Consider the following 60,948-nt stretch of genomic DNA (forward strand, 5'->3'; position numbering starts at 1 on the left):
CATTCTGATCTTACCTTTCTTTAGCTGTGAAAAAGAAAAGAGAATTGCAACTGTGTTGCCATGTTCTATGTTTGAAAGGTGACTACGGTCAAGCTTAGGCTTTAAAATGATCTAAAGACACAAATGTGTGAATACCTAGTTTATTCTACTTGTCTCCTCCTCCTCCTCCTCCTCCTCCTTCTCCTCCTCTTCTTCTGCCTTTTCTTTTTCTTTTCTTCCTCCTCCTCCTTCCATCCCTCCTCCTTCTCTTCTTGTTCCAGCACTCAGGATTGAACCCAGCATGTGCACATGGTAGCTGCACACACACATTGTGTGTGTGTGTGTGTTTGTGTGTGTGTGTGTGACGTGAGTTGCCCACACTTATAGACATTTGACATCTATCACCTAATTGTACCCCTTCTCAAGTAACTGGAAAACTTTCTGAGAATCACTGGGAATTCAATTTGGACCTAGTACAACCAAATACTAAAAAATACAGTTTAGACAGCAAGGTCTTCATAGAGCAGATCCTGGCTATATAAACATTGGTTTCTACTTCACAAAGCAAGAATGATATAGTATCTCTGTTGAAGCCATGATTGACATTAGGGACTAAGAAAACAAAAGGCGGTTGATTTAAAATGATGCTACTGTGGTCTGAGGCTCTGAGTCAACCCGAGCAGACACAAGAAGTTACTGTGAAGCATGGTTCAACGCAAGGTGGCAAATGAGAGGGGGAGGGGCCTGATTGATCAGGTGAACTTCCACCCTGAATGCCAGGTGAAGCAAGTATTTAAGTATAAAAACCACAAGCATTGGTTGACAAGTCACAGTTACAGTTTTCACCAATCAGAAATCAAAGATTAGGGGTTTTCCTTAAGTGTTCCATCATTGTCAACCCACATACAATGCAAGCTCTTCAGTCCAACCAATCAGATTTATTTGATCCTTCTGTTGCTAGGAACAGCCATGATGTTTCTAGAGAACTAAAGATGCATAACGACTATTTGTATGGTTTAAGGAGGAGGTGAGTCAGGTGGGTCAGGACGTGGGAACCTGAACTTTGTTTCACCCTACAGGCAAAATGGAGTCTGAGGTCTAAAAGGAAGCACTTGGAACAAGGTGGTTTTATGCCTGCTCCCAACAATTTGATTTTACAGGGAGAAGACATGGAATTTAATTATTCCATCTTTGCAGTAGGGGGTCTTATGGAAAAGTTTCAAATTACTATCAGTGTGTGGGTCTGTGGGTCCTAACTTGCCACAGCACATGTGAAGGTCAGAGGACAGTTTTGGGAAGTGGGCTCTGTGATTCCAGAGATGGAACTGAAGTATCAGCTGCATGGCAAACACTCTCCTTACAGAGACATGCCACCATCTCCTCCATGCAAGCTTAATAGGCAAATTAAAATGGTATTTAAATAACTGCAATGACTCCTTGGTTCTTGTGAACATTGTTTGGATGGGAAGGAAAGGAACACTAAATGCATTTGTTGTCTGCTTTTCTAATGTCATATTTGCCTTCCCAGGCAAATGTCATGGTGATGTTTCTCATCATAACATTCAGAAAATGATGCTGGAGTTACTGAGAGTCATGGAGGGTAACCCCAGGGCAATGTTCTTTCATCTTATTTCAAGTACAGTTGGTGAAGTCTCCACAGCACAGACCAGTAGTTCCATACTTTAACCCTTCTTCATATTACCAGCTATATTTCTATAAATTTGAAATTGCATTTTCATAGGAGGAAGAGGGAGTATTGTGAAAATTATGCATTGTGAATTTAAAAATGCCTGGACAAGTTCTTTTAAGTTGTATTGTAGATATTAGTCATTTCGGTGATTAGAATATGTTAAAAACTAGCAAATTGGAAATACAGACTTTTGTTGCACAGTCAATAGGATACATTTGGTTCAACACCCAAAAGTTTCTATGCTTTCAGTTCTGAACTGAGCAGGAGCCCAGTAAACTTGTTGGGAACTCCAGGCTGTGAGGGCTTCTGCCCAAAGATTTCACATAAGCTGCAGCCAGGTGAAGAGCCCTGCTGGGCTCTTTTTAGAACAGAGTTCTGTTGTGGTAGTGTTGCAAAGGAAGCCTGGGGTGGGGTGAGCCCCAAGCCAGGACAGAGTTCCTGCTGTTCTCAGGAACTTCCTGTAAGTCTTGGGACACAGACCCCAGAGGGATAGTGTGCTTGGTTCTCTTTGGCTGCGCCCAGGGCTGCCTGCCAAACTCACTGTTGTCATTGTTAGAAAATGTCACTCCACCCAAGGCAGGGTTTTCAAAGATTCCCTCAGATGAACGGGAATTTCTAACTACCCCTTGCTTTCTGAAGTGTGTTATGACAGGAATTTGATCTCTTCCTTCTTCATGATTCAGGAAAAAATTCCTCAGAGACTAGAGGGTGACCTTCAGTGGAGAGCAGTAGCCATGCTGCTTGCTTGTGGGTACTGCAGAGTCTGATGGGTCAGTAGATGACTAATCTCACAGATGGGTCAGGCTATTCAGGAAGCAAGAGATAACATGTCATTGTTTGAATATTTCCTTGTTGGATTTTGAACCCCCCCAACCTGAACAGAAAAACAAGGCAGGCTGAGATGGGGAGGGTAGACATAGATGGAACTTCCAGGAAGCAAGAAAGTCATGGCTGTTTTTATTCACCAGTCCTAGCAGCTGTCCTGCACAGGCACAGCTGGGCCTGGTATATTCTCTTGCACAGTTTTCAAGGAAATAACTGTACTCTGACGCTCTCACGTTCTTAGCTATGGGGAAAATGCCATACCCGCTCTGTCCATCCAGAACAAAAGTGGCAGTTCCTATATTTCAAGCATAGGGCTGGGTGCCTGCAGGCACACACCTGCCATCACAGTTGTCTGCATTATCTAATATATTTCAGATATGCCCCTGGTGGGTGAGGGTGGAGGCAGCTTCAGTGGTATCTCCTGGGAGAACAACATAGACACCAGCAACTCAGTGGCTTTGCCAGGAGACTGGTCCCACAGTGTGGGTGGGCTCAAGACTGACTGGCCTCGAGGGTGCTCCTCTGTGGGGAGTAGAGGGTGCTCCTCTGTGGGGAGCAGCTGCACAGCTGTTCGGAGAGTTGGCTCTGTGGAAGCAGGAAAGCAACTTTGCAGTCTCTGCTCCATCAGTCCTAGCCGTGTGACCTTCAAAATGTTACAATTTGAACAAATATAACAGATGTGTCTGATGAGAAATAGTTGCTGATGTGTATTCAGTGGGGCAATGTCTGGGGCTGTCTTAACAAAATCCTCATCCACCTTTATAATCAGCTTATGACTATACTCGTTAAGATGGGACAGTGGGTAAGAGGAGCAGAGAAGTCAGCTACCCATGACCCCAGTGCGGCAGCAATGTTTAATCTGGGGGCATTCAAGTGTCTGTCTTCACCTCAGACTCCTCACTCCGCCACCTAATGCCCAGCTTCAGAGACCTGTGGAGTCTTAGCATCTCCTCTTAGCATCACTTAGCCGTCCTCTTTCATATTCTTACATACCATGGAGTTCTGAAAACTTTGCCGAGAGCATTCGGACACTTCTGTTGAAATGATGGAGTATTTGGGTCCTCCCTTTGAATCTTGCAAGCTTTGCGACTGCTTAGACCAACAGAGTATGTCAGAACAATGGTTTGAGACTTCTAAGGCCAGGTCATAAGAGGTCACTTCACACTCTTTCAATACATGTTCTTACAGACTGTGTGGGGACTTTACTTCCCCGAGGCAGCTGGGGTGGAAAGGCCATGTGTCGGCATCTCTGCACTAGTTCTCGTTCAGTTCAGCCTTCTCCTCTTGCCCACCAGGCACACTAGTCGCTCCTAGTTCACTGTCCAGCATTAACCACCTGGCCATCCTCATCTTTACACTGAGGCCTCACACAGGATGGAGACACACTGGTAATAAAGTGGGGGTTGTTTACCCTTATATTTGGGGTTATTTATTTTACTGTGATGGATGTCTCATGCTTATCATGTCCAAACCAGAGTCGCCTTGACCTGCCATGAATACAACCCCCATCCCCTACAATTCTGCTCTCCCTTCCAGCTAGGGCCATCTTAGGTGGCCAAAAGGATGAAAAACTTTCACACCCCACCACCAGTCATGAACCAACTTGTAGTTCTCCATGCACTCCCTGTTTTCCACACCCACTGCCTGCCTTACTGAGTTCAGATGTTCACCAGGCAATGGTTTCGCAGGTGATCTCACTTTCCTGGACCTAATCTGGTCTCCACGATGTAACTGGCTTCGGTCTTTCCAGAGGCACCCAAGCCCAATCATTCTCAATCTTATTTTGAAGTCTTTAAAGTCTCCTGGTTGTTTCCAGGATTTCATAGCTTCACATCTGGATGCCTTTCCTCCACTCTCCTTCTTCCCAGCAGTCTTTCTGCCCTAACAATCGTGCCTAGCCATTGGCCAATCGGTTTTTTATTAACAATGTGAGCAACACATATTTACAGTGTGCAAAGATTGTTCCACAACATGTGTTACCTTTACAATTATGTTTGTAAGATTAAATTTAATCTTTGACAGTTGCGTGTGTGAGTGTGTGTGTGATGCGTTCTAATCACACTCACCCCTCACAGTTGTCTCACTCCCATCTTCTCTCCTATAAGCTCCCCTTTCACTTCCATGTCTTTGCTTTATTTTCTACCCGCTGAGTTTAATCAGAGCAGCTCGTGTGAGCACGGACATACTGGAGCACAGAGAAATAAGCAGTGACTACTGAAGACAATAATCCTCTCACATCAATCATCAACAGCAGCCAACAATAAAGTTCCTTAGGGAGGGCATGTGCCTCTACTCTGTCAATGACTGAATGTCGACAGTCTGCCACTGGCCCACTGCAAGCAACTATATCTGCTACAGATTCATGATTGCAACAGCCGTGCCATTCCCAGAAAACAGTCTTTCCCCCAGTCACAGCTCTTCTCCCCATCAGCCAGCTCTTATATTCCTTCTGCTTCCTTCTTCCATGACATTTCTTTATCCATAGTGGGAGATGACACAGATGTCCCATTTAGAACAAAGCACTAAAGAGCAACTTGTTCTCATTACCTTGAGCAGCCATGAGTCCCTGAACTGACCATAATTTACTGCAAAAACAAATTTCTCTGACCAAAGTTAAGAGTAGCATTTGCGTATGGGTGTAAACATAAATATTTAGAACAAAGTTGGACACCATGCCCATTTAGCAATATAGCAATAGTAGGTTATCCCCCAGGGCCATGGACTTTTGACTGTATTTACTGTACCAGGCATGAACTCCCTCCTTTAGAGTAGGCCTCAAACCCAATTAGAAAGCAGTTGGCTTTCTCCGTAACAGTCATGCTGCTATTACAGCAGTGGGCACATCTTGTCTGACAAGTCAGTGTCATAGCATGTGTAAGACTGCTGACGTCTTTCCTCCCAGAGCTTCTTTCATAGCACGATACGGCACTGTAAAAGCTACTCCAAAGGGTGGAAACATCTAGCTCAATTCCAGTTTGATTTCCTTATGTCCTGCAACCAAAGAGCATGCTGATCTCAGCTCTATAGTCTTACTGCCTGGTTCTGATGGCTTTCTAAGAGCAACAGCAACAGTCTGCATTGTTTGGGGGCCTCTGGGACTTCCCCAAACAACACCTAATAGGGATGCATCCCACGTTTGACACTGGGGTTTTCACTTGACCTCCTATGCATTTTGTTTTCCAGTATCTTGACCCTTGACTGTGAAACATGCCTTCCTGCAATGCCCCTTCTTATATACCATATTCTCTACCATAAATGATTTATCATGTCTATCTCTCTTCTCTCTCTTTCACTCTGTATCTCTGTGTGATATATGCATGTGTGGTATATGCATTTATGTACAAATCGATGCACCTGTGCATTTGTGGGGAGGCCACAGAATATTGGGCACCCTCACATTCTCTGTCTCATTTCTTTGAAATAAAATGAAAAAAAAATACTATCAGAAGGAAAGGAGCATACAATTTCATTATTTTAAGAAAAGATAAAATATTTCTTAGAAATCAACTACATATACGCTGTTTATCAAGGAGTAATAAAATTTTCCCACAGTAACAGGATATTTTGTCCCCATTAAAAAAGCTTAATTAGGTATGTATGTAGCTCAGTTTCAGAGCACAAATAAAATGCCTTTTATTTTCTTAGTCCTTACTGTCAATCATGACGTCAACAGAGAGAGATCCCTAACATGCACTACTTATGTTAATTTTTTAAATTGAAGACATGAATGCTTACTATGGTATTGTTTTGTGGTCAAGTGTGATGGTTGAAGCTTCTTATGACCAGGTACACTCTGCATGCACAATGCCTAAGGCCCCAATTCAAGTTTGCAATCTCCCTGACTACCCCCATTTGTTAAAAGGACTCAGACTGACTAAAACTCCAACCCATTGCTGTGGTTTATGACAGTAGAAGGATCAGACAGCAGGAGAGGATATGGTTGTCGCGTCTGCTGCGCGGCCTGTGTCCGAGAACGTGCGGAGGGTGTCGGGGATTGACAACACAGAGACTCGTTCAACGATGTAAAGAAAACTTTAAGCAGGCTCCAAAAAGGTTCAAGAAAACTTCCTAAGAAAGGCTCCCACCAGAGAAGCTTCTGCTCTCTCCTCTCCCCTGGCTGGTTCTGCTCTGACCCCAGAGGTGGATGTGGGTGGGTCTGAAGGTGCGGTTACTCTTTTGACAAGGTGGAGGCCAGGGCGGTTTGTGTGGGCAGGCCTTTTCCAGGACCTTATTGCCCCGGGCATTGTATTGCTCTTAGTAAACGCGTTTTTAGTAAACATTGTCTTACAGCTGCCTACTCCCAGGCCGAAGGGGAAGTGGGTCTCTGCTCAAGGTCTGGTGTCCCCACATATGGTAAGGGTTCCAGTTACTTCTCCCAGTGGAAATGTGTGAGAACTATGCTGACAACATGCATGGAGTATCATCCATCAGAGAAATGGTTGGTGTTTTGGTGTCCAGATTTAGCTGCATGGTTGTTCATCTGTGTAGCTGACTTTAGTCTCTAGTGCATCCCCAGGCCAAGCTAATACTGTGTGGTCCAAGAACCTCCATATTACTGTGGACTATCTGGTGTGCTTCCTCCCTTTTTTGAGACAGGGTCTCTCCACTTAACCCTAATTCACTTAAACTCACTATGTAGACCAGGTTACCCTAAAATTCATAGAGATTCCCCTGCCTCTGCCTCTGAGTATGAGGACTAAAGGTGTACACCACCACAGTAGGCACAAAGACACTGTCATCTAGAAGAACTTTCCAAGGCTTTAGGAGTTATTTCACAGAAGTGCAGTATGGTGATGCATACCTGTAATCCTAGTCCTCATGAGGTAGAAACATGAAGATCAGGAGTTCAAGGCCATACTTGGCTATGTAGTCACTTTTGAAGCTAGCCTGGGCTGTGCTAGACTCTGTCTCCAGAAAATAAAAGAGGAGGAGGAACAGAAGGAGGAAGAGTGAGTTATCTCATATAAGCCAAGAAAAATGATCAGACTTCTTTTCTAGAAAGGCCAATCTTCTACTGCACAAGCACATACTAGGGCTACACCGCCTTGGACTGAAACAGGGTGGCAGAAACTCTGAGAGCAGACAGACATTGGACGGGGATTCTCTTTGTTTCCAACCTGGTGATGTTTAAGGATTACTGTACAGAAAACTGCATACAGGGCAGCATGGACTAGGTAAGGGACCCCCAGATGAATCATGAGTCTCTTAAAAATACCTTTTCATCATCTTTAGTTCTTGTCATACCAAAACACATAAGTTGCTGTTGTTTTTACTATTAAGAAACAGATGCAGCCAGGTGGCTGTGGCCCACGTCTTTAATCCCAGCACTCAGGAAGCAGAGGCAGGCTGATCTCTGTGAGTTCAAGGCCAGCCTGGTCTACAGAGCAAGTTCCAGGACAGATAGGGCTGTTACACAGAGAAACCCTGTCTTGAAAAACCAAACCAATCAACCAAACAAAAAACAAAACCACACAATAGCAAAAACAAAGCAAAAAAGAAACAACAGCAAAAGCAAACCAAGTACCCTCAAATTAAGATTATTTAACAAAGAATTGAGTGTGAAAATGAAATTCACTTTACTACTGCAATTAATATTCTCCCCCATGGACAATGTTCAGTTATAACTTCCCTTTGCTTAGGGCTGTGAAATGAAGTCAAGCTCTCTAGGGTCCAGTTTTGGACCAACTCTTTGTAGTATAGAGCTGATATGTAAAGTTACTCAGTAGTAGATACAGTACCCTCTCTACCCTAGGTTACTCACTAGTAGAGTTGCCTTCTCTACTCTGTGGGCTCTGCATCTGATGGATTCAGCTGAGTGAGTCAAAAATACTTTTAAAATTGCAACTGTCTTGAACATGTACAGACTATTTTCTTGTTACCTTCTAAAAAGCACAACAGGACAACTATTTGCAAAGTTCATGCATTTTGTCAGACGTTATTAGTACTTTAAAGACTTCAACTCACAGAATGGTGTGCATAAGGTGGGTACAAACAATGCCATTTTCTAAAAGGCACAATGTCTGTAGATTTTGTCATCTGTGGGAGTTCAAGGACCATCCCGGGTGGATATTAAAGGATGCTCTATATTAGGCTTTCCATCCACAGAGTAATTGAAAGAAACTTACCATAAAAAAATTATTACCAGTAAAATGCAGTGTTTTTTTTTTCTCATGCAAAAATCTGTCTTTGACTTTGATGGACACAGAGCAGCCCTGGGCTGTTTATTCTACACAAAATATTACAAATCATTCTGTTATATCTTGTCAATCTAAAAGCATACTCTCCATAAATCCTAATTGGTTGGCAATGGATTTCTGTGGTAGGAGGTTTTTCGTTTTCCTTACGTTCTGACTTAAAGCATGCCTTTGTGGGACCCAAACACAGTTCTCTAATGGCTTCATGCAGCTTGTCTTCCTCATACCCTACTATCAACAAATACCTGTACTTGTATGATGCTTTACTAGTTTATCTTGAAAATCTACTTTTAGAAACCCCTTTTATATAATAGGTCCAACAATTCCCAATTTGGGGGAGACATTTGGACAGGATGATTACCAAATATTTTGGTGGGACTAATAGAACTGTTAACTGGACAAGAAAGACACTATGTGTGTGGGGTGGGGGACTTAGAATCTATTATGAGAATTGTTTCATAAAAAAATATACTAGTTAATAAACATGATTTCCTATAACGCTCCCTTATTTTTCTGCTGTACCCTACTTTTTAAAAATTTAATTTCCGTCTTTTAAATGTCATCCTAGGGTGGCTGCTTCAGTGGAGACTTGTATATGTTTTTTGGTCACAGAGTTGGGGTAGCACAGTAAATAACTATAGACCCTAGAATATTCTACTTGGGCCTGAATCCCAACTGGCCACATACTAGCTATGTGACCTTGGCCAAAGTACTCCTCTACACTTCAGTTTCATCTTTCCTAAGACTATGGTATGGATAGTATCTGTTTCACAGGGCTACTGAAGGTTTAGTAAGATAAAACATGCACATGCTTTGTTCAATTGTTTTATACATGTGCTTGGTGAGACTCCAGATATTCATACCTTACCCTCATTCATACATGCAATTTTATGTTGACCTGTGTTATCTTTATTATTTTTGACATTGTCCATTGTCTTTGAATTTGTTGTTGATGAAAAGTCTCCTGACACAGTGATTTTTTTTCTTTATAGATGAGGATTCTGGGAGGGTTGCTCTTTGTATTTGATGTTTGTGCTTTCAGTATTATTTGTATATCTTGTTCTAGTTCTTATTTGATATTTAAAATGCTTTTATTGTATTTTCCACAGCATCTATGTGTGTTAGGAATGATGAGTTCCTCCCCATAGTGGTTTGAATACCTCCCATAGACTCATATGTGTTTGTATGCTTAGTCCCCAGTTGAAGGATTAGAAGGCATGGCCTTACTGGAGTAGCTGTGTCATTGTTGGAGGAGGTATGTGACTGGTGTGGGCTTTGAGGTTTCAAAAGCCCATGCCAAACCAGGCCTAGTCTCTGCCTCTCTGCCTGCTGCCTGAGGATCCGGATGTGAAGCTCTCAGCTACTGCTCCAGTGCCATGCCTGTCTGCTTCCCACAATCATAAAAAACTAGCCTTCTGAAACTGTTAACAAGCCTCCAACTAAATGCTTTCTTGCTTTTTTTTATAAGTGTTTCTTGGTCATAGAGACTCTTCACAGCACCGGGAAAATTCCAGGGATACTGCTTTTGTCTGAACAATCAGAAGTCATCCTCACTTGTCCTGACTTTATTAGTGGGTTTAAAGGCCCATGCTTGTGAGAAGACTGGCTTTACAGTTGAGTGCAGCACACCTGAAGTCCTCACCCACACGCCAGGCTCTGGGCCTGCCGGCCTGGGCTGCCTTCTGTTTCTAAGTCTCCAGCAGTTCTCGGGAATTCTGTCAGCACGTGCCTGGTGAGGGCATGTTGTCTCTTGATGAGTTTCCGTCTTCTGTTCTTTGGGGCTGTTCTGATGAATGTGACCCTAGAGTGTTCGGTAATACCTCTGGTTCCTTAGGAATTATTGGCACAGTCGGTGGCTTTATTGCTCTCTGCACAAAAGTCCCATGTCTCTGAAAAGGAAAACAAAGATGACATTATCCAGGGAAGCACAAGCTGTGGCTGAGTGTGATGAAGGAACATATTTGTCTCCCTCTCCATTGACTGTCACTTCAGTCTGAAACTAAAGACGCCACCATAGGTTTTGGTGTGCCTTGTAACCGGGAGAAAATAAATGAAACAGAGAAGTGAAAAACAGACAGTCAACAAAGTGCCTGTGTTACCGCGTGTATCAAATTTAATTTTTTGCTTTGTAGGTTGCTATGACTGCAAATGAAACTACAATTCAGAGAATTGATGATTGTGTCAAAATGTCCAAAAATACTTACAATGAACTATGAAAACCAACATCTGTATAGTTGAAAACATTCTAGCAACTATTGAATTCTATTCTGCTTATAAGAACATCTAAGATGTTTATCACTATTACTTTAAGCTAGTACTCTCAATAAATAAGCCTAAACCCCTATGGTTCAAAATTACAATACCCATCCTTGATTTTTATATGACATGTAGCTGTGGTTAATCTGCTGTAGACACAAGAATGACTTTAAAGGCTTAAAAATTCTCCCATAAGTCTATTCAGTTCTGCAGTACTAAATAAGTTCTGAACACTGTCTCACCTTTCCCCGGATAGGCTCGTTGGGAGTTTTCCTGGCATCATATTGATGTATAAAGGAGATGTATTCTACAAAATTGTCTTCATGTTCTCCTGATGAGCTCAGACAGGTAAGTGGAACTAGGAAAAAATGAGAGATATTTCAGTGGAATCAGTACAATAGTTATATTTGTGTATAGAAATATAAATATTGTGATATTTGTGCTTTATGAAACTGTCAAAAATGCCAGACATAGTGGTAGACTCCTTCAGGCCTGGTGCTTGAGAGACAAAGGGAAGCAGCTCTGTAAGTTTCAGGACAGCCTGCTATGTAGCTACGTAGTGCATTCTAGGGCTGCAAGGTAAGACCCTTTCCAAAAAAAAAAAAGTCAGCAGAATTTCAGTAAGTTACCTACCCATATTTTAATATTATGGATCCAAAATTTATTCTGCATGAAAAGATCTAAATGAAAACAAATTTATTTTATGTGTCTGAGTGTTTTCCTGCATGTATGCACATGCGTATGTGTGCCTAATACTTTCAAAGTCTAGAGGAGGTCCCCTAGGTCTGGAGTTACAGAAGACTGTGAGCCACTATGTGGTGCTGAGAATAAAACCCAGGTCACTGAAGAGCAGTCAATGCTCTTAACCACTAAGCCATTTCTTCAGCTCCTATTGTTAGATAAGCTCTTAAACAGACACCATATGTAAAAAACATAAGTTGTTTGTCAAATTGTTTTTGACCACGAGAAAGGGTATGAAACAGTTTCTGCTGAATGTATGGTTATAGCTGAGTGATTATGATGATGACCAAAGAACTGTGTGCTGATATCACTGGGACACCAAGGACCGCTGGCGTTGCTGAGCACAAATTCTTTATACTTTAACCCAATAACAGAGGTTTCACTCATTTGCAATGCCCACCTGCTGCTAACAATCAAAGAGTTGAATGAATTCTGTCAAAGAAAATACTTCAGATTCTCCTTTTAACAAATATAGACATGGATGTAAGGATTTGTATATCCTTGGCATGTCTCTGGAATAATGCATAAGAAACAGACTCTGGTGTCTGCTGTAGGGAGAGAATTGTGCGACTGAGGAAAACTGGAAAGAGGTGGATTAAATTTTGACTATATATTTTATATACTTATATAAACTACTACAATGTAACAAAACATAATTTTTATAGCTCATACCTTTACGCTGGAAATAGTGGTGTATGTGTCAATCTCAGTACTCGGACAGGAGGAATACCACAAGTTTGAGGCCAGACCTTGCTATATAATGAATTAAAGGACAGCCTTGGATACACAGTGAGACTCTGCCTCAGACAAAAAAGAACAAAATGCAATAACACATGGTTTTTCCCAGTGTGACAGATTGTTGACTAACATGGTGGGACACACCTTAAATGTGTGCACTCAAGAGGCAGAGGCAGGTGTAACTCAGTGAGTATGAGGCTAGTCTGGTGTACATGGCAAGTTCTAGGTCAGCAAGGGTGATATAATGAGACCCTGTCTAAAATAAGCAATTTCTAATTTGGGGGAATAAATAAAAACAGATAATACATTAATAAATGATACTTATTAAGCATTTATGAATTCAATTTTATATTCAGATATTGACATAAAATACTTTTTCTAGCACGAATGATGAGTATATAATTACTTATAAAAATAGATATATTTCTTCACTTGGCAGGACAGACTATAAAGTGTCAATATTTTCTGAGAAACTGCCATATTGATTTCCAAAGTGGCTATACAAGGTTGCACTCCCACCAGCAGTGGAGGCGTGTTCCCCTTGCTCCACAACCACTCCAGCACGAGCTGTCACGTGTTTTTTATCTTAGTCATTTCCTTGATGGCTAAGGATGTTGAACATTTCTTTAGGTGATTTTTTTTGCCACTTGTGATTCCTCTGTCGAGAATTCTGTTTAGGTCTGTACCCCATTTTTCAATTGGATTATTTGGTTTGTTGATGTCTAATTTCTTGAGTTCTTTATATATTTTGAAAACCAGCCCTCTGTCAGATGTGAAACTGATGAAGATCTTTTCTCATTCTGTAGGGCTGTGTGGAATATTCAGTCACACTGTGAACCTGAGTTTGTATTTGAATTAATCAAATAAAATCAACCTTGGTTCAGGGGGCAGAGCCAGCAACTAGTAGTCTGGAATTAGCCATAGAGAATCTGAAGGAGCCAGGAATATGGATAGAGAGATACACAGATAGTAGTGGGGCAGGACTTGGAGTTTCATGCTTCTTTTTCGTTTGAGACAGTGGAGAGGCATCTCTTGCTGGGTCTCCAGCCAAAAACGAAGGTCATCTGGTTGTTTCTCGGAATATCTCATTTAGCAGGCTTTCACTCCCACATCTGACTTCCAAGTCTTTGTTGGTAAATAGAATGATAGAGACTTAATTTAAAACTATGTATCTTGGCCATGGAAGAGCTGGGCCTTGGATTGGAAGTCCCTCCAGGACTTGGCCTGAGAAGTGGGTGGGGCACTGATTTTCAGTCTGTGGGGCCACAGATGATAATGAAAGTATTAGTAGATTCATGTGAAGCCTCTAAGCTGACAGAAAAAAATCAGTATGCTTTGGTTTGGCCTTTTGACAATGTCCTTTACCTTACAGAAGGTTTTCAGTTTTGTAAGGGCCCATTTATTAATTGTTTATCTTACTGCTAGCATGATTAATGTTCTGTTCAGGAAGTTGTCTCCTGTGCCAATTCATTCAAGGCTATTCTCCTCTTTCTCTTATGTCAGATACAGTTTATATGGTGTGTGTGTGTGTGTGTGTGTGTGTGTGTGTGTGTGTGTGTGTGTGTCTTTGATCTACTTGGACTTGAATTTTGTGCAGGCTGATAGATATGGATCTATTTGTATTCTTGTACATGCTGACATCCAGTTAGACCAGCACCATTTGCTGAAGATGCTTTCTTTTTTTTCATTGCATATTTATGCCTTATTTAAAATATATATAATCAGGTGTCTATATGTATCTTATGTCAGGGTCTTCAGTTTGATTCCATTGATCAACCCATCTTTTTCTATGCTAATGCCATGCTATTTTTTGTTACTACACCTTTGTAGTACAGCTTGAAATCAAGGATGGTGATACCTACAGAGATTTTCATTGTACAAGATTGTTCTAGTTATACTGGTTTTGTTGTTGTTTTGTTTTCCATACGAAGTTGAATATTGTCCTTTCAAGATCTGTAAAGAATTATCTTGCAATTTTGATGAGAATTGTGTTGAGTCTGTAGATTGCTTTTGATAAGATTGCCATTTTTTTCTAAGTTAAACCTACCAATTCATGAGCATGGGCAGTCTTTCTATTTTCAGATATCTTCTTCAAAGACTTAAAGTTCTTCTCATATACACCAAGAAATTTTATACTATTTTTGGCTACTGTGGAGGGTGTTGTTTCCCTAATTTTTTTTGGCTCATTTGTTGTTTGTATATGGAGGGATACTGAATTTTTTTTTTAGTTAATCTTGCATCCAACCACTTTGCTGAAGGTGTTTATCAGCTGTAGGAATTCCCTGGTAGAGTTTTTGGGTTCACTTATATATATTATCATATCTGCAAATGTCAATACTTAGACTTCTTCTTTTTAAATTTGTATCCTCTTGATCTCCTTTAGTTGTCTTATGGTTCTGGCTAGATCTTCAGGTACTGTATTGAATATTGAATAGATATGGAGAGAATGGACCGTCTTGTCTTGTTCCTGATTTTAGTGGAATTTCTTTGACTGTCTTTTCATTTAATTGGATGTTGGCTAATGGCTTGTTGTATATTGCCTTTATTATGTATAGGTATGTTCCTGATCCTATGTTTAGATTGTATCCCTGATCTCTCAAAGACATTTTATCATGAAGGGGTGTTGGATTTTGTCAAAGGCTATTTTAGCATCTAATGAGATTTAAACAGAGAATTCTCAACAGAAGAATTTCTAATGACTGCACCTAAAGGAGTGTTTAACAAGTATGACAGAAATAGCTCAGTTGGGAGAACTTTAGACTGAAGAAATGTTTAACATCTTTAGCTATCAGGGAAATGTAAATGAGATACTACCTTATACCTGTCAAAATGGCTAAGATCAAAAATTCTGATGACAGCTTATGCTGGAGACGATGTGGATTAAGGGGAACACTCCTCCATTGCTGGTGGGTGTGCAAACTTGTACAATCACTTTGGGAATAAGTATGGCAGTTTCTCAGAAAATTAGGAATCAATCTACCTCAAGACCCAGTGATATCACTCTTGGACACTCAAACATACCACAAGGTTACTTGCTCAACTATGTTGATAGCAGCATTATTTGTAAAAGCCAGAATCTGGAGCTAACCTAGATGTCCCTCAACTAAAGAATGGATAAAGAAAATGTGGTATATCTACACAATGGAGTTTTACTCAGTGGGAAAAAAAGCAATGGCATGATGAAATTTGCAGGCAAATGGATGGAACTAGAAAAAAACCATCCTGATGATGTAACTCATACCCAGAAAGACAAACACAGTGGGTACTCACTCATAATTGGTTATTAGATGTAAAGCAATGGATAGCTAGGCTACAATCCTCCACACCCCAGAAGCTAGGTAATAAAGGAGGATCCTAAGATGTCCCTGGAAAAAAATAAATGAGATGCCCTGGGTAAACTGGGGGTAGGGGAGTAGAGGGGATAAGATGGGGGATGGGAGCATGAGGGATCAGGTTGGTCAAGTTTGGGGCAGGACAGAGGAGGGAGAGTAATGAAAGAGATATTTTGATAGAGGGGGCCAATACGGGTTTAGGGAGAAGCCTGGTGCCAGGGAAATTCCCGGGAATCCGCAAAGATGATCCCAGCTAAGACTTCTAGAAATAGTGGAGAGGCCTGAACTGGTCTTCCCCTGTAATCAGATTAGTGGCTACCCTAATTGTTATTATAGAGCCTTCATCCAGTATCTGATGGAAGCAGATGCAGAGAACCAAAGCCATGCACTGGGCTGAGCTACAGGAATCCAGTTGAAGAGAAGGAGGAGGGATTATATGAGCAAGGTGGGTCAGGGAGGCAATGACCATGACCAGAAAACCCACAGAGACAGCTGACCTAAGCTTGAGGGAGCTCATAGATTCTGTATGGACAGCCAGCATGGGACTGACCTAGACCCTCTGCATCTGGATGACAGTTGGGTAACTTGGTCTTTTGTGGGACCCCTAGCAGTGGGACCAGGACCTGTCCCTGATGCATGAAGTGGCTCTTTGGAGCCTATTCCCTGTGGTGGGATGCCTTATTCAGCCTTCATGAAGAAGGGGAGGAGCTTGGTCCTGCCTCAACTTGATATGCCATGCTTTGTTGATTCCCATGGGAGACCTTAACCCACCTGAATGAGGTTGAAGAGAAGTGGGGGAGGGAACAGGAAGAGAGAAGGGCAGGAGAACTATGTGGTATATAAAATAAATCTTAAAAAAATGATGGAAAAAAGGACATGTACCATGACCACCCAGCTGTAACTTAGTAGTTTTAATTTGAGAACATTTCTTAACTTTTTATGTCTACTTAGAAAACATCAGTAAATATTTTCTTTTTGGAAACAGCACTCTTCTCATTATAATTCATTTGAGTCCTACAAAAAATTATCACAAATGTAAAAACTGTAGCTCTCATAATATATTTTGGTGGTTTTCATTTTTTTATTTGTGTGTGTATATGTGTGTTTGTATGTCAGTATATGTATGTATGTACCAATGTGAGTGTGTATATATGTATATGTATGTGGTGTATGTATGTATGTATGTATGTGTGTATATTATGTGTATCTGTATGTGTATACATGTGTATACTTGTGTATGTATGCATGCATGTATGTGCATGTGTATGGTGTTTGTCTACATATATGTGTATATACTGTGTGTGCATATGTATATATATGTATGTGAATATGTATGTGTGTGTGTGTGTGTGTGTGTGTGTGTGTGTGTGAGTGTGGGGGGTATATGTCTTCTGGTGCCTATGGAGGACAGAGAAGGATTTCATATTCCACCGGTGCTGATGTACAGGTTGAGAGTGAGGGATACGGATGCTAGAAGCTGAACTCAGGTCCTTTGCAAGAGCAATAAGTGCTTTTAATTGCTGAGCCATCTCTCCAGCTCCATGTAGTGGTTCGAATGAAATCACCTCTAATAGGCTCATATATTTAATACTTGGTGGCCAGTTAGTGGAACTGTTTGGGAAGCATTAGGGTGTGTGTGTTCTTGTTGGAGGAGGTGTGTCCCTGGGGGTTGACTTTGAGTGTTCAAAAGCCCACGCCATTTCCAGTGAGCTCTTTCTCAGCCTTGTGGTGGTAGTGTCAACATGCAAATTCTCAGCTACTGCTCCAGTGTCAGGCCTGTCTGCCAGCTGCCACGCTCCCCACCATGATGGCCATTGTCTCACCTTCTGAAGCTAAGACACATTCTTCTATGAGTGGCTTTGGTTGTGATTTCTGTTCACAGCACCAGAAAGGTAACTAAGATACTCCATATACCAGATTTAAATAAATAAATAAATAAATAAATAAATAAATAAATAAATGCAGCAAGAAAGCATACAGCTTGGAGCAAAAGAAACAACAAACTAAAATCCATCTTAGGAAAGTGACTTTACCACTGGGTCTGAATCTGTAACTCAAAAGAACATTAAAATACAAAAAGTATCAGGTTAGCAGCCAAGGCTTTGTTTCAATTTAAAGTATCCCCCCTTCACCAATTGGGTCAGCTTCTCCAAATTACAAAGTTTAATGATACAAGTCTAAAATATGAATGGTTCTTACTGGGACTCCGACATGACAAAGCATAGCCATTGATTGACTACTTGTGGGTGGCGGCCAGGGAACCATGTGTTTCACTGTCAGCATTGCTGAAATGCCAAAAATGAGGCCCAGTAGGCAGGCTGAGGGAACTGAGTGATGTGAGGTTGTTTCTCACTGGCCTTAGTCCATGCTGGTTTAGTCTGTATGCTGTAAACAGCTGGCACACAGCTGAAGTTTTACACAGACTGAAATGTTGTAGTATATATTTTTTTTAATTTTTAATCTAATATCAAAACACTACTTGCATAGGATTTGTTTCAGGACGATGTTGGAGCTTTTTCTTTGTTAGTTTAAATTAGGTTAAATTACATTATGCCTTTGAATTACATTTATTGAGTAATAAGTAAATATTCATCTAAGCAGGTATGGTCAGTAGTTTAACATTTAACTACGTATTCATTTGGTTACTCTAACTATTTATAGAGTTTGGTCACCACACTACAACCTAAGATATAACAATGAATTTAGTAATGGGGAATACCAATAGAAGAGGGAGAGGGAGGAGGAGAGAGAAACAGACAGACAGACACATACACACACAGAGAGAACATACACACACACAGATAATGACAGGTTTTAAAAATCTAAACTCTAATCCAGTACCTAACAGTACAATCAATGGTACTGACTCAAATGCCCACTGATTATTATTATTATTATTATTATTATTATTATTATTATTATTGTATACAAGTGCTGTGGTAGAGCTTCAAACATTATTTTATTTAGTTCTAGTGACAATCCTACAATATTATCTATAATGTTTTTGTTCACTTAAGAGCCAAAGAGAACTCTGGTTTTTTTTTTCTTAGTAAGTTCAATGCCCTATGTCACTGGAGAAAGTGTTCTAGTACCTATGCCACTCATAGGTACTATGATTTCCCCTGAGAATCTACACATTGGGGCTCACTGGGCATGTGCATCACAGATGCTTGACTTCACATGGCTCGTTTCTTTAATGGTGACACTTGTCTTGTTTTTGTGTGGGAAGTCTGTGAATCTTCTCTTCATAACTTGTCTTGCTATTTGATGACATGTGGGTGTGTGTCCTTGCCTTCAGCTCCAGCTACACTCAGTGTGCCCTTTGATGCCTTTTATAGGTAGATTTCCTTACCATTTCAGAGGCTGAGTGTTAGCTAAGAGCACAGACACTGGAAGCAGCCACCTGGTGAGTCAATCCTCTGCTGTATGGCCTTCAGCAGGTTACCAAAACTTTGTACTAGCTGAGGGTAACATACTGAAATATGCTACTCTAGTATATTAATTATTGTTAATAGAACCTGAAAAACAATAGATGGTGTGGAGATCAGTATGGAGGTATCAGGAAAATTAGAAATGTCACATGATCCAGCTATATCACACTTGGTCATTTACCCAGAGTTCTCTAAATCAGCACACCCCAGACACACTTGCATATCCATGTTTATTGCTGCATGTTCATAATAATCATGAAATAATAATAATGGATGTATAATAAAGGTATGGCACATACACACAAAGGAATATTACGTAGCCATGAAGAAAAATGAAGTCATAACATTTTCAGGAATAGGGATGGTATAGAAATCATTAAGTGAAGCAAGACAAAACGAGAAAGACAAATACCACAGGCTTTCTTTCACATGGGGAACCCAAATTTAAATTTTACAAGCATGAAATGATGATTGTTCATGTGTATGTAGAGCATAAGATTAGAAGGGGATCATGAAAGGAGAGTCCTTAAGGAAGGAGTGGAGAAGGTAATGGAATGGTTGAAAGCAGAAGATGGGGACCATCTAGGAGGAAGGGAGCTGGCTGGGAGGAGAGCAGGGGGAGGGAGGGAAGTGGGAGAGACTGATTAGACAGATGCCATCACAAAACCCTCAATGTCTGAGCTTCCTTATACAGATTAGTAAATATTTTCAGATCTAGAGTGATTTTACCTGGCAATGTCCTTATAATAAACTGAGTCATATTATATTAAAACCATAATGCTACTAAGGGTCAACAAAGGATTCCCTTTAGAGATCTGTAGTGCCCTGACCTCTGTGATTTGGTCAATATAGTTGAAGATACAAAGGTTAGCTAGGCTGAAGATCACAGCATTAGAAAAAAAAATGATCGTATGCAGCATGAGGTAAGATTCCAATGTAAAAGAGGCCCTTTGTCTCTAGAAGGAAAGTCTCATCTCATTGTCACTCCAGCGAAATGGGACCTAGAAGGGCATCTGTACAGGGCAGTCCCATTAACCTGGCCCTTCTCTACCAGTTACTAGCTTTCCATCCAGGTAGCTGACCTGGACCAAGTAAGTTTCTTTGCCTTTTCAGGTCTTCACAGTTCGCAACTCTGTCCCAGTCAGGACACAGGGGCTCAATTATGTGTTGTTGAATCTTCATTTTCTTATGAAGCTCCTATGTCCCACAAAACATGCTTTTAAAAATGTATGGACTTTGCTCTAGTTGATATTTATGTTAATTTAATTTTTAGTATTAAAGGCGTGTGCCATGATGCCCGGCTCTTTGGTAGTTAATGTTAAGACAGGGTAGAAACCACTGTGTGGGAAAGCCTGGCCGAGTACCGCTCTCCTATTGTCCTCATTCTTGTCCTCTCCTGTGTCTGCTGATATGCCTGAGGTTCTATTATAAAGATCTGTTTTGTTTTGTTTTCTGCATTTCATTGTTAGGTGTTGCTTCTTTGTTCTCTTTGGCCCATCAGTTGGCTGCATTCTTTCTCCCATGAACCCCGTAAAAAAAGTCAGTCCATTTGATTCACCTTCATCGCTTGTTTATCTGCTACTATTTCCTAGAATCTTGGGAGGCAGAAAAAGTAGCTATCTGTATCTACATCATGAGTCAGAAGCAGAACTTTTCTTTCTGAAGGAGAGGCCATGTTCAGACTACTTAGACCTTTTCATGAACCCCTACCCTGGACTAGGAACCATGCTGCAATATGATCATTTTTTTTTCTAATGCTGTGATCTCTGTCGTAGCTAACCTTTGTATCTTCAACTAGACTAGCCAAATCACAGAGGTCAGGGCACTACAGATCTCTAAAGGGAATCCTTTGTTGACCCTTATTAGCATTACAGTTTTAATACAATATGACTCAGTTTACTATAAGGACATTGTCAGGTAAAATCATTCTAGATCTAAAAGTATTTAATAATCTGTAATAGTATTTCCTAAGTTATATGTTTTAAGCACTAATCATGAGACAATCCAAAAATCAGAATGAGATGATAAAAAATAAGGAACTACGCTTTGGAAACCATTATGTTTATTCTTACATTCTACAGGCTAAATTTTTTATTTAATTTTAAAATTTATGTTTCATAAAACTTAATTGACTGTTTCTTCTTTTTTTAAGCACTATCTGTAAGGAGCATTAACAATTAGCATCTTGGTTTCTTTTTCTTTTGCTGTGACAAAATTATCTGATATAAAGCAATGTAAGAGAAAAGGATTCATGTTTTATGTTGAGGTCATTGATCCATTTGGACTTAAGTTTTGTGCAGGGAGATAGACATGGATGGATCCGCATTCTTCTACATGCCAGCCTCCAGTTATGCCAGCACCATTTGTTGAAGATGCTTTCTTTTTTCCATTGTATATTTTTAGCTTCTTTGTCAAAGATCAGATGTTCATACGTGTGTGGGTTAATATCAGGGTTTTCAATTCGATTCCATTGGTCTGCCTGTATATTTTTGTGCCAATACCAAGCTGTTTTCAGGACTATAGCTCTATAATAGAGCTTAAAGTCAGGGATGGTGATGCCTCCAGATGTTGCCTTGTTGAACAGGGTTGTTTTGGCTATCCTGGGTCTTTTGTTTTTCCATACAAAATTTATTATTGTTCTTTCAAGGTCTGTGAAGAATTGTGCTGGGATTGTAATGGGGATTGCATTGAATCTGTAGATTGCTTTTGGCAGGATTGCCATTTTTACTACATTGATTCTGCCTATCCAAGAACATGGGAGATCTTTCCATTTTCTGAGGGCTTCCATAATTTCTTTAAAGACTCAAAGTTCTTGCAATACAGGTATTTCACTTGTTTGGTTAGCGTTACCCCCAAGGAATTTTATGTTGTTTATGGCAATTGTAAAGGGTGATGTTTCTCTGATTTCTTTCTCAGCCCTTTTATCATCTGTATATAGTAGTGCTGCTGATTTTCTTTAGTTGAACTTGTAGCCTGCTACTTTGCTGAAGATGTTAATCAGCTGTAAGAGTTCCCTGGTAGAGTTCTTTGGGTCATTTATGTAAACTATCATATCATCTGCAAATAGTGAAAGTTTGACGTCTTCCTTTCCAATTTGTATCCCCTTGATCCCCCTTTGTTGTCGTATGGCAATAGCTAGAACTTCAAGTACAATATTGAAAAGGTATGGAGAGAGTGGACAGCCTTGTCTTGTTCCTGATTTTAGCGGAATTGTGTTGAGTTTCTGTCCATGTAGTTTGATGTTGGCTGTTGGTTTGCTGTATATAGCTTTTATTATATTTAGGTATGTTTCTGTTATCCCAGATCTCTCCAAGACCTTTATCATGAAGGGGTGTTGGATTTTGTCAAAGGCTTTTTCTGCATCTAGTGAGATGTTTTTCAGCTTGTTTATATGGTGAATTACATTGATGGATTTTTTGTATGTTGAACCATCCCTGCATCCCTGGGATGAAACCTACTTGATCGTGGTGAATGATTGTTTGATGTGTTCTTAAATCCAGCCACACTGAACCTCTTAGAAGAGAAAGTGGGTGGTACCCTTGAACAAATTGGTATAGGAGACAGCTTCCTGAACATAACACCAGTAGCACAGACAGTGAGATCAACAATTAATAAATGGGACTTCCTGAAACTGAGAAGATTCTGTAAGGCAAAGGACACAGTCAGCAAGACAAAAAGGTAGCCCACAGAATGGGAAAAAATGTTCACTAACCCCACATCTGACAGAGGGCTGGTCTCCAAAATTTACAAAGAACTCAAGAAGCAAGTCTCCAAAACACCAAAGGATCCAATTAAAAAGTGGGCTACATAACTAAATAGAGAATTCTCAATAGAGGAGTCTAAAATGGCTGAGAGGCACTTGAGAAAGTGCTCAACATCCTTAGCCATCCGGGAAATGCAAATCAAAACAACTCTGAGATACCATCTTACTCCTGTCAGAATGACTAAAATCAAAAACACCAAGGACAATTTATGCTGGAGAGGTTGTAGTGAAAGGGGAACACTCCTCCACTGCTGGTGGGAGTGCCAACTTGTACAGCCACTTTGGAAATCAGTATGGAGATTCCTCAGAAAAATGGGAATAAACCTACCACAAGTCCCAGCAACTCCACTCTTAGGCATATATTCAAAAGATGCCCATTCATACAACAAGGATGTCTGTTCCACTATGTTCATAGCAGCATTATTTGTAATAGTCAGAACTTGGAAGCAACCTAGATGCCCCTCAGCCGAAAGTGGATAGAGAAAATGTGGTACATTTACACAATGGAGTGCTATTCAGCAGAAAAAAAAAACCAATGGAATCCTGAAATTTGCAGGCAAATGGATGGCACTAGAAGAAACCATCCTGAGCGAGATAACCTAGTCACAAAAAGAGAAACACGGTATGTACTCTCTCTATATGGATTTTAGACATAGATCTGGGGAATGCCAACCTACAATCCCATGGCCAGAGAGTCTGGAAAACAGAACTTTCATTCAGTGGCTGATGGAAGCAGAGGCAGACTCCCATGGCTAAGCAGTGAGCTGAACTCAAGAAAGCCAGTAACAGAGGGGGACTGATGACCAAAGGGATTAAGACTGGGCTGGTTTAACCTCCAGAAACAGCTAACCTGACAAGGGTTAGCTCTTGAATCCCAGACTGATGCCTGGGAATCCAGCATGGGACTTATCAAGACCCCTTGAATGTGGGTGTCAGTGAGGAGGCCTAGGTAATCTATTGGGCCTTGGGTAGTAGATCAGTATTTATCCTAGGTATACAAATGGACTTTGGACTCTCATCCAACAATGAGAGATGCACTCTCACCCTGAACTCTTGGGGGAGGGTCTAGGCCCTGCCCTGGATGAAATGACAGACTATGGACACCCCCATGGAGGGTCTCAGCCTCCCTGGGGAAATGAGGGGATATTGGGGGGGGTTGGTGGGAGGGCACGGGAAACGGAGAGGGACCTGGAATTGACATGTGAAGCAACCTTGTTTCTAATTTAAATTTAAACAAACAAAAAAAAAAAAAGAGAAAGAGAAAATGATTCATTGTGGTTTACAGTCCCAGAGGAATAGAGTCCATTACGGTGGGGAAGGCATGGTTGGCAGGTGTCTGAGGCTGGGCAATCAAACTGCACTGACAGTCAGGAGGCAGAGAGAGAACAAAAAGTTGGGTGGGGTCTCCCAAGGGGTGGGGCATCCACATCCCAAAGGCTCTACAAATACATCACAGCCTGGAGATCAACTTATAAGAGACATTCTACACCCACAACAATCAGTGCCACTGAGAGTATACTTTGAGAATCTGTTATTTAAGGTTAGATGTTATTTAAATAGTTACAGTTTTTAGAATTTGGTGGCAAAACTGAGCAGAGTGCTCCTAAGTTTCTGACTTTGAAGCTGGTGTGACTAATGATTAGGACAGTGTCTGGAGATATGCTATCCACTGGGAAGGAATAACAGCCTTTAAGATGGCTCTCTGTTGTCCATGTGTTTTCAACTCCTGTAGGGAGGTCATTTTCTCAGAAGGTGCCCACACATACAATACACCTTAATTCAATAGCAGGAAAGTGAGTAATAAAAAAGTTTTACCACGACTGACCTTACCTATTCCACAAGTAGGCTTTTGCAGCCTGCTGTATTTGACTGGCAAAACCAGCGGGCATGCTGGCTTTTGAAAATCACTCCTCTGGGTGCTCTTGGTGTCGTAAGATGGTTGGGAGACAGACACTGGTGCTTCACTGTGTAACCACCATTTTCTCTTCATGGAAAAAGAAATGGAAATGCACTGTCAAATCATGAAGGAAATTTTCATTTGATCTTTAAAGTCTACGAATATCCAGTGACTTGATTTAACAAGGCATTAGCTTAGAATTAAAATATTATCACGTTTTGTGAGTATGGTGTGTGTGTGCGTCTGTATGTGTACCACTGAACCTGGAGCTCACTAATGCTGTTATGCAGGCTGACTAGGGAACTTCAGGAACCTGCTCATATCTGCCTCGTCCTCCCATCCCTTTCCTGTCCTGACCCCCAGTGCTGGGATTGCATGCCCATCTTGGGGATCTAAGCTCAGGTTCGCATGGTAACAGTGAGCACTTTACTGAGACTGTCCTCTAGGATTCTTAAATATAGAAGTAAATGTTTTTGAAAGGACACGAGCTTGTATCTAAAAATAGTCATATGTTTTAGCTAAGATATAGCCACTCAATTATTACACTATCTTCTAGTAATAGAGCCATAAATATTAATACAGTAGTTATATTTTTCTTATATTTATATTATTTTACTTTTAGACTATGCACACATAAATTAAACATGCTTTAATCTAAAAATTATGTTCTATGCTTTTATTATACAAAACAATGCATAATTGTCTAAAATGATATTTTGCAAAGATATTAGTTCATAACCCTCCCCCACATCATGGAACACATTTTAAATCCTACAAGAGCATATCATGCTATACATATATAACAGTGAAACACAACAGTCATGAAATTTTTGTTATTTCAGGACAGTCATTCTATTTTACTGCTTTCTCCTCTATGTCATGTCACAATGAAATAGAGCACAACTCACATTTATTTATAATTCATAAACCTGTAAATTTTTTCCTAAAAAAAACTGTCCTAAGGAAAACTATCTCCAATGTTCCTGAAATGTCAGTACTCAATGCTTCGTAAAAAAAGAACTGATGATTTCTTAGCATCTATGACCATTCAACCCTTAGAAAGAGAGAGAGCAATGAACTGTTAGTCAACTCTGGTAAAATCACCAAACCTGTGTGATTTAGGAGGAGAGGCCTTGGAGGACAGTAACTCCATCCACACCTGCAAGTTTGGGATCTGATTAGGGTTCAGCATGCTCTTGGGTGTAAGAAATTAAATGTTGGCTTGGTGAAATGATTCAGCATATGAAAACACTTGCCAAGTATGGCAGTTTAAGAGAAAACGTCCCACACAGGCTCAGGGATTTGAATAGTTGGTCCCTAACTGGTGATGCTGTTTGGGGCGGTTTAGTAGGCACCGCCTTAGGAGGTGGCCTTTGAGAGTTTAAAGTCTCAGACCTCTTTCTTTCTGTCTGCTCTACTTAGTGCTTGGCCTTGAGATGTGGGCTCTCAGCTTCTTGCTCCTGCTGCCATTCCTGCCTCTTGCTGCCCTGCTCTCTTACCCACAATAGGCTTTTATCTCTCTGGAATCATAAGTCAAAATAAACTCTTTCATAAGTCACTTTTGGTTGTGGTGTTTTGTCATAGCAACAGAAAGCAAGCATCCCCTGGAAACCAAGTGTGATCCCCAGAACCCACAGTGGGGTGATAGAATTGGCCCTGGAAGTCGCACTGTGGCACACTAGCCTGATCACACATACAAATAATAAAAATAAACGTCTTCAAAAATCAGCTATGAGTCTATAGTAAAAATGTCTATGATTTAAGAGGGATTCATATGTAATTATAATTAATTTTGACAATTAAGGCCCCACTGATGCACAGGAGGAGGCTTCCTAGTCCATTCCATGTAGCTGCACAGGCGTCCACTCTCAACTAAGCTTAGCTTCTAAAAAGACGAGCATGTGTGAAACAAGTGCGTATTCAGAATTAAGTCTAATGGTGTCAACTTGATAAGTTTAGAAATAGAATAAAATTGTGAAAATGCAGATGACAGCAGAGATATTTTCAGGTGATGGGGAGCAAGAACTCAAAAAGTAAAACCATATGGATGGGAGCACTGTTCCAAGCTGAAGTCATAGCTACTGAGTGCCAGGTGGTTTGTTTATAGGTGTTCTTAGACTGGAAAAGATGTGATCCACATGTACCAGAGGACCAAAACCTGAACAGGACACAGGGAAGCAGATTTCAGTTTATTAAATCAGCACCAGTTTTAGACCAACAACTTACAGCCAAGAATAATGAAACGGTGGACAATTGTAAACACATTTCACAGAAACTGAGGAACTAGGAAATTCAGCCCAACAAACTGAAATTGACTAATGTATATTTCCAGGAGTAGCTAAAACATGGATTTTTAAGGTTTTAAGAAAATTCTAGAACAGATTACAAACAGCGTCTTCTCACTATCTGGCTAAAAATAGTCATTTACTACTGGTCTTGGACTTTCTGTTTTCTCCTCCAGCCCATAATTATGACAGTGCTTATTATGCCAAAACTCTAGAATGTATATGCCTTATTTCACTTATTTTAAGCACAATTCTAAGGTGGGTGCATCCCTTTACAGATGAGAGAAGTACAGAGAGATTAAGAAGTACCTCTCAGTACAGCACTAGCTGATAGCCATCAGCCACACACGTATATGCCCTAAATTCTTTGCTCTGTTGTTATTTCCTACATGTAGAAGGCTAAGACAGATAAGCACAGGTTATCCACATCACCTCAAAGCACTAAGTGTCTTAGTCTGTATAGCTGGACCACCATGGATGGAATAATTTATAATATATGTAAGTTTATTGGCCTTCAATTCTGGAGCCTATGAAGTATAAGAAGACAGCCAGTTGAAAGAAAAGCTGAGAAGGCCAGTCTTGCCCTTCATAACAGAACTGAGGCTACCCATGAAGGCAGTGCCTTCGAGGCCTGGATCTCGCCTCTCAACACTGACAGTGACATTTACATTTTAATATACACTTTAGAGGAGACATACTTTGAAAACATAACTGTAGCTACCTTGAGGAAGTTTTCCTACAAAAATATTGTAAGGCAGATACTTATATCATCTACTTTGGGTGAGCAGAAATTTATTTTGCTAAGTACTCAAGGAACTGAACAATGACTCTGGGCAAAGGAACCATTAGGGAATCTTGAGTTCACCTTCTAGCAAAACTCCTTAAGAGTTTTATCAAAATCGTCTAATTTGACAAATATAGAGGAAATAATGAACTCCTTTTCCTAGTGTTTTAATGATAGATTAAGACTCTGTAGTTAGAGTGTTTTCAAGATTATTAATCATTAAATGCATATTCTCTTCAGTGGTACTCTCATTACTTTGTTTTGGACACTCTTCCCCAAACCTAAAAAGTGTGGTCATGAGAGCATGTATGCACCTATGCATGTGCTCATGCCTTTTGGTCCAGTTATTTTCTCACAAAACACTATAAGATTGCCAAATCCTTCCACATAGGGGATATCTAGAGTCTGTCATTTCACTCTGGGTAGGGTCCAGGCACGCCCTTAAGAGTCCAGGCTGAGAGAGCATCCCTCTTTGTGCTATAGGCACACGAAGACAGTTTGTATACCAGGGATAGACACTGATCCACAGCTCAGGGCCCCATAGGTTGCCCAGGCCTTCTCGCTGACACTCACATTTGGGGAGTCCAGATCAGTCCCATGCTGGCCTCCCCACTGTCCTTCTGGGGTCCAAGAGCTCTCCCCTGTTCAGATCAGCTGTCTCTGCTGGTTTTGCCAGCCCATTCTTTGCCAATTTGCTCATCACTCCTCTCTCTCTGTCACTGGGTTCCTTGGGTTCTGTTCAGTATTTAACTGTGGGTGTTTGCCTCTGCTTCCATTAATCACTGGATGAAGGCTCCCGGATGGTTATAGACATCAAGTTCATTATCAGGAATGGGTATTCAAGGTGGTCCCTCCACTATTGCTTAGCTTGCCAATTGGTGTTATCCCTTTAGATCACTCGAGGTCACTCTGGTGCCTGATCTGTCTTCTAACCTATGATTCCCTCTTCCCCCTATTCTACCCCCACCCACTCAACTTCCTGTTCCCTCATGACCTACTCTCTCTTCCTCTTCTCCCCCTCTCTTCTTCCCAGCTCCCACTCTCCCCCACCCCTCGCCGTATTCCCCCATCCATTCAGAGGATCTTGTCTCAATCCTCTTCTCTTGGGTACTATGCATATATGCATATCTTTTAGGTTCTTTCCTGTTTCCCAGACTCTCTATCAGTGGCAATAGGGTGGTTGGCTGGGGGGGAAGGGGAGGGTGGGAGGCTTTGGGGGAAGGGGAGGGAGGGAGGAGGGAGGGAGAGGGAACTGGGATTGACATGTAAAACAAGCTATTTAAAATTAAAATAAAAAATGATAAAAGAAAAAAAAACACTATAAGATTAACGAAACAGAGGCTCACTGCCATTTTACCTCACTCTCAGGTGAAAGGCTAATAAAAAAAGTCACTGTTCCATGGCCCATTCTAATGCTAAATTGATTGGCTTTGGATAGAATTATTTTATGGCAAAATAAACCTAACTGGGAAATGTTGCAGAGTGTGATAGCTTTGTGTAGGCTTTGGAAGGCAGGTTATGTTTTGCATATTGTCAATGGGGCGCTGCCCAAGAGTTATTCCTCATTTGAAGCTTTGAGTTCTAAAAGGAAGTTCTCTCTCTTAGTCTAAGGCATGAGCACATGCATAGGTGCCTGGGGCTCCATTTTGGGAAATGCCAACATATTCTTGATGGTAAGAATCTCCCTAACCCTATGACCCTGTAAAACTTGATTGTCACCATATGGGCCCAATGGTTGCATTTAGAAGTCAGTCTAAGGAAATTACTGTTATCAGATACTCTGTTAATATATGTTATTATCCCCAAGCTTTCAGATACATTTTAGTAAACATTACTGTCTTCTATTCCCTTGGTAACCCAGACAATAAGTGGTAAAAGCAAGAAGAACATTCTAGAGAAACTATTTAAGTGAATGTGAGAAGTTGTAGGCCTAGAAGCAGAGCTACAGTCATGGCTGCCAGGCTAAGACTGCTGGTGGTGACAGAAGCCAGGTGCAGCTGGGTGTGGTGGCCCATGACTTTAACCCCAGAAGTCCGGAAGCAGAGCCAGGCAGATCGATATGACTTCAAGGCCAGACAGACAGAAAGTCAGAGCTACACAGCAATTTCCTGTCTAAAACAACAAAACCCACCACATCTATCACCTCCACACCTCCACACCTCAATCACCTCCATCACCTCCACACCTCCATCACCTCCATCACCTCCACACCTCCATCACCTCCACACCTCCATCACCTCAATCACCTCCACACCTCCATCACCTCCACACCTCCATCACCTCCACACCTCCATCACCTCTACACCTCCATCACCTCCATCACCTCCATCACCTCCACACCTCCATCACCTCCATCACCTCCACACCTCCATCACCTCCATCACCTCCACACCTCCATCACCTCCACACCTCCATCACCTCCACCACCTCCATCACCTCCATCACCTCCACACCTACATCACCTCCATCACCTCCACACCTCAATCACCTCCATCACCTCCACACCTCCATCACCTCAATCACCTCCACTCCTCAATCACCTCCATCACCTCCATCACCTCCACACCTCCATCACCTCCATCACCTCCACACCTCCATCACCCCCACACCTCCATCACCTCCACACCTCCACACCTCCATCACCTCAATCACCTCCACACCTCCATCACCTCCACACCTCCATCACCTCCACACCTCCATCACCTCCACACCTCCATCACCTCCACACCTCCATCACCTCCATCACCTCCATCACCTCCACACCTCCATCACCTCCATCACCTCCACACCTCCATCACCTCCATCACCTCCATCACCTCCACCACCTCCTCACCTCCACCACCTCCACCACCTCCACCACCTCCACACCTCCATCACCTCCATCACCTCCATCACCTCCACACCTACATCACCTCCATCACCTCCACACCTCAATCACCTCCATCACCTCCACACCTCCACACCTCCACACTTCCATCACCTCCACACCTCAATCACCTCCATCACCTCCACACCTCAATCACCACCATCACCTCCACACCTCCAAAACTCCATCATCTCCACACCTCCATCACCTCCACACCTCCATCACCTCCACACCTCCATCACCTCCACACCTCAATCACCTCCATCACCTCCATCACCTCCACACCTCAATCACCACCATCACCTCCACACCTCCATCACCTCCACACCTCAATCACCTCCATCACCTCCATCACCTCCACACCTACATCACCTCCATCACCTCCACACCTCCATCACCTCCATCACCTCCACACCTCCACACCTCAATCACCACCATCACCTCCACACCTCCACACCTCCATCATCTCCACACCTCCATCACCTCCACACCTCCATCACCTCCACACCTCAATCACCTCCATCACCTCCATCACCTCCACACCTCCATCACCTCCACACCTCCACACCTCCATCACCTCCACACCTCAATCACCTCCACACCTCAATCACCTCCACACCTCAATCACCACCATCACCTCCACACCTCCACACCTCCATCATCTCCACACCTCCATCACCTCCACACCTCCATCACCTCCACACCTCCATCACCTCCACACCTCCATCACCTCCATCACCTCCACACCTCCACACCTCCATCACCTCAATCACCTCCACTCCTCAATCACCTCCACACCTCAATCACCACCATCACCTCCACACCTCAATCACCTCCACACCTCAATCACCTCCACACCTCAATCACCACCATCACCTCCACACCTCCATCATCTCCACACCTCCATCACCTCCACACCTCCATCACCTCCACACCTCCATCACCTCCACACCTCAATCACCTCCACACCTCAATCACCACCATCACCTCCACACCTCCACACCTCCATCATCTCCACACCTCCATCACCTCCACACCTCAATCACCTCCACACCTCAATCACCTCCACACCTCAATCACCACCATCACCTCCACACCTCCATCACCTCCATCATCTCCACACCTCCATCACCTTCACACCTCCATCACCTCCACACCTCCATCACCTCCACACCTCCATCACCTCCATCACCTCCACACCTCCATCACCTCAATCACCTCCACTCCTCAATCACCTCCATCACCTCCATCACCTCCACACCTCCACACCTCCATCACCTCCACACCTCCATCACCTCAATCACCTCCACTCCTCAATCACCTCCATCACCTCCATCACCTCCACACCTCCATCACCTCCACACCTCCATCACCTCCACACCTCCATCACCTCCACACCTCCATCACCTCCATCACCTCCATCACCTCCACACCTCCATCACCTCCATCACCTCCACACCTCCATCACCTCCACACCTCCATCACCTCCACACCTCCATCACCTCTACACCTCCATCACCTCCACACCTCCATCACCTCCATCACCTCCATCACCTCCACCACCTCCTCACCTCCACCACCTCCTCACCTCCATCACCTCCACACCTCCATCACCTCCATCACCTCCATCACCTCCACACCTACATCACCTCCATCACCTCCACACCTCAATCACCTCCATCACCTCCACACCTCCATCACCTCAATCACCTCCATCACCTCCATCACCTCCACACCTCCATCACCTCCACACCTCAATCACCTTCACACCTCCATCACCTCCACACCTCCATCACCTCCACACCTCCATACCTCCACCACCTCCATCACCTCGGTTACTTCCACATCTCCATCACCTCCATCACCTCCACACCTCCATCACCTCCATCACCTCCACATCTCCATCACCTCCTCCTCCTCTGCCACCTCCACCACCTCTATCACCTCCTTCTCCTTCTCCTCTTTCTCTTCTTTCTCCTCTTCCTCCTCCTGCTCCTCCTCCTTCTCCTCCTCCTCGAGCTCCATCATCGTATCTGGGGATTCTTAAGGACATGGACTTCTGGCAAAGCCTTACAGATACCATGGAATTTAACTGTAGAACTCGTTTTTTTTTAAAGAGGGAAGTTTTATCATGCACACTAGGCAGGCAAGGTCATGTGAGTTACAGTGTTCTCAAACTGTAGATACCAGGGATGTGGAAAAATAGCTTTTGAAAAGCAGCTCTTACTGTCTCCTATAGCAGTTGCTTCTAAATTGTGGCATGTCAGTTCTCTGACACATTTATTAATAGACATTATGCAGGAGTTCCCATAGACAAAGCTATCTGGGAAAAGGTGAGCATTTTCAAGCAAATTCAAACACATTTGTCACAGGATTTCTCAGAACTTTTAATGCTGGTGTGAACTATGACTCTCTGAAAAAGGTAATTAAAAATAAGCCTTTGACTTTAGAAATTTATTTTTTCAAATGAGCACTTGCTAGTGCTCTGAAACTACACTTTGGAGAATAGTAAGTGTGGTCTACTTGAAAGTATCAATATTTAGAAATTAAAAATAGAGTGTTCCTGTTGCTAGACTAGCTCTATTTAAAGAAAAAGCAAAACAAACAACAGCAGCAAACCAGATTTACCTCTAGCACCTACAATTTTATGTCTTTAGGTAGAAATATATATATGATCCAAGTTTGGTAACACACACCTATAATTCCAGCACTCAGAAGTCTGAGGCAGGAGGATTTCAGGTTCGAGTCCTGGGCTATCTACATAGGGAGGCAGTGCCATTCGTAGGGGTCCTACCAAACTAACCAGCCAAACATACAAGCAAGGGGCTAGTGCTGAGGTCTAAGTATACTACCATACTATTAGACAGCAGCTAAATGTTTAGGCAGCTTGATTTTATTTTAAAGTCAGCATTATCACATTTTAATTATGCTAACTTTTAAAAAGAAATGTCATATTGAATAAAAGAATGAAGTTTACATACATGTGAAATAAAAAAATGAGTATTTTTTTAGCTTCTTGGAAATTAGGGCATTTGCAAGTTCATTGTTGCTTTTGTTTTTGTAGACTCTGCCACTAGAAACAACTGCTTATACCATGCTTCCTTTGTGTATCATGAATGTTCTATATGGTGGCAACTTCCTCACTCCAAACCTTTATGAGACTTTTTCTGATCACCTCTTTAAAACCACAGCTCTAGGCCAGTAAGATGGCTTAGCAGGTAAAGGCACCTGACACTAAGTCTGATGACCTGAGGTTGTCACCACAGGACTCAATGGAAGAAGAAAATGCACTCTTGTAAGTTACACACACACACACACACACACACACACACACACACACACGGGGGGGGGGGTGAGGGAGAGGGAAAGAGAGAGATTAAAGGAAAAATAAAATTGCACCCCTACAGCCAGCAAGCAGTCCTCTCTCTGTCTTTCATGTCAGCACATGCCATTCAACATGCTACTCAGTTACTTAAGTTGTTCATTCCTACATTAGGATAAGCAGCCTAAGGTCAGGGCATTTCCCCCACTTATTTGGCTCACTGTTGAGTCCCTAGCATCTAGAAAAGGACTTGATCAAAGTATCTACTTTACCTGGGTAGCACTTTCCTCGGGGATTAAAACATTCCATCCTGAAGTTAGATAAATAACTCAAAATAGCTTCAGGAAGTCTCTGAAACTGACCAGACTCACTTGGCCCCTCCGTGCTAGAGGAAGCAATAAAGACAGCCGAGAGTCCCTCTCAGAAGGAAGGAAGCTGGGGTGGGGGATGGGGTGGCGTGCACACACTAGACCAGCTGCCTGGGAGAAGCAGAAATCAGTTAAGCTGCTTGAAAAGGTTAGACCAGAGTCACTTGGAAAGGACTCTCTCCAATCTGCTGAGCTGCCTGCAGGCTACATAGTGCGCGCCGGGGTTCCTGGTTTTTGTGAGCTGTGAGCCATGCTGGGGTAGACCTTGCTGATGCAGCTGCTCCTGTAAGTAACCCCTCACCCACACTCCTGTAAGTAACCCCTCACCCACACTCCTGTAAGTAACCCCTCACCCACACTCCTGTAAGTAACCCCAGGTTCTCATTGGTTCATTAAGTTGGACTTTGGTGTTATCTGCACTTTGGTATGTCATGGGTTCCTTATCTGGGGTGAGTAGATGTATGTGTTACATCTCCCCAGGATATGTTTTGTCACACAACGAACACACACACACACACACACACACACACACACACACACCACAGAGACACAAACCTCTCTGGGAGATGATTACTATCTTTGCTCCATTGATAAGGAGATTGAAGCTTATTTGCCCAGAGACAGAAAACACAGAGAGGCAGAAGAAAGGTGAACAAGTGAGAGAATGCAGCCTATGGGCAAACTGTAAATCCTTTTTCTTTTTTTTTCCTGAGAGGATTGTTTTGTTTTTTGAGACAGGGTTTCTCTGTGTAGCTTTTTAGACCAGGCTGGTCTTGAACTCTGCCTCCAGTGCTGGAATTAAAGGCATGCACTACCACTACCTGGCTCTGAGAGGATTTTTTTGTTTGTTTGGTTGGTTTTTCGAGACAGGGTTTCTCTGTGGCTTTGGAGGCTGTCCTTGAACTAGCTCTTGTAGACCAAGCTGGTCTCGAACTCACAGAGATCCTCCTGCCTCTGTCTCCTGAGTGCTGGGATTAAAGGTGTGGGCCACCAACGCCCGGCCTGAGAGGATTTTTTAAAAGCCACAAACTGTACAGATTAATTTGTATGGCTCCCTAGAAATGGTAAAATTACAGAAGCAGGCCGGTTTTGTAATTGTCATTCTGGAGTGGGGGAGAGGTCATACACACATAAGCTCAGGAAGTTTGCAGGCAAAGGCAGCATCCCACAGCTGGCTTATGGTGGGTAACACGTCTTATACACTAGAATGGGTGAAATCTACAGTGAAAATATAGTCAGAAAAATGTTCCTCTGGTCAACCACATTCGCTCATGTGTTAATCTGTGAACGTGTGAATAGTTGTTTCACATTGGAAAGGGGCACTGCCAGCAAAAAGAAGACTGTAGTATCTGCTTACTTTGTAACTACACTGGAGTACTAGCTGTAGAATACTTCCAATAATGTCTCATAGAATTGTTGTAGGGATTGAAGAATATACATAAATTTATCTTATTCCTAGCAAGTTTTTCTTAAATCTTTTACAGGTACACATGGAGAAGGCATGTGACGTTCTCGGGGAGGTGACTGGTTCTTCCCAAATACACAAACAGAGCTTAGATGCCCAGTTCTCCACCAGAAAAGCTCCAGGTTACTGCTCTAACCAAGCAGTAACCACTGGTTACAACGGCACCACTTTGAGATGCATCATGTCCTTTAAATAGACTGTGACCAAACTGTCCTGCAAAACAGCTTCTGAGTCTAACTGTATTTGTACATAGCAAACATCTGTCCAACCTGCTTTGCTGGTCCTTTATGATCAATGTAGGGAACTGGCTCATTGTATGTTCTTGCATTTGTGTTAATGAATTTAGCATAATCTACACGTCTTCTGTCCACACTGGGTTTTGAGTGTTGTGTGCTTTTTCCAAGACTTTTTTCATGTTTGATTTCTTCTTTGTTTTCAGTTATGCATGCTATACCAGCATCTTCTACTTTATAGTGTCTGAAAAACATAATTAAGTAGTAAATTATTTATCACAATAAGCATCTCATTGGTTATAATTAAGGGAGATAAAATATAAATATATCTCAAGAGTTAGTGAAGATGATTTAGGTTTTATTAAGGGTTTATATAGGGTACACTATTAAAATTTGACATTGGAGTATCTTTTCACTCTAAATCATGTAGGAAATAAAGTAATCTGTGTTAGTAGTGATTGTTCATCAGAGCATACTAGTATAGTGAACAGACTCTCATTTTCTTGGAGTAAAGAGTAGTGACTTGATTGTGCTTATTAATCATGATTTGTGCTTAAATTTCCTGAGTACTTAGCATGTGGGTAGGTTACATGCTAATTTGAACACATCTTTAAAAGCTTTATTAGACTGGAGTGAAAGCTGAATGGGCAAGAGCAGGTAAGAGTTTGCCTCATATGTACCTGAGTTCAAATCTCAGCACCCATGTAAAAAGCAGAGAATACAAGTGCCTGCAGCTCTAGGGCTGTGGGAGGTGGAGATAGGAGGTCACTGGGGCTTGCTGGCGCCAGCCTAGCTCCAGGGCCAGTGAGAGACTTTTCTCTAGGGAATAAGGAAGACAATGATAGAACAGGCACCCCAAAAGAGAATAAGGCAGAGAATAGTAGAGCAGGCACCACAACATACTCCTCTGACTTCCAATCCCACATTGGCATATTTAACCTATCCCACAGATACATATAGCAGACACAAGATAGACAGACACATAGGTGATAGATGATAGATTGATAGGTGATAGATCAATAGATTGATTGATAAATAGATGATTGACAGATAGATGATAGATAGAAAGATGATTGATGGACATAAGATAGATGGATGAAGCTAAAACATTTCTATGTTAAGAACTTCCTTTTACAGTCTATGCCTAGCATCTGAACAAAGATATTGACTTAATTTTAAAAGTCCACTTGGAAAACATATTACCAAATGTTCACTGTCTTTATAATTTTGAGAAAACACCACTGTGCAGGTGAAACAATCATTTCAATTTCAATGTTCTTTGCTTCTAATACTGTTATAAAAATAATAATCACTAGATGAGGTGGCACATACCTGTTGCTCCAGCACAGGCAGAAGCAGGTGGATCTCTGTGAGGTCAAGGCCAGCCTGGTTTTTACAAAAATATCCAGGCCAATTAGGGCTACTATGTCAAATGAATTATTGCAAGAAAAACATAGGAGGAAACTTTTTTAAGCTCAAGGACCATTAGAGTCTGAATGAAAACTTGGCAGCTGCCAGGAGGTGGAAGATGAGTAAGAGAAGGAAGTCGAACTTTCTGAGCTGGAGATAAATCTGCAAGCAGCTTTTTTCTGTGGGAGCAGAAGAATATCCTAAGAGAAAGAGAATATCCAGAGTGTAGGTTCAGTGTGCTTAGGACTTGGGTTGGACTCAACCTTGCCCACCTCTGTCTAGGATAGTAAGGCATCCTGTGCTCTGTCCCACGGAGTACCTTCACTTTCATTGTGGCTCCATTCTCTGCCACTCAAATGCCACTTGAAAAATCCAGTGAGCACTGCAGAGACACCTGAAAATCATCAGCAAGAATCTCTGAACTTGTTCCTGTGCTGAGAAGTTGTGCCTGTGTCTAATTGAACTCCGGTCACTTCTCACACTCCATTTGTACATTAAGAAACATTGAGTTAGTGTACAACCTGACAAAGTGGGGTAACAGCAAACAGAGACCTAAATACTCAAGAACGACCACATATTCCTATCAGAAAATGCCACCAATGACTAAAATTCCAGATACCTAGATCCCATTGCAAACTCACAAACAACAAGAATAACGAAGATGATATGCCTTTTCCAGAAATTAGAATCCACATCATAACCCCCAAGAAAATCAACTTAGCTGATGCACAAGGAAATAATTTCAAAATAGCAATTATAAACATGTTCAAGTTACATATGGTTGTCAGGAGTGGGATTGAATTTCCACGTAGAATGACAAAAGCTTTAAAGGGATTTGAGAAACAGAAGAACAGAGAGAAGCACGGCTTCTTGTAAGCAGCATTTTTCTCAGGTGGGCTTTGTTTTGCTAGAGACAAACAGACTTCCATGGCCAGTGTGGTAAACTTATGCCGCCATATTGGAAAAGCTACAGTTTAAACAGCCGGTTTTAACAGATAAGACACATGGCCAGAAAAACATAAAGATTTACAGTAAAGTCAGATTCAAATGAAGAAAAACCTCTAAAGGTTTACAGTGTGTTTAAAAATTACCTAGGTTTAAGAGAGAAAAAGAAACAGGACAGTAGTAAAAAAAAAAAAAAGAGAGAGAGAGAGAGAGAGAGAGAAGCCGGCTGTGGTGGCACACGCCAGTAAGATTTGCTCCAGAGGCAGAGGCAGGCAGATTTCCAGAGAAACCCTGTCTCAGAGAAATAAATAAATAAATAAAAGTAAAAGAAATAGAGTAATAATAATAGATAAATAAATAAGCCATGTAAAGATGGAAAATACACAGAGAGTCTGGATACTGTATGCTATTGTGTCTTTCAGTTTTTTGATTGCCAAAGAAGGAACAACTGCTAAAGTACACTTGGTTATAAATGCTGCTGAATTAATTCAACTTATATCTTATTGCAAATGCCTTGACTTCAAAATTTAAGTATAAGGATATGTTACTTTAGAAAAGATGTTTTATTTCTGTTTCCACAGGAAATGAAAAGCTGTGGATTCCTTCCAGGCTTCTGTGGTTTGATGAAGCAAGGCCCCCTGAAGCAATATACAGGCAGTCTAGCATCTGAATCAGCAGGAAGCAGTTTGGAATGAGCAACATCCAAATTCCCAAATATTGTTTATAAATCTTTGTTTTCATTTGAATGAGTTTGCTTGTAATTGGTTAATGATCACAACCAATCTCTTTTTAAAGGTAAAAGGGGAATTATGGTATGGAAATGAATACTTTGTATTGGTATGGTTTTCATTTATTGATACAAATTCAAGGTCAATTTTGTGATACGTATATTTCTCCTCTTGATTAAGTATTGTGCTTATACTGATCTTTTAAAATGTAATGCATAATTAAATACAGATTATAGATATTTACTGATAATAGTCAGAATTTATAGTTAGGTTAGTTAGGTTTCCTAGATATAGAGATGTATTTGAGATAGATACAGTCTTAAAACCTTTCAAAAACTTTCAGAAAATGGCATTTAAAATGGTTTAGGGTTTTTCTTGGACAATGATAAATGTCTGCTCCTGGCAGCACCAATTACATCTGAGAGGAAGATGAGCATCAAAGAAACTTGTTATGGAGTTTGCTTTCAACATGGCAAGATTAGCCATTTGGGCAAGAAACTGCTCTTGCTTGGACTGCTTGACTGTTGCTGTATTAAACTGGATATGCAGGAACCACAGGAAAGTGATTGCTAAACTCAAACAATCCTATAGGGTTCCTGCTTCATGGAAGAGTCTGCCAGACTTTGTGCAGGACATAGAAAAATGCCTGCCAATGCAGATGGACAGTTTGAAATTTCCTGCTTTGCTGAGAAGTCTTCTAGACACACTGTGGCCTATGGGCTGAAGATGGATGTCCCAACATTACAGAGGAACTTCGGGTGACTGTCCAGGTAACGAGATGTCTCTGTCAATTCTAGTGTTTATGTATTATCCTTCTGTGGTCTTTGATGGAGTTGAAGACAGATAGTTGTAGTTATAGCTTTCCTTAGTTATGATAAAAGATAAGTTACATATAAGACTTTAGACTCACAAAGATAGGAGAGATGATATTTTCTTTGAATCTTACTAAATGTTAATGAACAAAATATTATAACTATAGTTCTTGCTTGATAACTGTTCTGCTATATATAATTTGACTATGTTAAAGTTAAAACTATTTTTTTACTTAGACAGAAAAGAGGAGATGATGGGGAAGTCCTGTGTATATGTCAATAAAGCACTTTTGGCCAATAGGGAAGCAAGATAGGTGGGACTAGGAGTTGAGGAGGATTCTGGGAAAGAGAGATACAGGCAGATACCATGTAGGCTGCTAGAGTAAGAGGTCAGGACCCTTTTCTCTGGTAAGAGAAATACTTAGATTAACAATTATGGGTTAAATACTTAAGTCAGAGCTAGCCAGTAATAAAGTAAGCAAACAGCCAACAGCTTCGTAATTAATATAGTGTCTTGTGTGTTATTTGGGGACTACAACTGTGGCAGGGCCCAGGCAGATGGCGGGGAAGGCAACATGTTACAAAAGAAGATATGAGTAAATGCCTAAACGAAGACTTGAGAAACACAAAGAACTGGAGCAACCATGAAAAAAATTCAAGATACGAAAAGAGAATTGAATAAGGAGGTAGAATCTCTGAAGAAGAACCAAACTGAAGTAAAACAAAATGAAAAACTCAGGAAATCAAACAAAAAGCTCAGAGGCAAGCTTAACCATGGATCATATGGAAGAGAGAGTATCAGGTCTTAAAGACAAGGTAGAGGAACTCAGTCTAAGAAAATGTTAAAATAGGACCAGAAAAGAAAGCCATTGTGTCTCATAATAAAACACCAAATAAACAGAAAAAAGAAAGTGTACTAAAAGTTGCCAGAGAAGAAAGTCAAGTGACATACAAAAGCATTGGCACTGGAATAACAACTGGCTTTTCAATGGAGACAGAGAGGAAAGAAATAAAGAGAGAAAGGAAGGAAGGAAGAAAGGGAAGAAAGGAAGGAAGGAAGAAAGAAAGAAGGAAAGGAGAGCCCTAGACTGGTGCTCTACACATTCTGAAAGACTACAGATGCCAGCCCAGAGTATAATGCCCAGAAAAATTATCAGCCATACTGAATCCCCCAACCCCTCCAAAAATACAGAATAAAAGACTGGATTAAAAAACAGGGTCCATCGTTTTACTGCCTCTGTCTCTAAAAAACACATTTCACCATTAATGGTAGATACAACCTGTGGTAGTTTGAATGTAATTGCCCCCCATAAAGTCATAGTGAGTGGCACTGTTAGGAGGTATGGCCTTGTTGGAGTAGGTATGACCTTGTTGGAGGAAGTTTGTCACTGTGGAGATGGGTTTTAAGGTCTCTTTTGCTTAAGTTTTGCTCAGTGTGACCTTGGGTCTATTTCCTGTTGCCTTCTGACCAAGATGTAGTCAGCACCATGCTTTTCTGCATGCTGTCATGCTCCCTGCCATGATGATAATGGACTGAACCACTGAAACTATAAGCAAGCCACCCCAATTAAATGTTTTCCTTTAAAACAGTTGCCATGGTCATGGTGTCCCCTCACAGAAAGAGAAATCCTAACTAAGATACCACCTTATTGTAAAAGGGTGGCAAAAGGTAATCCTAGCAAATGGAACTAAGTACAAATAGACATAACTATTCTAATATATGACAAGTAGATTTCAAACAAAAACTGGTCAGACATGGGATAGATGAACATTTCATGGCTTTTTAAAGAAATCCACCAAGAGGATATTACAGTTCTGAGCATTTATTCATCCAACACAGGGGCACCCAATAATATTTCATAGAAGAAACACTTTTAAACCTAAAATCACAAATTGACCCCAACATATTGATAGTAGGTAACTTCAATACTGCACTGTCATCAATAGACAGACAAAAACTAAGCGAAGAAACTCAGTTCTGAATGACATCATAAATCAAATGGATCTAACAGACATTTAAAGAACATTCAATGTCCAATTAAAGAGCATATTTTCCTTTTAGATGTCCAATGAATGTTCTCCAAAGTTGACTAAATATTTGGACACAAAATACATTTTAACAACTTTGGAAAAATTAAAATAACACTTGGAATAAAGCTGGATGTCAACAACAGTAGAGATGGTAAGAGATAAACAAGCTCATGAAAGCTAAAAAAGGAAGAAATCAAGAATGAAATTTAAAAATTCTTCAAATTGAATGAAAATGGAAAAAAATAAGATACCAACATGTATTGGGATACAATGAAGACAGTCATAAGAGCAAACTTTGCAGTGCTAAGGAAGTGCCCACATGAAAAAAAAAACTGGGGAGATCTTATGTTAGTAATTTAATGGTGTACCAGAAGGCCTTGAAAAAAGGCAAATAATACCCAAAATGAATAGATGGGAAGAGAAAATTGAAATCACAGCTGAAATTAGTAAAATAGAAATTTTTAAAATGCAATGAATCAAGCTGGGCATTGTTAGCGCACGCCTTTGATCCCAGCAGTCGGGAAGCAGAGGCAGGAGGATCTCTGTGAGTTCGAGGCCATCCTGGTCTACAGCCTCCAAAACAAAACAGAGAAACCCTGTCTTGAAAAAGCAAAATAATAATAATAATCATCGTCATCATCATAATCATAATAAAAATGCAATGAATCAAAGAAACAAAAAGCTGGTTCTTTGAAAAGAGTAACAAGATTTAATTAACACATTTATCCAAATTAACCAAATTAATAAAATCAGAGATCAAAGGGGAAACACTACAACAGATAGAAGAAATTAAAATAATCATAAAAACATGTTTTAAAATAGATGGAAAGTCTAGACATATGTGACCTACCAAAGTTAAATAAAATGGAACAATAATTTAATTAGACACATAACAACCAACAAGATATAAGCAGTAATTAAAGATTTCCCCAACTGACAAAACCCAGTATCATCTGGATACAGCTCAAAAGTCCACAAGAGCTTCAAAGAAGAACTGACATCAACACCCCCAAGTTATTCTGTAAAATAGAAAAGGAAGGAACAATTCTAGATTCTTTTTCTTAAAGTCAACATTGCTTTTGCACAAAAAGACAAAAAGCAGACAAAGATTTAACAAAAAAAGAAAGAAAATTATAGACCAACATGTTAACACAAAGATAAAATTCTCAATAAAACATTTTTTGCAACAAAATTCAAAAGCACATCAAAGAGATTATCTACTATGATCCAGTTGGCTTTATTCCAGAGATGCAGGGATTGTTCAAGACACATAAGTCAATACATGTAATCTGAGCCAGGCATGATGATGTATGACTTTAGGAAGCAGGCATAAGCAGATCTCTGAGTTTGAGACCAGTCAAGTCTTCATAGGACAACCAGAGCTACACAATGAGACCCTGCTTCAAAAGAAGCAAAAACTAAAACCTCCATATGATCATCTCATTGGATTCAGAAAAGGCTTTTTGCCAAAATTCAAAATCCCTTCTCCAAATTCCCTTTTGAAGAATCTAGGGATATGGGGGACATATCTCAACACGTTAAAGGCAATATATTACAAGCTCAACCAACATCAAGTTAGAGATAAACACAAAGCATTTCTACTAAAATCAAAAACATGATAAGGATGATCATTCTCCCCAACCCTATTGAACATAGGGCTTGAAGTCTTAGCTAGAACAACAATACATGTAAAGGAGATAAAAAAGATGATATGAAAGAAAGAAGTCAAAGTATCCTTATTTGTAGATGATTCTATACATGAAAGACCCTCAAGACTCCACCAGAAGCCCTCTAAGGCTGAAGAACACCTTTAAAACTAACACACACAAATCAGTAGCCTTCTTATATACAGACAGAAATTTCAGTTTGTACTGAGAAAAAAATCATGGAGGCAATCCCATTCACCTACTGTGTGTGTGTGTGTGTGTGTGTGTAGTATGTAGAATAATATATATGAATAAATATAACCAAGGAAGTAAAAGGCTTGTATAATAAAGACTTTACGATACTGAAGAAAGAAACTTAAGATGGAAAGATCTCCCATGTTCATGGATTGGCAGGACTGATAGTGTGAAAATTCCCACCCTACCAAGAGCAATTTATAGATTAAATGCAATCTCCATCAAAATTCCAACAATTTATTCAGAGAAATTGAAAATTAATCTTAAAATGTATATGGAAACACACACACACAAATCAGAACAGTGAACATATTTGAAATAATAAAAGAACTGCTGGAGGTACCACTATCCCTAATTATGAGCTATACTACAGAGCTATTGTAATGAAGACAGCATATTGCTGTTATAAAAACAGACATGATCAATGGAATAGAATTGAGGACCCCAATATAAACCCATACAACAAATCCAATATATGGCCTCTTGATTTTTGACAAAGAGGCCAAAGCTATACACTGAAGAAAAGATAGCACCATCAAAAAAATGTGCTGGTAAAATAGGATAGTAGCATAGAGAAGAAAACTAGATCCTTATCTCTCACTCTGTGGGAACACCAGACCTTGAGCAGAGACCCACTTCGCCTTCAGCCTGGGAGTAGGCAGCTGTAAGACAATGTTTACTAAAAACATGTTTACTAAAAACAATACAATGCCCGGGGCAATAAGTTCCTGGAAAAGGCCTGCCCACGGAAACCGCCCTGACCTCCACCTTGTCCAAAGACTAACCCCATCTTCTGACACGCCCAGATCAGTTTTTGGGGTCAGAGCAGAACCAGCCAGGGTAGAGGAGAGAGCAGAAGCTTCTCTGGTGGGAGCCATTCTTAGGAAGTTTTCTTGAACCTTTTTTGGGGCCTGCTTAAAGTTTTCTTTACATCGTTGAACGAGTCTCTGTGTTGTCAATCCCCGACACCCTCCGCACATTCTCGGACACAGGCTGCGTGGCAGACGCGACAATTGGAGGTCCTACCAAGATCGTGAAAGCGAGGTAAGTGGACAGGGTCATCCCTTTTGCCAGCCAGGGACAGATGGAGGAAAATAGGAAAAGAAACGATGGGAAATAGTCCCTGGAAGTTTAAATTACAGTATCACGTAAAAAAAGTTACTTGAAGAACAGAGGACTACAACCATGGAAGGCCTTCTAAAATGGATTGAATGTGTGAGTCCATGGTTCATTATTGGGGGAGGCTTAAGTGTCCCAGATTGGGAGGATGTTTGCCATGATTTTCAGAGAGCCGGGTGTTGGTGGCACACGCCTTTAATCCCAACACTCCGGAGGCAGAGGTAGGTAGGATGGAGGCCATCCTGGTCTATAGAGCCAGTTCCAGGACAGCCTCCAAAAGGATAGAGAGAAACCCAGTCAAAAAAAAAAAAAAAAAAAAGAAAAAGAAAAAGAAAAAGAAAAGGGTAAAATAAGAAAAAAAAAAATCTCCAGTCTTTCGCCTGATCCACTGAGGTCAGGAAAGTAAAGGGGAACTGAGAGATCTAAAAGCCTGGCCAGTAAGGCTATGCGGATGTGTTAAAAAGGGGTACCAAACCAGGGGTACCGGATTAAATCTCCAGGCCTTCACCTGACAAAGGTCAGGAAAGTAAGGGGACCCTGAGAGATCGCCCTCAGTTGGAGGGTGGATTCGATTAAATCTCCAGTAAGAAAGAAAAATTGAGAGGTTGCCCTCAGTTGGAGGGTGGATCACATTAAATCTCAAGGCCTTCGCCTGACCAAGGCCAGGAAAGAGGGGAACCCAAGAGATTGCCAGTGGCATATGCCTTTAATCCCAGTGGCATACGCCTTTAATCCCAACACGCCTTTATGAGGGAACATCCTGGGTTGAAAGTTGGATTGAAAATGGGTGAATAGCCGGGCGTTGGCGGCACACGCCTTTAATCCCAGTACTCGGGAGACACAGGCAGGCAGATCTCTTGAGTTCAAGGCCAGCCTGGTCTACAGAGCAAGTTCCAGGACAGCCTCCAAATAATACAGAGAAACCCTGTCTCGGAAAAAAAAAATAATTGGTAACAAGCTGGGCAGTGGTGGCACACACCTTTAATCCCAGCACTTGGGAGGCAGAGGCAGGCAGATCTCTGTGAGTTCGAGGCCAGGCTGGTCTGACAGCCTCAAACAATACAGAGAAAACCTGACTCAAAAAAAATTGGTAACAGTAAAGAGGTACTGGTATTAAGTAAAGAAAAAGAAAAGGACGAAGGTATATGGAATGAAAAATTTTGTTTACATTTAAGTTCTATTTTGTGAGTCATCTATCTCTAAAAACTTTTGGCCAAAAGCCTGGCCTCTCCACCTTGCATCTACAGAGTTACAAGGAGTAGGTCCGGCTGTACCCCATGACTGTAGCTCAAATGGAGGAATGATAAAGAACATACAGGACTTTTTAACCTCTTAGTTCAAGGATTGGCTGGAGTTGTTCTTTTACATAGATTTCAATTAAGGAAGCTTCATTTCTACAGATTAATCATGACCTAGGGAAAAAGGATGACTGAAAGATGCATGTATGTTCTGAATGTATGGTGTGGCCACACCGGTATGTATGAAATGTGATTGTGAATGCGTGAGTGTGAACTGCTTATATGATTAAAAGGATACTTAAATCCCTTCAAAAATAGTTAAGAAGCTACCTAGATTGCTTTAAATATAGACAAAAGGAACATCCAGCCAGTCTGTTAATGTTTTAACAGAAAAATTTAAGATGCAAATGAGGCCTTGTCAGCTAGTGAGAGCTCTACAGGTTAGATTGGGAAAGACTGCTCACAGACTTCAAATAATTTTCAAAAGTTATTTGGACACAGTATAGTTTACAATCTTTGAGTGATTTTCAGAAGTTTTTGGGAAATATTCAAAGGATATGTCCTTTTTATTGGGCATCTACAAATAATCTAAGTAGTAAGCCCAATTTACCTAGATAGTTAACCAAGGAGGGTAGACAAATCCTTCTACTGTTATGGTCCAGCTTCAACAGTTCAAAAAAATTTTTTTTAGAAAATAAAAAAGGGGGAATAATGTCCCCAGTCCCCACATTACTCATCAAATAATACACTCCTCATTTAAAAATTTTATAATGTGAATGCCAGTGAGCTTCAGACAGATTCTGGCATGATGGAACTTGAGCAACCATTGCTCAGGTCAAATGGAGACATCCATGCACTAGACAGTGGAGAAGACCCTAATTTGGGGTCGAGGGCATGTTTGTGTTTTCTTGCAGGAAAAGAATAAAGCTTCGGCAGCTGTCAGACCATTTAGTGAGATGCATGGAGCAGAGAAAAACTGGACCTGAGACCATGGGAGCCTACCTAAGCCAGTTTGAGTGAGATCTCCTAAATCAGTGTTCCTGAACCTTGATGTCATCGAATCTAGAGCCCAAGAAAGAAAGAAAACAGTCGGTTCGAGATTTCCAGTTTCTCAACAGACCTGCTGCATCAACCTTCCGGACCCATGAGTTTTCATCGTGAAGCCAACAGAGAAAAAAGGACCCATTTAAAACATTTGGACATTGGTATGGACTGTGATGAGGGGCAAAAGCCTCTTTTCAGTAATTGAACAGGACATGGTCACTTGAAATATCAGACTTGGTGGTTCCTGTTTCTGGAATCACGACTAGGCCAGTGTATTTTTCTAGAGAGATGCAACTTGTCCTAATGCGACAAAAAGGAGACTTTGACTCAAGTCGCATAATCAGCTGACGTTAAATCAACAAACTGCATCACCATAGGAACAAATTGGTGCTCTGTGGATAGTGCAACAAGCCTATTGTTCATATTTTTCATAATGCTACATGTGTAATATCAATGATTGTACCTAATGTATCCGTGCAAGTGCACTTTCTAAATGCTTTCCTGAGCAGATCTTGGAACAATTGTAAACTTTATCAAATTGTAAATGTAAATCACATGCGGGTTACCCTTGTAACAGAATGTAAATCACGTGCATGTTACCCTTGTAACAGATGAAGGCTGGTAGAATGTTATGGCCCAGACCTGGTGATGGTTATGGTGATGGAGAGGCGCTATGTCAATGGGGGTCCTGGAAATAGTGGCAGTGGCGGTAGGCATTCTGGCTTTATGCCGAGCTCAAACATGCCTTGTTCCAGAGGCAAGAGATCCGTAACCAAGTATTGCTTAGCTTAGCCCATGGCAATCCCGATAGCCATGAAGGTTGGTTACAGATGATTTGAGGTTGGGGTGTCTCTGACGACAGGCAACCTGTGGGGAAGACCCCTCCCACCTAAGACAGGGGTTCAAGGTCCCCCGAAGATGGGCAAGGGAGGGTGACCCTACTTGACCTAAGCCAGGAGTGCCTCATTTGAAAATAAAAAGGGGTGAATTGTGGGAACACCAGACCTTGAGCAGAGACCCACTTCTCCTTCTGCCTGGGAGTAGGCAGCTGTAAGACAATGTTTACTAAAAACAATACAATGCCCGGGGCAATAAGTTCCTGGAAAAGGCCTTCCCACGGAAACCGCCCTGACCTCGACCTTGTCCAAAGACTAACCCCCTCTTCTGACACGCCCAGATCAGTTTTTGGGGTCAGAGCAGAACCAGCCAGGGTAGAGGAGAGAGCAGAAGCTTTTCTGGAGGGAGCCTTTCTTAGGAAGTTTTCTTGAACCTTTTTGGGGCCTGCTTAAAGTTTTCTTTACATCGTTGAACGAGTCTCTGTGTTGTCAATCCCCGACACCCTCCGCACGCTCTCGGACACAGGTCGCGCAGCAGGCGAGACACACTCTGCACAAATCTCAACTCCAAATGAATACAGAACAGACCCAATACCCTAAATCTCACAGAAGAGAAAGTGGGCAACAGGTTTGAACTTACTGGCACAGGAAAGTACTTTTGAACAGGAGAGGGATAGACAAACAAGATGTGAAACAAAAATTTTTCTACACAGCAAAGGACACCATCATTCAAGTAAAGAAGCAGCTTACAGAATGGAGGGTAGGGGAGTCTTTACTAGCTACAAATCTGACAAAGGATTAGTATCTAGAAGATATAAAAAACCAAAAGAACTAAATATGAAAAAAATGAACAACCCAATTAAAAAATAGGGCATGGAAGTAAGCAGTTCTCCAAAGAGGAAATACAAATGACTGAGAAGCATTTCAAAAAATAGTTCAACATCCTTAGATAATTAAAACATCCTTGAGATATCATCTTACCCCAGTCAGAATAAAAATACATGACAGAAGGACTAAGATTTAAAAATGACAAAAGAGATGTTGTAGATGTGGAGAGAAGGGAACACTTAACTGCTGGTAGGAATGGGAACTGGTGAAGCCACTGTGGAAATCACTGTAGAGATTCCTAAAAAATCGAGAAATAGGCCTGCCATATAATTCATCTCTATAACTCTTGGGCATATATCATACTAAGTGCTTGCTAATATAAGAAAGAATGGCTTGCTTATCCGTGTTCAGTGTTGCTCTATTCATAATAGCCAGGAAATGGAAATAGCTTAGATGTTCATCAACTGATAAATGGATAATTGAAAATGTAATAAATATTATTCAACTGTTAAGGAAAATAAAACTTTCAGATCCAGAAAGAGAAACATGGCATATTAAATCTCATATATGGATGCTAGTTTTGAATCTTTAGATACATATGTTTTATTTGGGATACCCTTAGAGGTTATGAAACCAGTAAGGGGTTCATGGGGTAGAAAGAAATATTTCTTTGGGGGAAGGGAAAGACAGAATACAGTGAAATAAAGGGAAAAAGAATAGCAAAACAGGAAGGATTAAATGAAGTGGGGGATGAAAGGGTAGAGTAGAGGTGGAACCATGAGGAGAGTTGATTAAGACTAAAGGCCTTTCGGAAAAGCCATATAGACCCCTACTTACTTAGTTTGTTTTCTATTGATGTGATAGGACATTTTGACTAAAACCCATCTGGGGAGGAAAGAGTTCATTTCAGTTTACACATCATAGTCCATCACTGGAAGAAGCCAAGGCCCTGGAGGCAAGAACTGAAGCAGAGACTATGGAGGAACTGTTTACTGGCTTGCTTTCCATATTGTGCTCAGTCTAATTTCTTATACAACCAGGACCACCTGCCCAAAGACGGCACCACTGACACTGAGGTGGGCCCTCCTATATCAATCTCTAATCAAGAAAATACACAATAAACATCCTCACTTTTGTGGAGGTCAATTTGATGGAGGCAATCCCTTAGTTAAGGTACTCTCATCCTTAGTGAATCTATTGGTGTCAAAACTAACCAGCATACTACCAAAAAATCCATGGTAGAGCAATACCCCAACTAGAAGCCGCACACTAGCAAAGAAAATTCCAGTGCCTGTAATGGACTATCTCTTTTTTACTTATTTTTTAGCCAGTGAGATTGCTTAGACCCCCAAATATGTCAGGTCATTGTCATGACTATTTTTGTCCTCCAGAACTTTATGGTAAGACCCTATTGCTCAAGACACCACATAACTGAGTCACATAACAGAGAAATTAATTTAGTATTGAATTGGAAGCTTTATCCCTACTGGATAGCTTTTGTAGTGCTGGAATGTGCTATGCACACTACTAGATGAGAAAAGTTACCATCAATATTGCACCATTGCTAACTCCGTGAGCTACATTAATGGCTGTCTTGTTAAGATATGTCCACAGGCTCAAGGGCACAAATATTGGAGTGTGAATGCAAATGGTTCCAATAGGCTCATATGTTTGGTCAACAGTCTGTTGGAACTGTTTGGAAAGGATTAAAGGTGTAGTGTTTGTTGGAGAATGTATGTTACTGGGGGCAGTCTTAGAGGCTTGAAAAGACTTGTTCCATTCCCAGTGTGCTTCTGTTCTGCCTTCTGGGACAAGATAGGGATTCTCAGCTGTTCCTGCTGCCATGCCTTTGCTCTGTTATCAATGATTCTAACCCACTGAAACTGTAAGCCCAATTAAATGCTTTCTTATATAAGTTGCCTTTCTGTTCTGTCATAGCAATAGAAAAATAACTAATATAAGGAGTAACTGACCACTTTAGAATTGGATTTAATGCCCATTCCAAGAAATAGAACCTGTACCTGACACAATTAATGGAGCCAAGAACACGTGACTAGATACATCATAGGCCCTGGGAGAACCTTGAGTCTGCTAAATAGACGTAATTTAAAATCATTCTGAATTAACTGCTACACCCATATATCTGTGCATCTCTTATCAGAGAAGGTATTTATAGCTGGCAATTAAAACAGAAACCCACAGCTGGTCAACGTGCAGAGAATAAGAGACTGCAAAATACTTAACACTAAATGGACATCTATACCAGACCCTTCTTCTCAAGGCTTGGGATCTTCACAGCAATGAGGAAAGATTATTATCAGCCAGAAGTGTTGGACGACTACAAGCAATGTTTCCTGGCCATAACAGGAGAGTTGCACTTATGAACTCACAATGATTGTGACTGCATGCACAAGACCTGTGCAAACTCAATCTGGGCAAATGCCAGCATGGAAGAGGATAGAGGAGCACAAAATCCTACCTCTAGCTTTGGTATATTTTAGCTGCCAGGATTACAGAATCCTGTTTTTTTGTTTGTTCGTTTTTTAATGATGTGGCCAGGCTTCAGGGCAGGCCCCACACTCAAGAGTATTTTGGTAACATAAATGGGATTCAATGGGTTAAAAAAAAGAGAAGAAAAATAGAGTGAGAGAATATGAAGTTGGTTAGGTAGGAAGGTGAGGATGGGTATGGCAGTAATTGAGGGAAGGGGAATGATGATCAAAATGCATCGTATGGAATTCTCAAAAGAATAAAATAAAATTCTCAAAAGAATAAAAATAAAAATAATATCTTTTTGCACACTATGAAGATGTGTCTTTGCCAAGGCACCTTTTGATGGGTTTAATAAGAGCTGAGTAGGTGAGACTTCCAGGGAGAGAGGGGAACTTGGGATGAATCTAGGCGTGGCAGGAGATGCCAGTAATGTGTGCAGGGACTTGCACAGTACTGACGAGCGGTAAGAGCCATGTGGCAGCATGTAGATGAATAGAAATGGGTTAATTTAAGTTATAAGAGCTCGTTGGGAACAAGCCAAAGCTAAAGGCCCTGCTTTCATAATTAATAAGAAGTCTCCATGCCATTACTTGGGGCCTGGAAGTCCCAAAAGGAAGTCCCAGGAGAAAGACCAACTACACAATATTAAAACAACGATTCCAGATTTATAGTGGAAAATGGGTAGTTGTGCTCTGCCTAATACACAACTCTTAAAATATACCCCTACTTCACGTCAAAGTGAGCCCATCCTTTCTATTGTGTCAGTTTCCAATTAAAAACTGCAAATGGCTTTCCATCACATTTACAATAAAATCTGGTGGCCTGATTGTAGCTAGTGAGCCTGCCAATCCCTTCAGTCTCACCCCTGTTCTCTGCTCTCCTCAGGGCACCTGTTCCTGCTCTTCCTTACCCAGCACCACTTTCTCAGCCCCTCCCTGAGCAGCCGAAAAGTCACTTCCCACGATCATGCAGGTTTTGTACATCCTTTCCATGGTTCATGGATACTCACTATATCTCAAATTTCATGCATCTGATTCTTTGTTTTTAGTAAGAACCAGAAATGCCCCTATGAATCAGCAAGTTCCATGCAATGGGGACTATTTCATTGATCACTGATGCCTAACATCTAGGCAGGCGAGTGTCCTGTTCAGTTAAGGTTTGTGTTGTTGCACTGTTTACATATTTCAGGTGAATGTACTAGAATCGTTTTCCATTCTGGCTTTGTTTTAGCTGCACACCCTTAACTTTTACTCCATCCCACATAAAAACACTATTCAGATTCTTTGTGATTTTAGTTCCTTTCTTCATAACAAAAATGCCTCTATGGAAAGGTAGAAAAACTGATCACTGGAAAAGTATAAATGACTTCCAAGACATTTCTAGTGCATTCCCAGAGATGCATATTTATTTAAAAATTGTGCCTTTCCAGATAGTTAATTTATCACTGTGGACTTTTTGGCATCAGTTTTCTCCATCTGTTTCTCATAGTTGTAACCCATCAACACAGTTGCACAAGAATTAGATCCTTGAAGAAAAGGACTGTGGGTATTGACTTACATGTGTATCCATTTACTGAGTTCTGCATTCATGGTGTGAATGGCTATAGATAACAAATAAATGTGAAATACGTGATGCTGTAATAATATCCATGTAGAAGAAAAATATAAATAAGACACTAATGTGCCTGATACCCTGGGTTCTATACTAGCAAAAGAACAAAAGCCCTAATAGGCTCTGAAGCAGTTAGGCTTGGTTCGGAACTCCCAACTCTCCCATTTACTATCTAAGGTTTCGTTCCTTTATTTATATGAAAGAACAATAGCTATTGTAAAGAGTGTGAAAGGAAGATAAAGCTAAATCACTCAGGAGGAATTTACATGACGGTCCTGCATTGGGCGCTGAGGATGTAACAGGACAGAACAGATGAAATTCATGTCTTCACGGGGCTTCTATTCTAGTGAAGACAGATGAGAAAAAACAATCTGGCCGGGTGTTGGTGGCGCACGCCTTTAATCCCAGCACTCGGGAGGCAGAGGCAGGCGGATCTCTGTGAGTTCGAGGCCAGCCTGGTCTACAGAGCGAGTTCCAGGACAGCCTCCAAAACAATACAGAGAAACCCTGTCTCGAAAAACCAAAAAAAAAAAAAAAAAAAAAAAAACCAATCTGTTAGATGGTGTCACATGGTAAGGGCAATACCCAGTGAGGAAAAGGCATGCATGTGTGTGAGAGGAAAGACTGCATATTTAGGTCGGGTGGGGGCTGTATTGTGAAAGCTGTAATTGAAAAAAGGGATGGGCACAACTGAGTGGATATTTGAGGAAAGAACATTCCAGCAGAGACAATCTTATGTGTCAGAACTCTATCAGAAATGTATCCATCCTTAGGATATAAAGCATCGTCTGAGAAACAACAGTGGTATCAGTGGTGACCTTGTCAAACATATGGGTCTGTAGGTTTAATTTACCCTAGTAGTCTTGACGGCTTGTTCCTAGGGACTTGTTTCAACCAGTTTTCTAGCTGACCCACAGTAAGAGCCACAGTTGTAACAACAGAACTACCCCTGTGGAAGTCGGTACCCTTCATACATCACTCCTTCTGGCTATACCACCTCCAAAGGACAGGCTACCTCCTGAAGGCCTTGTTAAATAGCAGATTGTTGGGTCCCAGAGTTTCCCACTCATTGTGTTTGGTGTGAGGAGACCCTGAGAGTTTTCATTTCCACACATTCTTAGCCGATGCTGATGCCTATCCGGGTTCATCTGAGGGTCCAGACAGATGATTTGCAAGTGAGCTAGCTACATGCTGGAGCCAAGTCCTGCCGGAAGGAGGCATTAGGTGCGGCAAGAGGAGGCAGTAACTTATGAAGGTGACACATAGCGCCCTGTCCAAAACATTTTTTTAAGAGGCCCTATTGAGAAGCCTGCAGAGAGACTAGAGAAGTACAGGGATGCCCATAACCATGAGAAGCTGGGTGAGGACACAAGAAGACATGATGAACAGCACTAGAGTCTGGATAATTTCAAAATTAAAGTCCACAGAATCGGCCCTTGCGTTAAATGTGAGGTGTAAGGAGTAATTATTTCAAGATGGCCTCAAGAATCTTAGACCAGGTGATGCGCGGAAAAGCCCCTGGCACACAATGTGCTCAGTAAACGGTGCGTTAAAAACAAACAACAAAAAACAAACATTAAAAGAAATACTGTAATCACAACTCCTGGAAAGCAGCATGGGGAACCTATTGGATGAAGTGTGTGGCCTAAATTGTAGGTGCTGAGACAATCCTTGGATCTCGCTTAACATTTTGCAAGAAGGAAAACGGTTTTCAGAAGGGGAAACGGAAAGTTGAACCTTGGCACTTACTGCTGCTTCTCCTCTCCCTCCATGGCCCCCTCTGGTCTGGCACGGGGCAGCCAAGAACGTCAGAAGAGAACACTGACTAGCCCTTGCTGGGAGAGAGGCTCCAGCGCCTCTGTGACTCCAGTGTTGCTAAGCGACTGCGGCCTGTGGGGGGGGGGAGGGGAGCTGCAAGAGGCTGGGAACCTGTGCGCAGGCTCTCTGTTGGGCTTTCGCAGTCGGGCGTGGCTGTACCCAGAGTCTCTTGTACCTTCCCTGCCTCAGGTTGGACAATGAGTTTGAATTTAGCCAATACTAGAGCCGGCCTAGCGGGGGCCAGGCTGGTCTTGAGGAGTGAGCCAGGATGGCTACCAGGCCTTGTCCGCTCCCTGGGAAACTTGCTTTCAGGGGCCATTCTGCACTGTGCAAGTCCTGAGTCCCACGGGGAAGTTTGGCTGCCATTTTACCGTGTTTCTGACAGAATCTCTGTCGCCAGACCTGTGGCGAGCTTTAAAATAGAACAAAGGACCGCTGCTCTGCAAATGAGGTTCCCTGTGGTGCGTGCATCTGCTCTGTCAGCCTGGGGTTTCAGGGTGGGTGCAGGAATCTGCAGGTTTTGGCAGAGTCGGGCTTGCTAGTCTGCACTTCCCCCAAAGAGCAAGACTTCTTGTTCACCTTGGCCCTGGAATTTCTTACTTCATTTTACCATTGCTTCCCAGTTTCCACTACCAGAGACAAATGTCTTTGGCACGTGATAACGGGAGTGTTTTCCTGCATAGGAAAAGAAATGGGATTAGAGAGGTCTCTGTTGAACTGAGTCCTTCTGTGAATGAGGAGTGTGTGTAGTCAGGGGAAGTCAAAGTCAGTCTGCATATTTATATTCTCTTGGGACAGATGTGACTGAGTGGAGACTGACCCTGGTCCTTGTCCTAAAGACCTGTCAGACTTAGGGAAAAAAAATTTGGATAGATTTGACATTCTGCAACCTATGTACTGTGTTGTTAAAAAGTGGGAGGGTACGTGAATATATGTGATGCTGTGTGTGTTTCTGGAAGACGGAGTGGGTGGGTAAGCAGGTTGGAGAACTGGAAAGCTAGGAAGGGAGGTGTCGTAGTGACTGTTTGCTGAGCGAGGCATTCACATCCACGTGGAGATACCTAGTTTTATTCTAACCATTAAACTGACTAGGTCCACAGGCCCTGGGAGCAGCGGGTGTTTGTGTTGTGAGTCCATCTATTGCTAGCTTGCCTTGAAGGAAGACATTTAGCATCTTGGAGCCTCAAGTTCTTCATTCACAATATCTGGAAACACCTAGTATAGATGGTTTAATAGCTAGCATTGCTCTATCGAGCATGTGACCTGTATGTGGCACCAAGTGAACTTTTCAGTCATAAAGAAGAATGAAGTTATGTTGTTTGCAGGAAAATGGATGTAAGTAGAGAGACAGTAAGTGATTTAAGCCAGTCTCAGGCAAAAATTATGCATCTTCTCTCATTTGTGGTTCCTATATTTTATACAGTTACACAAGACCATAAGTGTATGAAACAAAAGTAGAAAGACAAACATGTGGGGATGAGAAAAAGTAGGGTGCGGTGGTGCAGGGGACTTGTGTGATCAATATACAATATAAAACAAAGCAAACTGTGGATGGGTGGGTGGGTGTCACCTTGCATTGAGAAGCGGACACCAGAGAAGCATGTCATATATCTTCCTCTACCATGACCTTCTGCTTTATTGCCTTGAGACAGGATCTGTCACTGAGCAAGAAGACATTCACTGACTTGGGAGTTGACTGGCCAGCGAACTCTCAGGATCTGCCCGTCTCCACCCCTCCACATACACTGTGGTTACAGGAATGTGCATCCATGGGTGTTAGGGATTTGAACATGGGTCCTTTGTTTACACAGGAAGCACTTTTACACACTAAGCCATCCTCCCCAGGCCCACTGTATGAAAAGATTTTTTAAAGATTTATTTATTTATTATGAACACAACATCCTGCCTCCGTGTATGTATGCACACCAGAAGAGGGCACCAGATCTCATTACGGATGGTTGTGAGCCACCATGTGGTTGCTGGGAATTGAACTCAGGACCTCTGGAAGAGCAGTCAGTGCTCTTAACCTCTGAGCCATCTCTCCAGCCCTGAAAAGATTTTTTTAATTAAATAAACTATGCCTGCCACAAGGTAGTCACAATCTTAGGGGTTTAAACTATTCAGATAGGAAAACTTTGACAACAAAGCTGCAATGATACAGGGCAGCGTTATATTAATTGACACACATGGGAATTACATTTCAGTGTTGACACTATAGTACTCCAGCTATACGTGGTGTTTTCTCTCGGGCATTGCACATTATGATATATGGCAGCATTATATTAATTGACATATATGGGAATTACATTTCAGTGTTGACACTATAGTACTCCAGCTATACGTGGTGTTTTCTCTCGGGCATTGCACATTATGATATAGGGCAGCATTATATTAATTGACATATATGGGAATTACATTTCAGTGTTGACACTATAGTACTCCAGCTATACGTGGTGTTTTCTCTCGGGCATTGCACATTATGATATATGGCAGCATTATATTAATTGACATATATGGGAATTACATTTCAGTGTTGACACTATAGTACTCCAGCTATACGTGGTGTTTTCTCTCGGGCATTGCACATTATGATATATGGCAGCATTATATTAATTGACATATATGGGAATTACATTTCAGTGTTGACACTATAGTACTCCAGCTATACGTGGTGTTTTCTCTCGGGCATTGCACATTATGATATATGGCAGCGTTATATTAATTGACATATATGGGAATTACATTTCAGTGTTGACACTATAGTACTCCAGCTATACGTGGTGTTTTCTCTCGGGCATTGCACATTATGATATATGGCAGCATTATATTAATTGACATATATGGGAATTACATTTCAGTGTTGACACTATAGTACTCCAGCTATACGTGGTGTTTTCTCTCGGGCATTGCACATTATGATATAGGGCAGCATTATATTAATTGACATATATGGGAATTACATTTCAGTGTTGACACTATAGTACTCCAGCTATACGTGGTGTTTTCTCTCGGGCATTGCACATTATGATATAGGGCAGCATTATATTAATTGACATATATGGGAATTACATTTCAGTGTTGACACTATAGTACTCCAGCTATACGTGGTGTTTTCTCTCGGGCATTGCACATTATGATATAGGGCAGCATTATATTAATTGACATATATGGGAATTACATTTCAGTGTTGACACTATAGTACTCCAGCTATACGTGGTGTTTTCTCTCGGGCATTGCACATTATGATATATGGCAGCATTATATTAATTGACATACATGGGAATTACATTTCAGTGTTGACACTATAGTACTCCAGCTATACGTGGTGTTTTCTCTCGGGCATTGCACATTATGATATATGGCAGCATTATATTAATTGACATATATGGGAATTACATTTCAGTGTTGACACTATAGTACTCCAGCTATACGTGGTGTTTTCTCTCGGGCATTGCACATTATGATATAGGGCAGCATTATATTAATTGACATATATGGGAATTACATTTCAGTGTTGACACTATAGTACTCCAGCTATACGTGGTGTTTTCTCTCGGGCATTGCACATTATGATATATGGCAGCATTATATTAATTGACATATATGGGAATTACATTTCAGTGTTGACACTATAGTACTCCAGCTATACGTGGTGTTTTCTCTCGGGCATTGCACATTATGATATAGGGCAGCATTATATTAATTGACATATATGGGAATTACATTTCAGTGTTGACACTATAGTACTCCAGCTATACGTGGTGTTTTCTCTCGGGCATTGCACATTATGATATATGGCAGCATTATATTAATTGACATATATGGGAATTACATTTCAGTGTTGACACTATAGTACTCCAGCTATACGTGGTGTTTTCTCTCGGGCATTGCACATTATGATATATGGCAGCATTATATTAATTGACATATATGGGAATTACATTTCAGTGTTGACACTATAGTACTCCAGCTATACGTGGTGTTTTCTCTCGGGCATTGCACATTATGATATATGGCAGCATTATATTAATTGACATATATGGGAATTACATTTCAGTGTTGACACTATAGTACTCCAGCTATACGTGGTGTTTTCTCTCGGGCATTGCACATTATGATATAGGGCAGCATTATATTAATTGACATATATGGGAATTACATTTCAGTGTTGACACTATAGTACTCCAGCTATACGTGGTGTTTTCTCTCGGGCATTGCACATTATGATATATGGCAGCGTTATATTAATTGACATATATGGGAATTACATTTCAGTGTTGACACTATAGTACTCCAGCTATACATGGTGTTTTCTCTCGGGCATTGCACATTATGATATAGGGCAGCATTATATTAATTGACATATATGGGAATTACATTTCAGTGTTGACACTATAGTACTCCAGCTATACGTGGTGTTTTCTCTCGGGCATTGCACATTATGATATATGGCAGCATTATATTAATTGACATATATGGGAATTACATTTCAGTGTTGACACTATAGTACTCCAGCTATACGTGGTGTTTTCTCTCGGGCATTGCACATTATGATATAGGGCAGCATTATATTAATTGACATATATGGGAATTACATTTCAGTGTTGACACTATAGTACTCCAGCTATACGTGGTGTTTTCTCTCGGGCATTGCACATTATGATATATGGCAGCATTATATTAATTGACATATATGGGAATTACATTTCAGTGTTGATACTATAGTACTCCAGCTATATGTGGTGTTTTCTCTCGGGCATTGCACATTATGATATAGGGCAGCATTATATTAATTGACATATATGGGAATTACATTTCAGTGTTGATACTATAGTACTCCAGCTATACGTGGTGTTTTCTCTCGGGCATTGCACATTATGATATATGGCAGCATTATATTAATTGACATATATGGGAATTACATTTCAGTGTTGATACTATAGTACTCCAGCTATACGTGGTGTTTTCTCTCGGGCATTGCACATTATGGATTTGATAATAATTATTGACTCTTTATATATAAAGTACTGAACTGCTATTAGTGGTTGTTCCTCATAACTATTTGACTTTGTTCTATATGCTATAGATTCTCAATTATAAAAATAGAGTTAACCAGATTACCATTCTTACAATCTTTTCTAGATGCAAAATTGTGTGATTCTGCTGGAAATTTATCTTTGAAAATCCATGGCCATTAGCCTAAATGATAGATGTCTCATTTGGGATAAGAGATAATTTTCTTTTTTTTTCCCTCAATATATGTTTTTATTTAAATTAGAAACATGAATGCTTCACATGTCAATCCCAGCTCCCTCTCCCACCCCTCCTCCCTTGTCCCTCCACCAGCCCCCCCAGTCCCCCACCCCATCCCCATATCATTCCCCAGCAAGGGTGAGGCCCTTCTTGGGGGATCTCCAAAGTCTGTCATTTCATCCAGGGCAGGACCTAGGCCCTTACCCATGTGTCCAGGCTGAGAGAGCATCCCTCTACTTGAAATGGGCTCCCAAAGATCATTTATAAACCATGGTAAACACTGATCTACTACCCAAGGCCCCAGTGATTTCTGAGGCCTCCTCACTGGAACTACATTCATGGAGTCTGGATCAGTCCCCTGTTGGCTTCTCAGCCATCAGTCTGGGATTCAAGAGCTCCCCCTTATCCGGTCAGCTGTCTTTGTGGGTTTCACCATCATGGTCTTGACCCCTTTGCTCAAGGAGATAATTTTCAACAAAGAATATTTCAAAGTCATCTGTTTACAAGTATTGTCAAATTAAAAATATCAGGACTAACATGTTATGGGAGGGCTTAAAGGAAGTAGAATATCTCACCCACAATGCTACAGATACAGAAAATTGCTGACAATTTTTGAACCATTACAAAGGACTAAAATTGCTCTCGGCCTTAGCGCCATCTTCCTTGGGACCCCTGCGCCATGAGAGCCAAGTGGAGGAAGAAGCGGATGCTC

General features: G+C 41.3%; 1 protein-coding gene and 2 long non-coding RNA genes across 5 annotated transcripts; 2 read left to right on the forward strand and 1 right to left on the reverse strand.

The window, feature by feature from the left end:
- Positions 1-10,238: 10,238 nt before the first annotated feature.
- Positions 10,239-55,029, reverse strand: CUNH2orf73 (chromosome unknown C2orf73 homolog). 3 transcript variants are annotated; one of them, XR_005871775.1, is made up of 5 exons: positions 51,325-51,423; positions 36,206-36,413; positions 24,780-24,933; positions 11,187-11,302; positions 10,239-10,577 (listed from the first exon to the last, which is right to left on the reverse strand). XR_005871775.1 is itself a non-coding variant. In XM_040733221.1 (5 exons), the coding sequence occupies exons 1-5, from the start codon at positions 54,935-54,937 to the stop codon at positions 10,407-10,409; spliced, it is 672 nt and encodes a 223-aa protein (XP_040589155.1). In that variant the 5' UTR covers positions 54,938-55,029; the 3' UTR covers positions 10,239-10,406. The 3 variants fall into 3 exon arrangements, 1 of the variants encoding a protein (XP_040589155.1); XR_005871776.1 differs by having other exon boundaries at positions 51,306-51,380; XM_040733221.1 differs by lacking the exon at positions 51,325-51,423 and adding an exon at positions 54,915-55,029.
- On the forward strand, positions 11,200-36,451 carry LOC106021163. The gene is made up of 2 exons (XR_001196506.3): positions 11,200-11,292; positions 35,956-36,451. It is a non-coding gene; the product is annotated as an uncharacterized LOC106021163 (long non-coding RNA).
- LOC121134661 lies at positions 39,963-41,280 on the forward strand. Its single transcript, XR_005871777.1, has 2 exons — positions 39,963-40,022; positions 40,612-41,280. It is a non-coding gene; the product is annotated as an uncharacterized LOC121134661 (long non-coding RNA).
- Positions 55,030-60,948: the final 5,919 nt, after the last annotated feature.

This window comes from Mesocricetus auratus, unplaced genomic scaffold (assembly GCF_017639785.1).
Source record: "Mesocricetus auratus isolate SY011 unplaced genomic scaffold, BCM_Maur_2.0 Super-Scaffold_100029, whole genome shotgun sequence".
Taxonomy (NCBI): Eukaryota; Metazoa; Chordata; class Mammalia; order Rodentia; family Cricetidae; genus Mesocricetus; species Mesocricetus auratus.

What these genes read in the sequence shown, in the direction of transcription:
- CUNH2orf73 (XM_040733221.1), bottom strand. Translation starts at nt 54,937, where the DNA reads ATGGAGGGAGAGGAGAAGCAGCA. An exon ending in AAAGCCTACTTGTGGAATAG is followed by an intron (nt 11,303 to 24,779) that starts GTAAGGTCAGTC and finishes ATTTTTTCCTAG; the next exon opens with TTCCACTTACCTGTCTGAGC. An exon ending in ACGAGCCTATCCGGGGAAAG is followed by an intron (nt 10,578 to 11,186) that starts GTGAGACAGTGT and finishes TTTCCTTTTCAG; the next exon opens with AGACATGGGACTTTTGTGCA.